We start from the raw sequence: 72089 nt of genomic DNA, 5'->3' as shown, positions 1-72089 counted from the left end.
ATTTGGAGTCAGAAGACCTAGGTTCAAATACTGCCTCTTTACTACCTCTGTGATATAAGGTGATTCGCTTAATTTCTCTGAGCCTCTGTTTCATCATAAATAAAATCAGGGGGTTTGACTGAATGACCCTTAAGGTCTCATCTACCTCTAAATTTGTGATCCTTTTCTATGACTCTGACTTAATGTATAACATAGAATGCTTTGATTTTGTTATAACTTCAAAGTGTAGCCTATGGGAGGAGGCCTCAAACCTACTGTCCCTGAAATGCCTTTCTCTTGTTTTTCCTATTCAAAAATAGCCTGAAATTCATTTCATCAGCTTTGTCATTGCACACAGACTTATCTTTTCCAACTATTGCTGATATTTGAATGTAGTTAATTATTCATTAAATAGCTAATATTTTGTGAAGCTTAATGTGAGAAGCATTAATTATGGTAGAAGAGGAGGTGCTAATCTTTGAATAGAAAACACAGAGACTCCCAATTGAATGACTTGCCCTGACAAAATAACTGGATTACCGATGAAAAGGAACATCTCAACATATCTAAATGTGTAAAGTTTAAACATTTAATCACTGTGAGAAGTATAAAAGAAGTTGAATCAGCTTATGAGAACATTTCCAAGATTCTGAAAATCCTTAGAACACTTTGAAACCAGGAGACGACTTGACATAGCTTCAAGAATCATAACAGAAACACCTTCAACAAATACTTTATAGTGAGACTGAAAAAGGTTAAGTAACTTTCCTAGGATTATACAGCTTAGTGAGTCTAAGAAAGACTCGAAGATAGTTCTTTCTTTCCTTTTTTTTTGAAGGCAATTGGGGTTAAGTGACTTGCCCAAGGTCACACAGCTAGTAAGTGTCAAGTGTTTGGTCTGAGGCTGGATTTGAACTCAGGTCCTCCTGACTTCGGGAGGGGGGGGTGCTCTATCCACTGCGCCACCTAGCTGCCCCAATAGTTCTTTCTTGATTGAGGACTATCACTCTATCCATTGGTCCACCTAGCTGCTTCATTTATGATTGATGAAATTGCCATTGTTCACAGTATGTAATGTCAAAAGAACTTAATTATAAAAAGAAACATTACTTATTGGCTCAATGTGTAACTTATAAGAATAAAAGAGAAGCTATAAAGCTAACTAAATCAACATGTTATACTCTAATTTGACTGTTTTCAAGACTGCTTTTTCTTTTTCTTTTTTTTTTGATGGATAGCATTTTTTATTAAGTTATTTTGATTTGTCAACAATCACTTCCATAAGCTTTTGAGTTTTAAATTTTTCTTCCCCTCTTCCCACCTCCCTCCCCAAGACTGCATGCAATCTGATATAGGCTACACATATATATTCCTATTAAACATATTTTCACATTAGTGATGTTTTAAGGAAGAATTAGAACCAATAGGAGGAACCACAAGAAAGAGAAAACAAAAGAAAACAGAAGAAAAAAATAGCAAATAGTATGCTTTGATCTGCATTCAGACTCCATAGTTCTTTCTTTGGATGTGGATAGCATTTTCCATCATGAGACCTTTGGAGATATCTTAGATCCTTGCATTGCTGAGAAGGGCTAAGTCTATCAATGTTAGTCATCGCACAATGTGTCAAACCTCCTTTTTCATTATATCCTCAATCTTCCTCCTTTTTGGAATTTCTATGTACAGATTCAGAACCACTTTCTACCTCTGAAATAAATTAGGATCACTTCAACTTTACAGAACATCAGGGCCAAGCCTAGCTGAAATTGTAAAATAGGTGACAGTTCTCTTTGGAGTTCTCATCATCATCATCTTTCTGGGGCCTTTTCCTCCCTTGGTAACTCACCCATCTAGTATGTCTTCATGCTCTCTTCCCCCTTCCTTTTCAAAATCTATTCTCAGCGAAGGTTTGACCTCTCCAGTAAAGTGTAAATGGCTTTTCTGTCTTAATATGTGATCTCTTCTTCCAGACGTATGTGCATTTTAATTTGGAGAAAGGAATTAACCAAAAGAAAACCAAAGGAATAAATCTTTTATTACAGAATTCTAGTGAGCAATGAACAGAAGAAACAGCAGTTTGTGGGTCTGAGAATCCTTGCTAGTATCCCTAAAGTTATGCCATATAAACAGTCACTTACTCTCCCTATTACTCATGGACATATGATTTTAGAACTAAAATGGATCTGAAGCGGTTATATTGAGCTTAAGTATATTATAAACTTTTACATTATATTCATATGTTACTTTTCCTTGAGGAAATTTCCCTCCTTTCCTATTGTGGGTGCTTTTTTGTTGGTCAAATTCGGATTATTGATCCAAACATTTCATTAAGTAGTCACAGTTCTCTCTTTAATACATGGTTACTATACTCAGAAAATCTGAATAATTCCCTAACAAAATATGTGTTTAAAAAGGTACAATTTAATATCCAGCAAAACAAAACAAACAAACAAAAAAGCCAGTAGAATAGCCAACCTCAAGAATAGAGAAACCTTAAAAAAAAAAAAAAAAGGCTAGAACCCTAACCTAACAAAAAGCAATGAAATTACTCTCAGGATCATGGCAAGAAATATGGAATGACACAAATAGGGGGAAGGATAAAAGATGAGAGCAGATAAATTAGCAATATATCCTAAGCAAGTCTTACTTGAAGTTTAAAAAAATATATACCCCATCTCCACTTATTTATTTTTGGCCAAATTAAAAAGAGAGTGAAGAATAAAGACCACAAATAGTTGAATTACACTTTCCATCCCCATAGGAGAGGGGTAGGCAGTATGCCAGGTTCTGTTACAAAATAATGACTCCCTCATTTTCCAGATAATGAAACTGGAACCCAGAGGGATTAAAAGGCTTTCCCCATGCTTCTAATTGAGTTCAAGATGGTTCTACTGCAATATGGACCAAAGGAAATTAAGTGATAAGTAGTAGAGTAAGAGTAAGCAGTAAATTGGTATCCAAATTCTGTGACTCCAAAGGCAAACAAGTAGTCACCCTGGGGTTTGAACTTAGCTCTCCTATCACTCCAAATCCACTATTCTTTCCATTACAAGATATTGTTTCTTCACATGGGCTGGTTAATAGGTGGTTAAAGAGAAAACAAAGCGAAAGGAAAGGAGTAATTCAATTAAAATGTCCAGCTCCAGGGAGCTAAGAAAATTACCAATAAGTAGTCCCAAGTTCAAAGAGAGAAATCTATGAAATAATACATCCAAGGGGCTAGGAAAGAAGATGTGTTCTGAGCAGGTTCAAATCTGGGGGTTTTGGGAGTGTGTGTGTGTGTGTGTGTGTGTGTGCGTGAAGTGGGGTCGACACAGAGCAGGATCAAAAAAAAAACAAACAAAAAACCAACATGAAACACAGGGGAAGCACAAGGCATCAACTATTGACAAATTGTTTCAGACAAAGAATTAGACAGAGGAAACATATGGTATTGGGTGACCTTGATAGCCGTCCCCTCCCACCCAAAGTTCTGCAAAAGGTGACCAAGCTGGGGATTTTGACATCCTAGCTCCTCCTAGAATGTCTCCCTATAGCTCGTGGCCATGGCTTGGTGGCATTGTGTTGATGGAACACTTCCAACAACATCCAGATGCACAGGCTGTAACATCAGCTCGCCTTCCCTACCACCCACCTTGCACCCTCCTCGCACAGGCGGGGAGTACAACCTGACCCTAAGGCTTCTGATTTTGTATCGGAAGCAGAATCACCTCCTGCTCTGCTTCAGAGATGTGGCTAGTGCACCCCATTCTCTGACAATCTCCCTTTCAATTTCAACTAACAACAGAGAAAAGACAGAAAGAAAGCTGTAATATGTTTTATTAAATGTCAAGGAAAAATTGGGCTTCATCCAAGAATCTACTACTCGGATAATTCAGGAATAATATTTTAAGGGAGAAAATGTGTTTTTGATTCTCCACAATTTTTCCAAGGGTTGCAACAGGAAAAAGGTAAGTCTTACTTTGGGGCTTTGATATATAAACCTGCCCAGAAACAAAATTTCAGGTAATTCTTAGAGACTTAGCCCTTAGGGGCCTTTAATATGTAAATCAGTGGAGATCTTCAGGAAAGCCTGGATAAGATTCAAAACTCTGAATCTATAATGGGATGTTCATGTAAATCCTGCACGGCGCTGGCAAAACAACAGTGAGCTGTTATATTCTGAAACTATCTCAAGGACTGTAAGTCAGGATCATTCCGGAAGTAGGAGGAAATTTCAATATTGCACAGGACTAGCAAAACACCTGCAATGCTGTTATTATCTGCAATAGTCTCAAGAGGTGTGAGGACAAATTCAAGAAGAGACATTAGAAACACACAAATGTTGATGTGAATCCTATATCAGAGCCATTATAGAGAAAACATAAAGGTAATTAAGGCTTTGACTGGATTAATAAATGCCCAGCAGCAAGGCCATTTTGATAGACAACAAAAGGTCACAAATGAGCTTGGGGTGAGTGGGAAATAATTTAATATAAAATTTCTATACTAGATAATAAAACAAAACCAAGAAAGGATGATCAAAAAGAGGAATTACTTGAATGTGGTTGTCACAAATAATGAATAAATGAGGCAACAACAATAAGTAGTCTCAAAGAAACATTCCCATGAAAGGTCAAGAAAGATTAAAACATCAAAGATCTTATTGAAATAATAGAAAGAACAAGAACAGTGATGAGTGCTGCAGACAGGTGTCTGCCCAACCCCTTAGTTTACAGATGAGGAAAGAAAGGCCCACGGAGGTTATTTAATGTTGAGTATCATCATTTTTTTTAATACATCAAAATTTAGTTTTTCTTTTAAAGTGCCTGTGTATTTAAAATACTGGCAGTAGAATTCTCTTTAGTGTTTTGTGTCTGGGTCTGAAAGACCATCTGTGTTTAACACTAGGAATGAATTAACTATGGTGAAATAAGGCAGATCATAGTTTTATTGGACAAGACAAATAGACAAATGATGTGGGAAAGTATGATAAAGAAAGGAACAAATTAAAAAATTATGACCTAGAATTTCCAAGAATTCCACTAATAAAAGGAAATAGGATACAATTTGGATAAATTGACAAGACTGAACTATATACCTAATATAGAAGGACATATAGAAGTTTAAAATGGGAGGCTGGGGGTAGGGGGAAAGGGTAGGGAGTGGAGAGAAGTATTATGCACCAGCTGACTCCAGAAACATCCAGAAGTCACAGTCATGATTTCAGATAAAGTTGAAATTAAATTAGAACGCATAACAGTTGGCAACTATATCAGCACTAAAGGATCCAATGATGACTAAAGTATACCAATATTAAAAATAGGAATAAATAGGAAAAAGCAGCTTAATTTTATAGGAAAATATCTTCATCTGTCTATACTTTCAAGTTATGAAAAAGATAATTGACTGTATGATATGTTCATATGTTTGAGTCAAGAGCACCAGAACTCATGCATGAATTGAAGACATGATCATGGAAATGGAAGGGACTTTAAAGGTCATTAAACCCAATCCCTTATTTTACAGGTGAGGAAACTGAGGCCCAGGGAGGTTATCATTTTTTTTAATACATCAAAATTCAGTGTTCCACTTTTCTTAAATATCACCCAATTCTAGTCACTTCTCTTTGGTTTGTGCTTGTCAACCTACACTTCATACCAAAGTATATTCATTCAACAGTACTTTGGGCCTTTGCAGCGGGTATGACAGCAAGGTACAAATGGAATGAGTTACACGATGCAGGGCCACAAGGAGCTTGCAATAGAGTTTGGGAGACAACTACCAGCATAGATGTGCAGTACAACATTAAGGCATGAGGTGAATTTGTTCCCACAAAGATGATGAGGGATATCAGATAGGGCAGAGTGATGAAGCAAGTGGAATTAACATGAAAAGTCTTCCTGAAATAAGTCTGGAGTGGAACTTGAGATAAAACATCACACCTGTCAGGACATGGATGGATGTCGAAACCAGGACGAGCTTAGGGAGAAAGTCAAGCAAAAAGGCCTGAAGTTCTGAAAAAAGTTGTCTCTAGAAACAAGGAGCAGATTCACTTTTACTGATAGGTTGATTAAAGTCTTCGTCCTCTGTAGACTTCAGTGTCCTTGTAACTAGAATGTAAGCTTTTCAAGGACAGGCAATACTGACTGACTCTGTCACTTGTATTGGGTTCTTTAGATCTGAAGGCAGCATATAAGTAAACTGCTATTCAATAAATCAAGTAGCTTCTTATTATAGAGATTTTTTTAATCTGTTGAAACTGCCTTACAAAATGTGCTCAGAAGTTTTAACTGATAAAATTAGAAAAGTTAATGCAGATAGATTTTACGATACACATGGTACAAGAATCTAGACATCACATAATCTCTCACAAACTCCTGAATTACATTACAAATATTTATGATGATTGTTATTGTTACACTCAATATTTCTGTAGCTCTATATTTCCAGAGTGCTTCATCATTTTATTACTATTATTCAGATTTGGATTGAAAAGATTTTTCTAGGGCAATATACAAAAAGGGAATTTTTAACAAAACATTTTAAATTACATTATTTACAAGGTAAAAACCCAAACATTATTTACACATTCCTAGTCTACTGACAGTTTTCCTTTTCAGTCAGATTCTATTTATTTTCCCACATCCCATTTCAGCAAAAACAAACATGAAAATCACTGCAAGTAAATATTTTCACCTGCTTCTTCACTTTCTTTGTTCTTTGTTTTTCCTCCTACTTTTTGTTACTCAGATTTGCTTTTCCTCTTATCTTCCCAATGGCCTCAGGTCCATAATTAGTCCTCTGTGACAGTTCTTTTATCATGTCTATTTCATTGCTAAATTATTCATTGTTGTGACTATATTGTGCCTTAATTCCAAAATATATTGATTCTTCTCCCCATTATTTTGTAGTTTCTATAATCTTTCTGTATGTGCAAAACCTTAGATGTTTCTGACATTTCCTACTCCCAGGAGGCTATTGCCAGAGTGTGTCTAACAATCAATTGTTTCTGTTTTTCCCCCACATCAACATGTCTTCATTCCTGTTCTTGTGCCTTTACTCATTCAGTTTTTTCCTGGAATGCCTTCCTCCCTTCTCATTCTCCAAGCATACCTTGAACTTTCTTCCAAAATGAATGGATGTGCTCCAATAGCTCCCTGAGTAATTTTATCTTTTTTCTCATATTCTCTTTGCTTTTTCTACTGAGCATTTATAAAATTCATGTTATGTCATGCTTTTGCTTTGTAATTTTCTTCTGTTCTTTTAAGTGAGCATGCTTTATTTTCTATTGTGCCCTTTATATACTCATTCTATATTTAACAACTTCCTTTCACTTTAGAGCTCTTCCTCTCATAGTATTTCCATCTTGTAGTACTCTTCACTTACTAAGACCTCACTCCCATACTACTCTGTATTTATTCCTGGCTGTCCTTTACAGTATTGGATGCACCATCTTTTATGTCCCCTGACACACTGATCTAGGAAAGTCTATATGCTCCTTGCTTCTCATTTCTACTTTCAGACCTTCCTTCTGCTACCATCAATGAGCAAACTCTCTTCCACTGAGGTTCATTCTTTCCAAATGTATGACCCAATCCAGATCCTAGTGGTTATTATCTATAAGTCCCCAGTTCATTCTCCCTCTTTTCATAAGGCTTTGAATACCTGGCTCACAGTCTTCCTTTGCACCCCAAACCCTGACTTTATACAAGGTATCATCAATCTGTATGCTCTTTCCCAATCGTTTCTCAGCTTCCTCAATTCTCTTGACCAACTTCCTCACTCCATCACAGCCACGAACAGGGACTGTTACACTCTTTATCCTCATATATGCTCCATTTGCATTATCAAGAATCTGAAATTCTTTCACCTACCCAAACATATGACTATCTCATCCTTCCATTGTCTTACTTTTCCTAAAACTATTCTTTGTTCTCACTTTGAATTCTAGTCTGTCTACCCTTGGTCCTCTCTCAGGCCATCCCTCTACTTTAGCTTTACTTTTTTTCTCTTCTCGATTTTGACTCTCTAGTTAACCAGTGCAGTACTACTCTGTCCTCTACTCTTCAATACCCGACCTCACCCTTGTCCTTTGGACAGTAATATCTTGTCAAACCCCAACCACTATTATACCATCCACCCATGTCTTATACTCTGAATATGCTACTGAATGGACCTAGAGGAAGTCAAAATAAATTATTAAGAATCACACAGTTTTTTTTAAAAATGCTATTTAGCTTAGCTTTAACTTTAACTTAGCTATTGGTATTCTAAATGTGAGATCCTTGTCCAATGAAAAATGAGTATATCTGTCATTGAAGAAACTGAATTGTATCAATCTTGACAGTATAAGTGGCACTAGGAAACAAAAGAACACTGTAGTTAAATGGATGGCTCACAGACTCTCCTTGGAGCAAGAAATAAAGGAGTAGGTGCAGTTGGTTATATTGTATGCCAAAAAGCAAAAAACAAATATATAATTTCATGAGGCATTTTTGTCTCATATTGTAGTGCTCATGATAAATATTTGAAAAAAGAAAATAACTGCAGTTTATGCATCAATATCTGTGACTGAAGAGGTAGAGAAATTCTCCAAAAAACCTAAGACCCTTCAAATTTAATGAACATATAATTTGATATTCAGTGAGTTTAGTACAAAGAGGTTAAAATGATGAGAAATATAGATGAGAAATAAGAAGCAATAAAAGCTTTCTAGGATACACAAGAGCCTCATGCCCATACATCATTAACAATTTCTTTGAAAAAAGAATCAGAGGGCACTGGAATAGTGAGCACTGAATAACATGGCAAAAGTTAAACTGATTCAATTTTATCAGTCAGAAGACTATTCTTTATTAACATTAAAGTTAATCCTGAATTAGCTTGCAATTTACATTTATACTTAGACTTTCTAGGGCAAAGATAAAAATTAGTAAAAAGCTAGAATAAAAACAAGAAAAAGATGGGGTATAAAGTTAAAACAAATCTATCGTGCTCTATTTTAAAAAGTTATTAAAGATAAAAAAAGGATATGGATAGCAGAAACAACATAAATACAGACTACAATAATTTCACATATTAGTTAAATCAATTTATAATCATTTCCATAACAAGGAGGCCAAAGTAAACTAAACAGCATCTTAGAAAGCAAAAACTTGATTTGTTTGTCAAATAGATATGGCAAACACAAACAATACCACTTTAGAATTTAAATTCATTTTAAAATGCTAATGGAAAAACATGATGGAAAATTATGAACAATATTGACTCATAAAACAAAGAAATAGTATAAGGTAAAACCAGTTTAAAGATACCTTGGCAAAAAACCCAAACGAGCAAAGTCATCCAGGGGCACCTAAAAATAAAAATGAGAGGAGGACAACACACAGAAGAAAAATAGAAAGCATCTGCATAGGAAACTCTTTTTACCGTCTAGGATTCCAATATCATAGTGCCAGATATGTTTACAGAGGCAGACATGACAATCAAGAAAACAGAGATGGGAAAAGAAGCTGGATTAGCCTAGCTGATATATAGGGGAATCTGTACAAGATGAACCATAATTGTGAAGCTTTTGAGGGATGTACCCAGAAAGTACTTTAAGAAGGGTAAGATACCAAAGACATAGAAAAAAAAGTATTAACACAGAAAAGTAACTGAGAGATCAACAACTCCCAACCTCTATACATAGTCTCCCATGCATGTGAAATTCTTATGAAAAGACTCTGTGCATGAACCAAGAACATCCTCAATGAGGGCATTAGCAGGAAATAGATAATTCTATGCAAGTGACATTCCTCATAAGAACACAGCTTTAGCATCCCACAGTTTATTAAAAGCTGTACGGAAAACAAGAAAGGGATACCATCAAGACACATAAGGACAAAAAATAAGATTGGGTGGTCTTGTGGCGAGAGTGAAGAATAACTGTTAAATTGTCCGTGTACAAGAGAAATACAAGAATAAGATCATACACTTGGTGTCAGAAAGACATGTGTTCAAATTCTGATTCAGAAGCTCACCGAATATGTGAACCTAGACAAGTCACTTAATGTGTGTCCTAGTTTCCTCATCTGTAAAATGAAGATTCTGGACTCACTTGCTTCTGAGGTTCCCTCTAGCGGTAATTCTAAGATCCCAATGGAAAAAAACATAAAACCCAGAAGTTTGCTACATACTAGAAACATTTAAAACACAAAAACAAATTCTGAGTGAAAATAAAGGGTTGGGACAAGTTTCCTTTGTTTTAAGCAATTCCCCCAAAATCCCTCAAAACAAAATCCCAAGAGTTGCAATAATGGTTTCAGAGAGGGTAACAATAAAGTATGACAATATCAAGACAGAAATCACTATAAAGTACATTATGCTTAGAGGCATCATGAGCAATGAAATATTATTATCAAATATCTATGTACCAAGTGGTATAGATCCCCGTTCTCAAAGGTAAAGCTAAGAGAATTACAAAAAAGACACTAATAATAACACAATAATTGTAGGGGTTTTAATATTCTTCTTTGGAGATGGATAAATCTAATAGAAAGAAAAAGAAGGCAGAAAACGGAACTAAACTGTTGGAAAAATTAGATTTGAAATACAAACAATGAAATACAAACAAACACTTACTGAATGTGAATAATAAAAAATAAACTTTTGCTGGATAGAAGAGGAAATGCTTATAGAGCTTAGGGCAACAATTCAGAGGGGGAGGAAAGCATCAGGCCTGAGGGAAAGGGAATTTAAAAACCAGCTGGGGCTAATTCTCTCCCATAGGAGGTTATGTGGGGTAGGGATCAAAGCCTGGAAAAGCCAGTATGCCATTAGCAAAATTTAACTGTCTACAAAGCCAAGAATTGAGCCAGACATTAAGGGATATTCTTTTCTTTTTTTAATTAGGGATATTCTTAACCAACCAAGGAATTGGAATGACCAGAAAATTTGAAAAGATTCTGAGATAATCAATTTTGGAAGGGGTATCAAAAAAAAAAACAAAACCAACAACAACAGCGAAACACACTATCGGTGCCACTGTGAATCAGCACAACTACTATGGAAAGTAATTTGAAATTGTGCTAGGAAAAAGTGACTAAAATGTTTATATCATTCAATCCAGAGATTTCACTGCTAGGTTTATGTCCCAAGAAGGTGCAAGACAGAAAGGCTCAATAAAACCAACAATTTCATGGTAGTAGTTTTTGTGGTAGTAAAGAAGGATTAAGGCATGGCTAAACAAACATGTACATGAATGTAATGATCTATCATTTCTCTGTAACTTACAAATATGAAGAATACAGAGAAACATGGGAACACTTAGATGAACTGATTCAGTGTGAACTGATTCAGGAAAACAATATACACAATGATAAAAATAATGATACTAGAAAGAATTGGGGGGGGAAACCCCTAAGGCTCTGTAATTACAATGACCAAAGCTAGACAAACGAAAAAAAATTTTTTAAATGTGCCAAGGGTACTTTCCTCTTTTCTTTGAAGAGCAAGAGACTTAGGGTATAGAACGTTGAATATATGATTAAATTCAGCTAGTGTGTTAGTTTTGCTGAATTGTTTTATTTGCTCCCCACCCCCCACCTTTGTTACAAGAGGTGGCTTGCTGGGTAAGGAGCAAAGACGTATATATTCAGAAATTAAAGAGATAGAGAAACAAAACTTCTCAATTTTTAAAAAAGGTTTTAAAGAATACATTTCTCAAAATAAAAACACACAAAAAGAATGCAAATTTTAAATAACCACACATTGAAAATTTTGTCTAAACCTCTAATTATAAGAGAAATGCAAATTAGGATAACTCTGAGTTTTCATCTCACAGCCAACAAAATGGCAAAATATAACAAAAGACAGAAATATTTAATGTTGTGGGGATCCTGGGAACACAAGCATGCTAATACATTGCTATGGAGATATGATTTGGTCTAACTACTACTAAATACAATTTGGAATCATAAAGAAAAGTGACTAAACTTTTAACATGTTGAATAAGTGATCGTATGAATGGGTATATACCTTCAAAAGGGTCAAAGACAGAAAGAAAGATGTCAAACATACCAAAATATTCATAGTTCTCATTTATGTGGTAGCAAAAACCTAGAAACAAAGAGGATGTCATTGGGGAATGATTAAATGTACACACACATATTGTATATGAATGTAATGGAATAAAATGGTACCATAAGAAATTATGAACTTATGAAATTCAGAGAAACATTAAAAAAGACTTGTATGAACTTATGTAGAACAAAGAAAATAAAACAATATATACTTTTGGTATATAAATGAAAACAATAATAAAAGGCATCTGAATTCAGAATAAATTTAGATTTAACTTCAGTAAATAATAAAAATATTTCACTCTGTTAAACTGAGGGGTGGGGAACCATAGGTGAAAAATGTTGAATATACTGTCCACTGTTATGGTCAATGTCTCTTGGTTTTACTTGAATTTTTCCTTTTTACAAGAGATGCTCTGGGAGTAGAAAGTACATGGGGGAAATGACTGCTGTGTAAAAGAAAAAGTACCAATAAAACTTTACAATAAAATAAAATGGAAAAAAAAGTCTAGGCAGGGGAGCAAGCAGTTGACCTTAAGGAGGCCCACTGGCAAATAATGGCAGACACTGCCATAAAGAATGAAATTAAGGGGAAGGATTATGATCTCTTTAAGGCCTTGGGTCTAGAGAGCAAGGAATAAGACAAAATTCGAAGTAAAAGGCAAGAAACCAAACAAGTCAGAGACTCAGTTACTAAAAGTGGAATATCAGGATGATCTAGACAAAGGTATCAAACATGCAGCCCACGACAATCTCAAGTGTAGCCAGAACAAGATTAAAATGTAGTTCCTATCTGATTTTAATGTCCTGATACATTAATACAAAAAGAAATAGATAAACATGGTGGTTTTCAAAGTCAATATGTGGCCTCCAGGGATCCTTATATATAGTTTAATGACCTCTGTGTCTATCTGAATTTGACACCACTGCCCTACAACACTGTTCCATGTTATCCAAGTGACCTAACCTTTCCCATTACCGTTAGCTAGAGAAGAGAAAGGATGGCAAGAGCTGTGTTTCCATAACAACATATAATAGCAATTGAGGACAGTTGGGCATAGAATGCAACTGTTTTCTTAGTTTGGTGGCAAAAGAGTAAAATGAACTTTTCTCATTCACACTCAAGGAACTAAAGAGAGCATGTTGTGTCAGTGTACATGCCTAAGAATTTACTCACCTTGCTAATTTTTAAGTAGTGGCAGAAATTCAATATTATTTATTATCAATTCCCTAAGGAAGTGGAGGTTAAGAAGAGATTGGCAAAGTTTTTATTTTTAAAAAATAAATAAAAGTAGTTGTAAGAAACAGTTATGTTTTGAACAGGCCAGAATACAGTGCCAATGCAAAGCAGGTTTTGTCGCTGGCAGATATACATGTAATATGTAATACTATATGTGTGTATGTGTAAGAATGTGGACCTTGAGGGTATATTTGTCCTCTTACCTTAGCTTTTGTTGTTGCTGAATTTTAAAGGCATGACAATCAGGGAGGATTTGGGGAGCAAAATGGGTTTCATAGTCCCAGAATCCACAAAGCTTCCATGGTCTTTTTGTACCCCCAGAGTACCTAAAATAGATTTAGGGGGCATAGGATACCAACCATGATTTAAACAGAAATTGTAAAGAATTTTCTAACCCTAAGTCAGCTAATCACCTGGAACTATGGACTTTGAATCAACACTAAATAGAGGCAAAGCTGTCAACCTGTACTTATCAGGAAAAGGCTTTCTAGTCACTGAACCTTAACAGAGGGGACTGAGATGTCTAGCAGATGGCCCTAAAGAGCTGAAGCCCAGAAGATGGTAGCAAAGAGAAGCTCAGCAACCAGCAACACCCACAAAAGAGACTTTATAACAAGTACAGAGACAGTTCACTCAGTAGAAATATTGTACCAAAGGCAGCTAGGTGGTACAGTGGATAGAGCTCCAGTCTTGGAGTCAGGAGGACCTAAGTATAAATCCGGCCTCAGACACTTACTAGTAGTATGACCATGAGCAAATCACTTAACCTCGATTGCCTCATCAAAATATATATACATATATGTATATATATATCACACACACACACACACACACACACACACACACACATATAGTACCAGCAGAAAGCAAAATTCCATTCATCACCAGAATATATTGGCAGTCTTGTAGCACTGAAGGTATGAGTTTCCGTGGCTATGTTTGTTTTTTGCATGTGTATCCTTACCCACCGTGTGGGCACGTGAGGAAAACTGAGAATGTATGTAACGTATGCAAATGGGTGAATCTTTTCTTGCCACTTTCTTTGGTATACTTTTTTGATTGAATCATTTGTTTTGACTGGCTAGGTCTATTGCTGATTCCCAGTTTGTGGTCCCAGGCAACTATCTGATTTCAAATTAGAAAATTCTTTGCTATTTCTCCTTAACTTTGGTTCAGGACCATATGTTGCCGAATTGGATTTCAAGAACACAAACAAAAAAAAAATTTTTTTTAAATAAAAAAAATTTTAAAAAAAGGTTTAAAAAAAAACACAAAGAAAAAATCCATAGAAACCTTGTACAATCTGGGACTATGAAGTCCATCTTTCCCTCTAGACCTTCCTTGATTGGCATGACCATGAGGTTAAGTAAGAATAAAAATTAAAATGAGCAAAACCATTGCAAACACCTTCCTTCCTGCTCCACATTCATTTCATTATTATGTATCTGCCACCACCACCCCTCCCCCAAACTTAATTTGGCAATATATTTTGGCCAGCACAAAATTTTGCTACCTTCCTAGCTATATAAAGGGAAAGGATATATTTACTGGGTAATGAGGGTATTCAGTGAAGAACATGATTAAAAAACAGGAGACAGATTCCTACAACTCAGCTACTTTTTAACATTCCTTACAATCTCTTTTCAATCTCTTTATCTGTAAGTAGGTTAAATAACCTGATTAAGGGGCAGCTAGGTGGTACAGTGGATAGGGTGTAGGCCCTGTAGTCAGAAGCACTTGAATTCAAATATGATGTCAGACACTTACTAGCTTCATGTCCCTGGGCGAGTCACTTAACCCTGTTTGCCTCTGTTTCCTCATATGTAAAATGTGCTGGAGAAGGAAATGGCAAACCACTCTAGTATCTTTGCCAAAAAAAACCAAAACAAAACAAAAAACCAAAATGGGGTCATGAAGAGTCAGGCACGACTAATTGACTAAACAAAAACAAACCTGACTGAAATAGCAATAAATATCGAATAGGATGCTTACTCTGTCTTTCTGTTGTCTCTTAATGATAGAAACTCTTCCTTGATGCCTCTGATCAGAATATTGAAAAACCAAGATATTAGGAAAGCAATTATGAAAATTTTAATGAGGTACTCTCCCACATTTTCAATTATCCCATGGTCCCATGTATAGTCACAGAATCACAGAAAATACATTTTGATTAATTTTAGGACTAGAATTTAGGACTAGAACCTTAGCTCTCCTTATTGTTCAAATAAAGAAACTGAAGCTTGTAGAGATCAAGTGGTTTACTAAAGGTTATTAAAAAAAAAAGTCATGGCTAGTTTCCAAATCACTTAGCTTCAAGGTCAGTGCCTTTTTTTTTTTTAACTAAGCCAAAATGTCTGTTAGAAATCATCTAGGCCAGCCCTTACTTTACACATTAATCTCTTCTACAAGATCTCAGATTCTGTTCCATCTGACCAATCCCTCCAGGTTTTTCATTCACAAGTCAATATGATGAGGAGCTAGGTAAAATAGAATGGATCATTCCTGATCTGAGGCTAAATTGTTTTATTCTAGCAGAGATGACAATGACTAGACTATAGACTTTTCTCATCATCTTTTGTAAGAATGAGTCTATTAGATGAATTGTACCCCACTGCTCTTTCAAAGGCCTGTGACAAAGTTTCTTAAGGTTAAATTCTGAGCCTTCCTAAACCCCAAGATCAAAAACAAAACAAAATACAAAAAAACTTATTTTTTAAATTTGCAAAATAAATAGATCTCTAACCATCAGCCTCATCATTTACCCCTATCTACTGTAATGCAGAAGGCTATAGGGTTTGCCTCTCCCTTATATTCACTTCTAAATACTTTTTAAAAAATTGAGTGATCTTCAGCAACTCAGAGCATTTAGTCCTTCAAAAAGAAGGTTCTTGGGGAAAAGACAGTTAAATTAAGTGAAAACAGAAAACTTAAAGAGCTCCCAAATAAATACATTAGCTTTACATTATGAATCAGTACTCTACAAAGTTCCATAAAATTATGTATTTATATTTAATAGTTCCTTCAATTAAACTGCCTCTGCCCAAAGTAGCTCAGTAATGAGTGTCTAAACTTCCAGAATTGCCAATCATTTTTTGATATCTATATATTAGGTTGGGGTGACAATTCTCCTAAAGTAGTCATAGATTTGTGGGTTATATGGTTATGGTTGTAGACTGCCGGCCCACAGCATATACCCCCTAGTTCTCTGATATTTCAGAGATATTTTGCCTCAAACTAGCTGTGTCCTTCAGCAAATCTCTTGATCTTTGCCGACCTCACTGTCCTCACCCATTGAATGAAGGATTTAGTCTCCAAGCAATAATCTTTTGAGAATTATGAAGAAGGGATCCTTTTGCAGGTATGGCTTGAGTTCCCATTATATGTTCTGTGAGAGGCTGTACATTTAGTAATGGAAAGGAGTGCTGCCTCTGGAATCAAATGACATGGCTTAGAATCCTTGCTGTGTTATTTACTACCTATGACCTTGGGCATTCAACTGTGCCTCTCTGCCCTAAATTTCCACAACTGTAAAATGTGGGAGTTAGACTAGATCATCTTTATGGTTCCATCCAAATAGAAATTCTATAAATGTGAAGCCGATTGAGGGGTGGTTGCAATGTCCCCCCTCCCTTTTTTTTAAAGAGAACCATGTCTTTTCACTCTATTTTCTCTAACCTCTTATCATCATGATGACTCTATGAGGGGACTATACAGAACTAGAACAGGAAGAAAGTAATATTTTATGATTATTTTGTAAGAGTGCAATCTGTGATTTCATTGGTTGGCATGGCTACTTCCTCCATCAATCAATCAACAAACAAATATTTATTAAGCATCTACTATGTGCCAGGCACAGCACAAAGTGATACTTAAACATCTTACAAAATGGTCCTCCAGAACTGCTGTGGCCAATAAATTCGCCTCAATACAGCTAACTTGATGCTGATTTTTTTCCCCCTGTGCTTATGTAATAATGGTCCTTGGAAAACAAGCAGTACATAATTGTGGCAGGACCCAAAGTCTTTCAATTTGATAGGACTTTGACCCAGCCTTCAAGGTCACCTTCATAAGAGAGGAGGTAATAGAAGAATTTAGTGGAGGATTTAATAGCTCGGGGAGTAAAATTATGTAACTTGTTTTCCCAAGAAATGGTAAGCGGTAGTTTACGAAACAAGTTCAAGAAGTGTTAATAAATGCATACCAGATCTACGACATGTTAAGACAACCTAGGGATGTTTGAAATAGCCTGCAATAAATAAGATTGAACTCGGGAATCAGCAATGGGTTTGAATTCTGGCTCGGCCACTCACTAGCTATGTGGGCTTGTAACTGCATTTCTTGGCTCGGAGGCTCGTGAGGATAAAATGAAGACAATGGGTATAATTGCATGGTAGCCCTCTGTAACTGATAGCAGGAATACAAAGAAGGAAGGGTGAGACGACTGCATAGTCTAAGCAACGGCTAAGAAAGCCTTTGACTTTTTCTCCCGTACTCCCTACTCGCCAGCAGGATTTTCACCTTGGGGAAAAGGACCACTTTCTGCAATCTTTGTCCCTCAACAGCTAACAGCCCCACGCCCATCACTTAAGCCAAAAGTCTTGGAATGCTTTCCGCAGAGTTCCAGGTCTCTTTTGCTAGAATAGGTCACTGTGACTTTTTCTTTCCTGACCACCGCCCCTAAGCCCACGCCCGACCACAGCATCAGGGGAACACAAATGTTGGGCTGCTGATTGAAGCTCTCTTTGGATTGGTCAAAGAGACACCTCCGTCACACCCCAGCTCAATCCAGGACTGGCTAGGCGCAAGCTTCCAGTCAGCCTCGACCTAGCACCGAGGGTTTGACTGTCTCTGGGAGATGGTGTCGTCACGTGGTACTCGGGCGCCCTCCGATTTGTAGCAAGCGGTGCCACGTGACGCCGAGGCTTGCGCTGGTTGGCTGATGCAGATCCAGGCTTCGACGAGATGCCGTTCAAACCGGCTGTTACTAAGAGGCATGCTCAGTTTAGCTGGGAGTACCTGGAGGATCCGATTCTCCGGGCTTTAGCGACTCCCGACACAGGGGGCGGGGAGGGGGTGGTTAGGGAGGGAAAGAGAGGGTGAAGCCCTACATAAGCATCGCGGGCAATTAAGAGGACAAGCTGAGGTGGGAGACAAGTGGTAAAGCTAGGGGAGGGCGGGTCTCGGCAGAAGATGGACCCGGCGTGACGTTCCTTCTGAAACAGATTGCCGAGATGACTTTTCCCCCCGGCTGTGGGGTGCATGTGATTTCCACACGCCGCTGCAGTATCCCGTGTTTAAAAACAAGCATACAGCCACAGTTGGAGAGTTATGTCTTAGGACGACTCCCTGCCCATCTCTCTGAGACCCTTAGGAGGATTGACCATCACCTCCAAATAAAGCCTGTGACCAGGCTTGTGACCAGGGGGCACTTTCCCCCAATCCCACTCTTTTTCTTGGTCAAACGCTAAAACCTGGACGAGCGGATGCGCACGTTTCCACTTGTCCCACCTTAGGTTAGGGTGTGCGGGCCTGCGGAGCGGGGGTGAGGTTGGTTGGTTTGTTTGTTTTCTCTTCTCGGGTCGGAAGCTCAGGCGCTCCACAGGCTGCACCGGGAGCGGGCGCCTCGGGGTTGCCTAGGTGACGGAGGAAGAAGGGTGGAGCTAGTGCCCATCCCAGCGCCGGCCCCGCCTCGCCCCGCCCCGCCCTGCCCCCGGCAGCACTGCAGCTCGGGAGCTAGCGCGCCGCCCGCCGCCGGGCCGCCGTGGAGGAAGCGGCAGAGGAAGGAGGGCGGGGAGCGGCGGCGGCTCTGGCACTGCGGGCCAGCGGCGGCGGCCCGGCGACGGCTCCTGCTTCCGCTCCCGCTCCTCGCTTCCCTCCCGGCGGCGTCCGCGGGGCTGCCTGTCCGCCGAGCGCGGTCCATGCCCAGGGCCGTCGCTAGTGCTGCTGCTGCTGCTGCTGCCGCCGCCGCCGCCGCCCAGGGGGCTGCCGCGGCCGCGAGGCGGTGGTGGGGGCGGCGGCGGCGGCGGCGGCAGCAGCAGCCGCCCAAGGACGCGGCGGCGGCGGCGGCTGCGGCGCGGTCCGGGTTCCCGGCTCGGCGGCCGTAAGTCTATGTCGGCGGTCGAGGAGGCGGCGGCGGCGGCGGCGGGGGACGATGCGCGAGTACAAAGTGGTGGTGCTGGGCTCGGGCGGGGTGGGCAAATCCGCCCTCACCGTGCAGTTTGTGACCGGCACCTTCATCGAGAAATACGACCCCACCATCGAGGACTTCTACCGCAAGGAGATTGAGGTGGACTCGTCCCCGTCCGTGCTGGAGATCCTGGACACAGCGGGCACGGAGCAGTTCGCCTCCATGCGGGACCTGTACATCAAGAACGGCCAGGGCTTCATCTTGGTCTACAGCTTGGTCAACCAGCAGAGCTTCCAGGACATCAAGCCCATGCGGGACCAGATCATCCGAGTCAAGCGGTAAGGGGCCGAGAACCCCCACCCCACCCTGGGGAGGCGGCCCCGGCCAGCCCAACCCACCCAGTGCGGTGAATGGGGGTGGGGGGGTCCTGCGGACAAGTTCAGGTCGGAAATAGAGGGGACGGGGCGGCCCCGGCCTGAAAGATCTGCAGCGGCTCCGAAAGAAGTCAGGGGAGGGGTCGCAGCGGGCGCCCACTTGAAATTTTCTCTCTGGGTGGGTTTGTGTGCCCTTGGGGGTGGGGGGGTGGGTGTGTGTGTGTTGGCCTTTGAGGATGTGTGTGTTTGTGTGTGTGGATGTGTGTGTGTGTGTGTGTGCGCGCGCGTGCATGTTGTTGGGTATGTTATGCTTTCAAGTTTGGCTTGTGCTTTGTTTCGCCAACTAAAATTTTGTCAGCCTGGGTCTGTCGAATCCTTTGAGTAAAAGAGCTGGCAAAGAGTCCAAAAGAAAAAAAAAAGTTGAAAGACTGTCCAAGGGGGGGGTTGTTTTGGAAAAGGAGAGAGAGGCGGAGAAAGGTGAATTCTGGAAAAATAGTTGCTTTTTTTTTTTTTAAATACAAGTGATTTGGGTAAAAAAAGCTGTTTCTTTTGCTGTATTTCACGACAGGATATTGCAAGAATGTTAAGGTGAAAGGGCAAGCGATTGATGCTGTTTTCGCTCTTTTGCCATTTTACATTTGTAGGGTTCAGGCTTAATAGCTAGTTTTGAAAATGATTATTACAAAATTCTGGACAGAGAAAGGGTACGATAGCTATCCGCAAGCCCTGTGGGTTTACAAATATAGCCTGAATTAGCGTGTGGGCACATAAAAAGGCTATTAGAGAATTTAAAGAAATTCGGGGGAGTTTTTTTTTTTTAACTTACAAACGAGATTTTTCTTTGCCGAATGGTTAGCAAAAAGTAAATTCATTTCTAAGACTTGTAGGGGAAGTTTCGGTACCGTTTTTTTCTGAAATGGGGATTTTCTCTTTTCTTTTTGTTTTGGTCTTTGTATAATAGGTGCTTAATAAATGCTAGTTTACTGGCTGACTTTTATCACCAACACCGTTATGAGTGTCTGGCATATAGTAGGTGCTTAATAAATGCTTGTTGGATTGAATTGAAATCCTTTTTATTTGTTCCTCTATATTGTGGACCATTTCATGCATTTGAAATACGTATTCCAAAAACCTCTGCTGTAAGATTATATATTCTAACATACTCAGTGATCTGAATATCAAACTTGCTAATTTTAAAAAAAAGTTTTTGTAAATTTTTCTGTCAGTCCAGCTTTGGACACCTTATTCTGGCATCTGCAGTCAAGTTATTTCTTCTGATTGTTATCAGTAATTAAGATTCTTAACTCTTAAGATATGCTGATAAATTTGTTAATGTACAATCTATAGTGCAGCTTGATCACTAGTTGTGTTTTCATTTGCCCTGCCATCTAGTTCAGCCTACTGTTCCCCCCCACAACCTATATGGATGTACTCAGATGCCATATACTTTAAAGAGAGCAGTAAATCTATTGTGAATACAATTGTGTCCTCTGTTGGGTTCTGTAACTACTTTGAATGGGCCAGAGCCAAGTATCCTGCATTCAGTGAGTACTCAGATATTAATTGAAAATGAGATTATCTTTAATGCAATTTGTGAGAGTAGAAAAGTAGAAGCAGTTTTTTTCAGTAACATACTCAGAATACTCAGTAGTTGGATTAAAATTTTTAAGTTTCTTCCAGAATAACAAACAAAATCAAATGATTATCTATTAAGTCTTATTCATAACTGAAAAATTTGATTCTGATTGTTTTTTCTCCCCTTACCCTTTATCTTTGAGATGGTCACTTAGCTTCCTGGAGAGGCTATATCATTAATTTCTGTGGTACACTTTAATATTAGTTTGTATAATCTATAAGGATTCACATTTTAAAAACACGGAACAATGGCAAAAACAGTTTCTAGAACAAAGTTGTCTGGTGAAATTGCCTGTTCTTATGTAGTGACTTGATGCTCCCAAGTCCTTCTTTCAAACTATATCAGATAAATGAACTTTTCTTATTATCTCTTCCATTTAGTAGCTAATTGGCTACTGTATGAAGAGCATTGGGTTGAACCTAGCTAGAGATAATTTACCCGGTAGACCTTACAGTTAGGGGAAATGACATATACACAAATAACTCAATGAAAATTAATAGGGATGCAAACATTGACCTGTGAAAGCAGGGCCTGGGAAAGGTCTTTATTAAGGAGTAGAATCAGGGAAAGATTTAAGGGGAAAACAGAATATAAGAATTCAGTAGGCAGGCGAAGACTGGAGGGAAATAAATTCTAGACTTGGGGAAAACTGAGCAAAGTCATGGAGATGGGAAAGTGCAGAAATGGATATATTTGAGTAGAGAACAGGAAGAAATCCGAGGTTGGCAGGAACTTTTAAAATACATGAAGAAGAGTAAGTAGTATAAGATTAATCTGGAAAGGTAGAATAACAATCCATAGAAGAACCAAAATGGCCAAAAAGTATCAACTTTACTCTTTAGGTAAAAGGGAGCCATTGAAGGACTTTGAGGGGGGAAAAAAAAGCCTCTGATCAGCAGGCCTAGATGTCACAAAGTCAATACACTAGTTCTTACACTTAGAAAAAAAAAAGCCCTTGAACCTTCACTCACAGCTTATTTACTCCTGTTTTTAAGGTGTAATGCTAAGTTTTCATTATCTGGTGTATAGGTTTGTTGCAAATTAAAAATTGACAGAGGGGAATGGAATAACCTTTAAAGGGAAGCACACTGAAGCAGGAAGTGACATGACAGCAAAGGAGACAGGAAGGAAATGGAACATAATCAACAAGCATTCATTGAGTGCTGTGCCAGGCTCCGGGATACACAAAGACAAAAGTGAAACAGTTCTTGCCCTCAAGGAGCTTACATTCTGGATTGTGCGTGTATGTTGTGCGTCTACATGTGCACATAAAAAATACCGAGTAATTTGGAGAAGTCACTGGCAATTGTGAGGATCTGGAAAACCACGTGGAAGGGTGATCCTTGATATCATTCTTGAAGGAAATAGCAATTTTACAAGGCAGAGGAAGGAAGGAAGGAATATATTAAAGGCATGAAAGTACAGCATAGGGAGGGGGTGTCCCTTGAAGAAGAGGAAGAAGGCCAGTTTGGCTGGATTATAGAGTGGGAAAAGGGGATGGTAAAATGTTGCTCAGTCATTTTTTAGTCATGTCTGACTCTTTTGTGACCGCATTTGGGGTTTTCTTGGCAAAGATACTGGAAAGGTTTGTCATTTCCTTCCTTATCCCATTTTACTGATGAGAAATTGAGGCAAACAGGGTTAAGTGACTTGCCCAGGGTCACACAGCTACTAAACCTTGAACTTAGGAAGATGAGTCTTTTTGAACCCATGCCTGGCACTCTATCCACTGGGCCACCTAGTTGCTGTGTTAATATGTTACTACAGATATACTCCAGAAAGTTAGGTTAGGGCCAGGTTATGAAGGTCTTTAAATATCAAACTGAGAAATTTCTCTGTGATCCTAGACCCATGCTTAGAAAAATCACTTTTGCAGGACCTTTTGGGCAAGAGGGCCTGAGTTAGGGTGGTAGATAAGAGAGTAGAGAGTGAGATATTTTATGAAGGTAGAAATGACAAGGCTTGGATATGTGAGGGAAGGGAGGCTGAGGATTCACATCCAGCTTGGGTGTCTGAAAGTTAAGGTGATATCCTTAACAGAAATAGAGAAGTTTTAATGAGAGCTAAATTTGGGGAGAAGACTAAGTGGAAAAGCAAACCTCAGTTTCCTGAGTCCATTAATATGTCATATAGCATAGTTTGATCACAGAATCATGAAATTTTAGAACTGAAAGAGATCTCAAGTGGCCATATTTGTCCCCAAAAAACTACAACCCATGCCCAAAAAAGACCCCCCCCAAGACACACCCAGTAAGTGATTCTCCAGTAGCCTCTGTTTGAAGACCTTCAATGGAGAGGAACTTAGCACCACCTGAAACAACCTTTTATACTTTGGAACATCTCTAATTGTTAGAGAGTTCTTCCTTATATTGAGCTTAAATTTGCCTCTAGTACAATTAATTTATGTTGTCTATATTTAATACTTTCTAACCCACCAGGGAGAAAAATCTGCTTCCAAGTGGTATGTGGGCTTACTCTAAATGATCCATAATGATTTTTCAAAAATGAATTTGCTCCTGTTTTTTTTTCCTCTGGGGTTAAGCAGAACAAGTTTATAATGTTGACCCCAAGTAATTAAGTTTACATTACATTGTTTACTGTGATGAAGGGCAGGATTATGTAATACATCTTAAGTGTTTTCTGTCAAAAATGGTTGAAATAAGAAAAGTTTAGGTACTTAAGCATACCTTACAAACGAACTTGCTCCATTTCATGAGAAGCAGCATGAGATAGTAATTGTCAGAGTTCTCCACTTAGAGTCAGAATACCAGGAGTTGTGTTTCTACTTTGACCTGGACCTTGTGACCTTGGCAATTTCACATAACATTCCTAAGTCTCAGTTTCCTCATCTGTAAAACAGGGGTACTAATACTTTCACTCATGGTCTACCTCACAGAGATGATGTGAGTTGAATGAATTATAAAGAATTATTTAAATGTGGGCCTTGATTATGGAGTCTTGATTAATGCTGGATAAATGAGGAACTGATGTTTTTACTATTAGCCTGAGCAGTTTCTCAGGACCATAGTCTGAGTATTTCATTTTGTTGGGCAGTTTGCCACTCTTCCATTTTTAAACACTGCCCTTGATACAGTATGGATTAGAACTGACAATGGCAATTTTGTCACTACAATTTGAAATTTATTTCCTCTTCTTAGACCTGGTCCTACAAAATCACTTCTGCCATTCTTCTAGTCTCCCAGGTTCTTAACCTCATTGTTATCCTCAATTCCTCATTTTCCCACTCTCTTGTTAATCAAATGACAAATCTTGTTATTTCTACCTCCACACCATCTCACATCCAACCCCTTCTTTCTACTCACATAGCCACAGCTTTAGTTCAAGCTCCTATTGCTTCTTGCTTAAACTATTGTGATGGACTCTTGTTTAGTTTCCCTACCTTAAATCTCCCTCCACTTCCACCCTTACTCCTTACAACTTCCAAAGTGATTGTCTTTCAGGGCAGGTATGACCACATTGGCACCCCCTGCCTTCTGAATGTCAAGTTACTATGACAGGCACTCTATGGGAGCTAAAGGAAAAAAACCCACTTGTTTTCTTATTCTGACCCCACTTTTTTTTAAAAATTACACAGTATGTATGTCTTACGGTCTCCGTTTTCTCAGCCTGTACGGTCTTGTTGAGAACACATACATACTAACAAATAATTACTATACTACAGAAGCCACTCAGTCTTTCTGTTCCTCAGGTTCTTTTTCTGTAAAATGAGGTAATTCAGTTAGATAATCTCTAGAGTAACAGCCTCATAGGACTTGAACCAAAGGCACCTCTGGGACCAGCTAGTACAACCAACTTCCTTATTTTATAGATAAGGAAACTGAGGCCCAGGAAGACATAAGTGTTTTGCCGCCAAGGTCACATAGAGGTAGTAAGTTAGAGAAAGACATTGAACTCATCCCTCAATCCAGAGTCCATCTACTAAAGAACTTAAGGAAGCCTTTGAGATCATTTCCAGATACAGTAACATAGAAGGTTTAATCTAAAAGGTAGATTTGTCTTGGGAATTGAAAGATAGGAAAGATTTGGGGTACAACGGAAGGCAGTATGACATTCTAGATGAAAGAAATAGCATAGGCAAAACCACACTGACAGGAAAACCAAAGCATCTAGGTGATGAAATGGATAGAGTTTCAGGCCTGGAGTCAGGAAGACTCATATTCCTAGTTCAGTGCCTGACACAGACACTTCCTAGCTGTGTGACCGTGGGCAAGTCACTTAGCTCTGTTTGCCTCAGTTTCCTAATCTGTAAAATGAGCTGAAGAAGGAAATGGCAAATCACTCCCATATTTTTGCCAAGAAAACCCCAAGTGGAGTTATGAAGAATCAGATATGACTGAAAAACAACTGAACAACACTAGCTTAGTGTGTGGCTGGCCTTGGAGGTAGGGCAAAGTAGTAAAGTGAGATGAGATCACAAAGGTATTTTGGGGCAGTGGGAGCAGTTGAAGGTGTTTGAGTAGACAAGGGACATGAAGGTAAGTTCATCCTGAGGAGGCATCTTTTCATTCTTTGTAGTATATCACCAGTTCCTAGAACATAAAAGCTTAATAAATACTTGTTGATAGATTGATCAAAGCTAGACGTTAGTAAGCACACTTAAGTGCATTTGGAATTGATTGCTTTATCTAAAATGTAGTCCTTAATGGGATAGTAATCTTGGAAGGAAGTCTCTAGTGGGTCATCCCAGGGATCCATCCATGGTCCTCTGATTAGCATTTTTTTTTTTTTACCAGTGATATAAATGGCATGCATATTAAGTTTGCAAACGACACAAAACTGGGAAGGGCGGTTACTACGTGGATTACAGAATCAATATCCACAAAAAAATCAACCAGTTAGAATGATGGAATGAATTTAATAGTGTGAAATTTACTAGAGATGTAAAGCCCTACATTTTTAAATAAAAACTTCACGTAAACTTATATAGATGGGAGAACTAAGGCTGGTGATGTCTATGTGGGAGAAATCTGGGGATTGTGTTAGACTACAAGTTCAACATGAGTTGATGGTGCAGGCAAAAAAGGTAATGCTCTTAGACAAAATGTCCCAGTGGAGAAACCTGATAAGGCCTATTATGGTTTACATGTCACTGCATAGGATGAGACTTGTATTCAGTTCTTTGGTAGGTACAGTATTTTAGGAAGGATATTGACAAGCTGGAAAGGTAAGGAGATTGAACATCCTGTCATACAAGGATGAGTTGAAGGAATGAATTTAGTCTGGTGAATAAAAGACCTTGGAGAAATATGGTAATGATCTTCAGATATTTGAAAGGCTGTAATGTTAGAATTGGATTAGATTTGTTCTGCTTTATTCAAGAAAGCAGCAGATGAGTATGGGTTTTAATTGCAGAAAAGGAGATTTAAGCTTGATTTAAGGGAAAAAAGCTTAAAAACAATTAGAACTGTCCAGTGCTGCTCTAAAGGATAATGGATTTCCCATCATTGGGGGTCTTCAAGCTAAGACCATATAAATAATAGTTGGGAATGTCAGAGAGAGAGAGGATTGAGCTGAAGGACTTCTGAAGTACCATCTAGCTCTGTAGTTCTGTGAGTTTGTATTTCAGGGTTTAAAGAAAATTAATCTGTTATCAGTTCGTAGGATCAGTTGCAGGGAAAGGTAGGTGGGTAGGGCTATTGTGAGAGCAGTTAAGGTCTATGGTGACATCAGTGGAAGTAGAAAGGAAAGAAAGGATATGTGAAACATTATGGAAAAAAAAATCAATAGAAGCCAAGTAGAGGTTGAAGAGTAAAGTTTTAGATGATCCTGAGCTTTTTTGCCTTTATGTCTAGGAGGATTATGGTACCATTAATAAAGCTAGAAGAGAACCTGGTTAAGTATCTGTTACTCAATTCAGTTATTGTGTGCTTCTCATGCACCAAATTTAAGACAAAGTACCTATTTTCATGAAGATTATAATATAGTTACAGGGCTAAAATACAAGCATATTTAAGAATATTAGAGAATTGCAAAGTGCTATATGAGGTTAGTAGAATATATACTAGAATTGGATCTACTCTACTGCTTCTCTCCCCTTCTCCCATTCTCCCCCTCTCTCCCATTCCCTCTCCAACTTTATTTTACATATAAGGAAACTGAGACCCTTAAAGATAAAATATGTTCAACATCACATAGCTTATACTAAAGGAGAACATTGTTGGACAGGCAATTTTAATGTGGGGCTAGCAGTCATAGCTATGCAAACAGATTTGGAAATCATCTGTGAGCAATGATGGTTGAAAACCTGACAGTGGATCAAGCGTGAAGGTAAGACTGAAATGAAAGGATTACAAAAGATCACCATCATTTTGTTTATTAGACTGTTTTACTCAAAATATTTTCCTGATCTAATGAGAAAAGTCAAGTTTTTTAAAGATACTTTTTTGCTTCACAGTATCATTCTAAGGCTTAATAATACTAACAGTGGTAATGATATAATGAAAAACATTTCAGTAAGAATGACTGTGGGGGGGGAATGTGTTAAGAGCTTTTTTTTCCTTCAGTATGTGAAAAATCGGTTCGTATAGATGCTCACTGTACAGAAAATCAATTGCAATCCCTCTTCTACTTAGTGGACAGTCTTGCAAGAATTACTTTGGCCAAAAAATTCATTACCCTGATGCCAACCTAGTAATAAAGCTCACACCAAATTTATCTTGTGCAGAAGATAAAGTTCATTACCAGTTTGGCACTCAAAACTTTTGCACTTTGGTTAAGACCTACCAGCTTGTTTGCCTTTGGCACATTGTTTGAGAAGCCAGGGTCACCTTCACCATGTGAGGAGACCTAAGAGTGGGACTATAGCATGGGCTTGTGAATTTATTATTTCAAATACTGGTTACCTACTATGTTGTAGCTTTATGTTTACTTAATTGAAAATCCTTTTTGAAAAATTGCACATATCGCTTCAATGACTATTTGAACTAAAAATATTTGTACCTGAAACTGCTATTTAGGACTACTTGTAAGAAAAATGTAATTTAAAAAAATCCTGAATTACTTGATTTTTCTTGTGTTGGTAGTCTTGTGAGGATAGCCTTTATGGAGTGCTATTATTATCCTCAATTTTAATTATCATTAAATAAAGATTTAAAATGAGCTTCTTAGAATTTAAGTTATTCTAGTTAACTGTACCAAATATTAACTCCATATTCTTCTGAAGTCATTGCTGGGGAAGTACAGTAATTGTGAAATCAGCATCTTAAGTCTTTGAAAATTTGATGTATTTAGTTACTTAATGATAATTAAGCCTGTTAAAAATATAGCTCTAATCATGCATTGCTGAAAACTCTGTCTGAATAAGCTGTTTTAAATAGATCACAACATGTAAATTAAGTATACTTTTAAATTAGGCATCCTTTTTCATTCAAAATGCTGAGCTGAGTTCAGTGGTAAAATTGAATACATACAATTATATATTGTGCTTTCTGTAGTAAGTTTAAAGTTTTAACTCACCAGAAATTAACTTTTGGATTTCTTAGTGGTAAATGTGTTGATTTGAAGTCTTTCATTTCCAAGAATCTAGTGCTGTCTATTATATTTGTGCTAAATAGCTCTCAAATTATAGTTTACTTCCTGTTTTACAGTTTATATGACAGATAGCTGATCATCTGCTCAGTACATGTTATTAAAAGTAAAAGAAACACTCTCCTATTTAAAAGATCCAGGCGAAATTATTTATTTTCAAAATGTTTTTATTCCTTCGTCTTTTTTTTCTCTTTAACCTCCAAGCCCTTTCAAAACTGATTCAGAACTGCAGTGACTACTGAAATAGATCATTAGAATAGATGGTTAGTAAAGGCTATCTCTATTACAGAGAAGTGGTATTTAGTTATTGAGCAAAATGATGGCATACCTTGAGAATATTTATTTTTAAATGTAATTTAGTAAAGCATTCTTTATTGTTTTGAATATTAGAAATATGAATGCATGCTTCTTTTTATAACATTATTCTTGGCACAAATAAGCAGGTAATCTCTTGCCTCCGGTGAATAAAACAGAGGAAAGAGATGTCACACGTATGAGGCATTTTCAAGTTAGATAAATGGAAGAATATCCTCGATTTTAAAGGTATTTCAGGGCTAAAACATTTTGCCACTTGAGATTTGAAGAAACATTTCCTCAGGAGGTTTAAAACTGAGGTAGCTCATCATCTAACCAGGGTACTATTCATCCTTGGTCATTCAATCAACAAGGGTTTATTTAACACTTAGTATGTGCCAGGCAGTGTGCTAAGGGCTGAGGATACAAAGAAAGGCAAAAACATTGTCTCTTCCCTTAAAGGAAACATTCAGATGGGGAAGATAGCATGTAAGTAACTATGTGCATACAATAGGTCTCTGAGGAAGGAGACAGGAGCAGCTGGAAAGTCCAGGAAAGGCCTTGTAGAAAGTGGAATTTGAATCTTCATATAAAGACTAGTTGAAGAAACAGACCTAAAAAAAAACAAAAAACAAAACAAAACCTTGAGAGGAGAAAAATTATGAGATATAGGACAGCTGCTTTAAGGACTACCATGTGGGAGAGAGTAGGATTGGAAACATTGGTTGGAAGTTGTGGGTGCAAATTTTAAGCTTTAGGTCAAGATTTATTTGGTGGCATAATTGAGAGAGCACTGATCTTGGAATAACTGTGACTGGAGTTCAGATTTTGCCTCAGACACCTACTAGATGCGTGACCTTGGGCAAGTCACAACCTCTGTTCTTACCAGTTTTCTCATCTACAAAACTACATGGTTGTATTCAATGGCTTCAAGTCCCTTCCAGTTCTAAATCAATGATCCTATAATTCCTGTCCATCAGAGAGGCCAGTGATTGGAATATAGAGAGCTGAATAAATTCTTGTTGATTAAATTAGAGCTAACCAAAATTAATGGCTTGTAATGTGATTTAGGAAATTTGTTTTGTTTGTGCATATTTGTTTTAAAGATTCCCCCTCACCCTCCAATTGACTGAAACATGTGGAAGAGAAAGAAAGTAGTTTTGTTCATTGAAAAAACTACTTTAAAAAAAAAACCCACAGAAGTATAAATGGCTTGCCTTGGGAGATCATAGGTTCTTATTGGAGGACTTCTGGAAGAGATTGAACAACTTCTTGTCAGGGGTGTTGTAAAGGGTATTGCCTTTTGGGTAGAGACTTTTCTATCTCTAAAATTCTGTGATCTACTGTTAAGCAAAAGCACAGAGGTGTGAATTCAACATTGTTTAATATAGCTGAGAGTAGTTCAATTTTGCTAGTCTGTAGAGTGTAGGAGGCAGCTAGGTGGCATAGTGGACTGAGCACCATGCCTGGAGTCAGGAGAACCTGAGTTCAAATCCAGTCTCAGACATTTAACTAGCTGTGTGACTCTGGGCAAGTCACTTATCCCAGTTTACCTTAACCCACTGGAGAAAAAAAATGGCAAATCACTCCAGTATTTTTGCCTAGAAACCCCATGGACAGGATGGTCCACATAGTTATCAAGAGGCAGATAAAACTGAACAACAACAACAGGGTATGTAGAAAAAATAGTATGGTACACTTGAAAAACCAGATTTGGGGGAGGGAGGAGGCCGTAAATGTCTGGCATAGAAGTGTGAATTCTAGTCCAGAAAGTTCTTACGATCATAGATTCACAACTAGAGCCAGGACTGACAGACCCCTAAAAAGCCTACAGGAGACGTGACCTGATCTTTGCATAAGAAGGTTTGTTCTGGTAGTATATAAAATATGAATTGGGGCAGGGAGAAAGTGGGACTGGGATGTCCCATAAGGGGTATTGAGAGGGTAGTCTAGGGAGATAGTGATGTGGCCAGGTAGAATGGTTACAGAAATAGAGAAAAAGGAATGGACTTAGTAGATGTTATGAAGATGAAATTGATTGGGTCTGTTAGGATTGAGAAGAGTCAGAGGTAGCGCCCCCCCCTCCCCCACCTGAACATGTGCTGACAGTAGGAGAAATCCACATAGGCGAGCTTTTGGCTCTAAGGAATAGACATGGTAGGTGGGGACAAGTGGATGCCCTCTGATTAGAGAGGTCAGAGCAAAAAACTCCTCCCAGAGTCTCCATATTAAGGAGGGCTCAGAAGCCCTGGGAACTCTTTATTTCTAATCAGCTGCATTCTGGATTCCATTCCATTATCTTTGGCCCTGGCCCTCCCCATTTTTAGCTTCCTTTTGTATCTTGTCTTCCTCTGTTGGATTGGTAAGCTTGAAGGCAAGGACTCTCTCTCTCTCTCTCTCTCTCTCTCTCTCTCTCTCTCTCTCTCTCTCTCTCTTTTTTTTTTTTAATCTATATCCCCAGCATTTAGCACTGTGCCTCACCAAGGAAGGTACTTAATAAATGTGTATTGTATTATGGTGATGTAGGTTTAATATTGATTGGATAAAGCACAGTAATCTGATTGAAATTGATGTAGATTACGGTAGCCCATGAATGACCTTCAAGAAAATAGTAAGGACCTGGTCATAAGAACTAGAGATCAGGGGCAAGTTTCTAGTCTCTGAGAGAATCAGGGATAGACAAGGTAGGACCCCAACTCCCAGAAGAAATGGAATATTCAGCAGCTACTCCAGTATGGGGATACAAGTTAAGGGAACTGGTTACTGGAAAACTTGTGTACTGGGTAGGATTGCTTTTAAGAATCAAGGCAAGGGCTTCATTACTAGAAACAGAGCATAGGTAAGAGTGGGATCAAAGCAGTACTTCAATGTTTGTTGTTTTGCCTGGGCTGTGGGTCACTGGATTCTTGTGTTGCCCTTTCTTAGAGATCAGCTTTGTCCTAGAATCTAGGGAATGTAGATTAGACTAGAGCTAGTGGAGTTAAATAGTCCTACTTATTCATGCTGGAAAGTTTTGAAGGCATGGCATATCATTCTACACATAATATTGGAGTCCTTTTAGGGGCAGGGCAGGGTAAGGGTAAAGGTAGAGTAAGGTTTAGATTTGTGATTTCATCCTGCTCATTCACTATAGTCAATCAGGAGTATGCCAAGATATCACTTAACTAGAGAAAGAAAAAATTTACCAGATTTTAAAAGTGTTTTAATTATAATTAAGTTCTTGGTAAATGAATTTTATCTCCAACTTTAAAGCATTGTTAAACAGTCAGCAGAAAAATGTACTTTAAAACTTAGTGATGCTTGTACTAATTTATTTTATAAATAAAGTGTATCAAATGGATTTTGTTAATTTTTAGTAGTTTTTGCCAAGAATTTCTATGGTAGAGTATATTAAGATGATAGTTTTATTGTATTTCCAGATTAAAGTTGGATGGTTTAATTCATGTACATGTTTCTGACCATCTGGCTCAAAAAAGTCTCTTAATGTATTGGTTAGTTGAGCTCTCTGATGTACAGCTTTCAGCTTTTATGTGAACCAGAACCATGTTCACAGCCTTTGAAAGATGAAAACTGTTTTTCCATGTACATGTCTAAGTTTAGAATAATGGGCATCTAACAGCTATAAGGAAAGGTGCTGGTAGAAATGTCTACTAGATGTATTTACTTATTACTTTAAGTCATAGGATTTAGGTCATTTAGTTCAGCGCTCTCATATTCCACTTGAACAAACTGAGTCCCTAAAAGGTTATGACTTTTCCAAGGGAAGTCCCTCTGACTCCAGTTCTGGTGCTCTTTCGCCTATGCCTGTGAGTGAGAGAGAGAACAAAGAGAAGAGATTTTAGAATGGTGATTCCCAACTCTGGTTTTGTTTCTGCTTCTCTAAAGTTATAAAATTCTCCAAAAATGATTAAATTCAATTCACATTAATTTTAAAATAGTAATTTTAACTTGGATATTTGCAGAAGAGGGTGGGGCATGAATGTAAACAAGGGATATGAAGCTCTAAAAATATTAGGAGTCTCACTGATTCAAAGGGGTCTGGTTTATGCCAGGTTGAGAAGAGAGCTTCCAGGAGAACTGAGTTGCCAAATGTTTTTCTCCCTCTCTCCCCTAACACAAGTGTGGAGGAGGACCATATCTTAATTCGCTTTAATGTTGGCACATTATTCTTCCCATAGTTGGCACTTAATACACATTTGTTGAATTAAAGTCAGAAAAACCTCTGAATAGTGGTAGAAAAGACCACAGTGATGAGCTGGAAAAATATCTCATTCCATCTTACAGGGATATCTCGACCCCTAGGCCTCTAGTGTCTTTTACTTCCAAATTACTGAAACCAACTGGGCATGACTTTCCCTGAAACCTTAGTGCCAGGGCTGGGCCAGGAAGTAATATTTACTTACAATCCACTGTAGCTCTGGCACCATAGTTTTCCTCAGATTCTCAATGAAATGGTTTCCCTCAGCATTTCTACTGTTTCTAAACTGGTACATTTCTACGTATCTTTTAAAACCCAGCTGACATGGTACTTCCCAGAAACCTCTGCTCCCAGAGTTTGCAAAGCATTTTGCTTGTACTTCTCTTGGGCATTTATATTGTCAAAGACAACTTGGAAAACTCCCTCCCTTCCATCTTAGAGCCTTTTCAGTTCCTTTGCTGTTTACCACTGCATTCAAACACATGGAGAAAGTATTTGACATACTAACTATAGTGTCTCAAATTGTTCTGTGCAAGAGTCAGTCATTTTGGCTTAAAGGGCTCACTTCTCTAAGGGTGTGCTGGGTTAAAAGTAAATTAATATCCTGATCGTATGAAAAAATTATTTCAGCCAAGTAGGTGATTTGCCAGGTCAACTGAAATTTGAACCTATATTGCTTTAAGATAAGAAAGTACAGTGGCTGGGTACAAAATAGGGCTTGATGCTTTAGTCTTCTGGATTTATAATTTTTTATTTGATTATGTTATTGAACCTTCTTTTTTCTGATAAGTTTTTATTTTTTCCTGTCTGTGCTTTTCTTTCATTTATGAAGTTTAATTCTGATGGATTCTTTTCCGTGAAAATGCTTCCACAGAGAAGTTTTAACTTTTGATACACACACACACACACACACACACACACACACACACACACACACACACACACACGCTGTGTAACCCTGGTCAGGTCACTTAACCATCTTGGCCTCAGTATCTTACCTGTAAAATAGGGATAATCACACCTACCTCAGGTTTGTTGTGAAGATCTAATGACAATAATGTAGATAAAATGCTTTGTAAACCTTGAAACTCTATACAAATGCTAGCTATTATTATTATTTTGATTGTTAATTATTGTTAACAAATGTTTGAATAGAATTGAATCCATTTATTTTGTCACTGTATTACTTCTTTAACATGTTGAGGCAGCTAGGTGGTACAGTTGATAAAGCACTTGGGTTGGAATTGTGAAGACCTGAGTTCAGATTCCACCTCAGATACCAGCTATATTACCTTGACCAAGTCACTTAACCTCTGTTGGCCTCAGTTTTCTCAACTATAAAATAAAGTTAATAACAGTACCTCCCTTCTCCCTCCCAGGGTTCTTGTGAGGACCAAATGAGATAATATTTGTAAAGTGCTTAGCATAGAACCTGGCACATAAGTAGGCATTATATAAATGCTAGTGTTGATGATGATGATGATGTCTGCTCAAAATTTTCTTTATATGAAACCAGTATATAAAAACCCTGCCAGCCAGTTACTTATAGGAAAAGAAAAGATAGTATGTTCTGATGATATTTTTCAAACAGTAAATTAAGTCTTCTAGCACATTAGGTTGCAATGAGGTATAATAATGGAAGGAAAACTGAGTCTGGAGTCACAGGGAGGGGATTCAAAACCCACTTTGGGACATTTCTTTGTCTGACCTTAGACTAGTCCCTTAACTTACCTGGAACTCAGTTTACTCAACTCTAAAATTAGGGGGTTAGACTATCAATGACCTCTGAGATCTCTGGTTTAGATCTATGATTCCTGTGAAGAGTGTCTCAGAATGAACTGATAGCAGTAGTTTACAGTCTGTTGTCCTGGAGTCTGCATGAATTAGATCGAAGGCCTTTCAAAAGGGTATTAAGTGTATATCATGTTTTAGTGTTTTGTGTATATCATATGTTTAGTGCTTTCCTTTATGCCTAGTTTATCTTGGCACACATGGGATCATTTCATAGATGGTGGTAGTATCAAACTATGTATCAAAACCATAATCTTTCAGTGATGCATTAATTAAATTAAATATAGGTATAATTAGCTGGGGTAGTAACCTTATTGCAAAGGAAAACAACTGGCAAATAACTATCTTCAATATGATAAGTTATAGTAGGGTGCAGTACAAAAAAAATCAATTTTTATTTGGTGGGAAATATTATAATGAAGCATCAGGCTCAGAGTTGGGGAATTTAAGTTCTAGTTTTACTATTAATTTATAAAGCCTTGGAGCAACCATTTTCTCACCATGCTATAAATTTTTGGTTACATCCCTTCCTTTTAACATTTGAAATGCCGGTGAAACCTCTGGTATTGTTCCCCTTTTCTGCCCGATGAGGTATTTCAAGATGCTTTTCAAATTCCTGTACCCACTGTCAGTTTTGATTGAACTTTCAAGAATACCCATTGAAATCTACAGTTTTTGATCTTTAAAACGAAGTGGGTTAGACTAGGTGACCTCTGAGGTCTGTGATCTAATACATTCTGCTCTTAAATTAATATGAAATCACATTGTTGTTGTTCAGTCATTTCAGTTGTGTCCTCATTGTGGCTCCATTTTGGGTTTTCTTGGCAAAGATACTGGAATAGTTTGCCATTTCCTTCTCCAGCTCATTTTACAGTGAGGAAACTAAGCAAACAGGGTTGTGTCTCAGGCTGGGTTTGAACTCAGGTCTTCCTGGCTCTAGGCCTGGCGCTCTTTCTCCTGTGCCACCAAATTATTCACGCTTTGATTTATGCCTCTTTGCCTTTTGATTTGTTGTACATACTATAACATTTAAAATTTTCGAACAGAGAAATGATAATGACCTGATCCCTGGAATAAGTTTAACTTGACTCTAGTGTAAAGTATGGTTTGAAGGGCAAAGAGTGGGAAGCTCAGGGGGATGAGGTTAGAGCCTAATGTGCTCTCAAAAGTTATCAATTATATTATCATTTTATTTTTTATTCTGAATTTAAGAAATGCCAAAAATTAGTATTTCTGTAAATAATGTAGCATAAAGAAGAAAGATACAAGATATTTTGGAAGCAATATTAGCGGGATTTGGAAAATTAATTATGAAGGCAAAGGAAAGAAAAGAGTGAAAGAAAACAATTAGAACTTCAAATATGGGTGATTAGCTAAAATTGGTGGTGCCACTGACAGAAATTGTGAAATCAGAAATCAGTTATCTACATGTTTAAAAACTCTCATAGACATAGGTAAACCTACCAGTAAGTACTCAATAAATATTGCCTATCTAAGAAATTTTAAGTTACGCTATCAGACTTAGAGGCTTTGTTTTACAGCATTTTGACTTTTTAAGTTTTGCTAATGTATTTTGTTTTTACATTATGTTTACAGATTTTCCTACTTCACAAGTAGTCTCTTGTAACAAAGTAAAACTAATAATAGTGATGTCAGTTGAAAATGCATGAAATATTTAACATGTATAGCGCACACACACACACACACACACACACCCCCCATACCTCTCTCCATTAAATAAAAATATATTTTCTTTCATTTCTACCTCCTGTCCAAAGGGGGAGGAGTGGGAAAGAAAAAGAAAAAAAAATTTTCCAAGAAATATGCGTAGTCAAATAAAAAAAATATATATCCCTCAATAACTTTATACGGAATTTAGACTTCTTCAAAAATTGAAATAAGATCTGAATCATTGCATTTTGTTAAGATATCTCCATTTTATAAACACTTATCCACCTAGACTATAAACTCCTTTGGGGTTAAAGATTATGTCCCTTATGTTTCTATAATCCTAAATACTTACACATAGCTGGGCCTTGTACATAGTCACTCAATGAATATTTGTTTTTATTTTTGCTTTGAAAATGGAACGTATGAATGCATATATTTGGACTTATAATGCTTTCAATTACTTTTCTGTAATTTTACAGATGAGAAAAGTGAGTCCATTTCACTCTTCATTCGTTAATACAAGTGATGGATGTAGAATGAGATATATGCATTCTCAGATGTGACTATGGTGATTTGGTTTGCTGAACTACACATATGTTACAGGGCAGGGCTTCTATTTGGAAATGGGGAGGGAAGGTGGTAGTTTTGTGGGTAGTTAAAAATATGTCCAAAACAAGAATGTTAATAAAACATTTTAAATGCATACAGAAAAATGAAAAGACATGCAGCAGGAATTACAACAGAACAATTTTGTTACTATCTTATTTAGTATATGCTTCTTTTAAAAAAATTGTAGCAGTTCACAGTTATTTATACAGTCTTATTCTTTGTATATTGAAATCTGTGTTTGATGATTAATTTTACAATATACAAAGGTGATTTATAAAAATACGTAGGCTTGCATAAAAGGTATGGCACCAGAGGAGTGAATCAGCAGGAATAAGAGATTGGAGTGGCAACAAAGGATTAATGACCACGTAATTACAATACTAAGAACTTGAAGCAAGAATACCAGTAGACAGCTCAACAATGAATATCAATATTGAGCAGCAATAAAAAGATATGAGAATCTAAAAGGGGAATAAATGAACCCAGAGGAGTAACAAAGGATACACCAATAATTAGTGTCAGAACCGGAACCATTGTCTGTAAAATATTCCTGATGGTGCTCATCAGGGGGCTGCTCTGGTTGTACCTGGCTCCATGTGCTTATATGGTGTCCTGGAGAGTCACCTTCTCAAATGGGTATCATACTTATGTTTGTCACTGAATAGCTTTTATCATATTGTAAAAAAAAATTTTTGTGTGTTTTTAAATTTTTTTTTTTTGTGATTGCCGAATTGAATCATTGTGGATAGAGTGCTGACTTTAAAATCAAGAAGACCTGGGTTCAAGTTCGTTGTTCAACACAACACTGGCAAAACTGCCTGGCATTATGCCCCCTTTTGAATTTCCTTCTGTTCTCTTCTGTGTGTTTTTTCATGTTTCATTGATGCCTTTTTATACTCATGGTCGCTACCCACCCCGTGGTCACTTTCCATGCCTGAAACTAGAAACACCCCCCTTTTAACAAATAATTACAGTTAAGCAAAATAAATCGACACATTGGCCCTGTCCAAAAATGTAGGTCTCATTTTGTACCTCTGGTCCATTAATTCTCAACCCACAGGTGAGAAGCATACTTTACTATCAGTTTACTAAAGTCTTGATGGTCACTGTACTGAGCATTCTGAAGTCTTTCACAATTTTTTTCCTTTATATTATCATGGTTAATGTTCTTTTGTTTTCCCCAGTTCTGCTTACTTCCCTCTATGTCATTTGTTGTACGTATTCTCATGTTTCTCTGAATCTGTCGTGTTTATGATTTCTTAAAGTAAATTATTATTCCATTACATTCGAGTACCATAATTTGTTCAGCCATCCCCCAGTGGAAGTGTACTCACTTTGTTTTCACTTGTTTTCTGCAACAAAAAGTGCCGCCACAAATATTTTTGTATATTTGGGTCCTTTCCTTCTGTCTTTGACTTCGTTGGGGTATATAACTATCAGTGATATTGATGGATCAAAGAGTAGGTACTATTTATTGACTAGATAAATAGGGTTCTAGATCCATATTGGTTTCCAGAATGGTTGTACCAATTCACAGCTCTCCTGGCAGGGTAGTGGTCTGTATATCTTACCATGACCTCTGCACGTCAACAATTTCCATTTTCCTTTTTTGTCATTTTTGCCAGTCTAGTTCATGTGAGGTAGAACTTCAGGGTTTTTTAACCTCGGGGTCTTTTTTCACACAGGAGAGTATTTTTAAATTTTACTGAGTTTACTTTTTTTTTTTTAAACTAAATTTATAGATATTGTTTGTTTTTTATATTACCTACTCTACCCAATGTATTCTTCTGCCCTCGCCTTTCAGAGGGCCATCTTTTATAAGCAAGAAAAGAAAGAACTAACCAACATATCATAAAAACCAAAATTGTGTGCATTGTTTCATACTCATAGTCCTTCACTTCTGCAAAAAAGTAGGGAAAAGAGGAATTGTCTTTCTCATGGTTCTTTTTGGAGCCAAGCTGTTACTATGTCACAGCATTCATTTTCCACTCTTTTGATGATGTTTTTCCGTTTACATTGTTAATCATTTATATTTTTTCCTCCTTGTGCTTTTTTTTGGTGCCTATTTCTTTGTATTCATTTTTCTTATTGTGCAGTAATATTTTATTACATTGAAGTACCATAACTTGCTTAGCCCTTCCCCAATTGATAAGCATCAGAGCATCAGATTTTGGTTTATATGGGACCTTTGTTTTTGTCACTGACCTCTTTGGGGTACATTCCCAGCTGTAGAATATCTGGCTCAAATGAGTATAAGCAATTTCATAACTTTCTTGTCATAATTCAGACTGCTTTCCAGAATGGTTGGGCCAATCCACAGTTCCATTAATAGTCCATTAATGTGTCTGGCTTTCCACAATCAGCACCAATTATTAATATCCTTTGTCATCCTTGCCAATTTATGGGTATGAGGTAAAACCTCAGATTTGTTTTTATTTGCATTTCTCTCATTATTAGTGACCTAGAGAATTTTTTTTCATATACATGTTGATAATTGATAGTTTCTTTTGAAAACTGTCTAAACATGTCCTTTGAGAAATTACTTACTGATGAGTGACTCTTATTCATATGTATTTATATCAAGTCTCTATACTTTTCCAAAAAATCTTAGTATAGTTTTAAGTTTTAAGAGTTTAATCTCATCTCAGACACTTAGTAGCTGTGTGACCCTGAAGCAAGTTTATTTTTTTTTAATTTTCACATTAGTCATATTGTAAAAAATAACTGGAACCAATGGGAGGAACCACAAGAAAGAAGAAACAAAACAAAACAGAAGAAAAGAAAAGAGCAGATAGTATGCGTTGATCTACATTCAAACTCCATAGTTCGTTCTTCTTTGTGAATAGCATTTTCCATCATGAGGCCTTTGGAGATGTCTTAGATCCTTGCATTGCTGAGAAGAGCTAAGTCTATCAAAGTTAGTCATCACTCAACATTACTGTTACTGTGTACAATGTTCTCCTGGTTCTGCTCACTTCACTCAGCATCAGTCCATACAAATCTTTCCAGGTTTTTCTGAAGTCTTCCTGCTCATCATTTCTTATAGCACAATAGTATTCCATTATATTCATATACCACAACTTGTTCAGCCATTCCCCAATTGATGGGCATCCTCTCAATTTCCAAGTCTTTGCCACAACAGAAAGAGCTGCTATAAATATTTTTATTCGTGTGAGTCATTTTCCCATGTTTTTGATCTATTTGGGATACAGCTCTAACAGTGCTATTGCTGGGTCAAAGGGTATGCACATTTTTGTGGCCTTTTGGGCATAGTTCCAAATTGCTCTCCAAAATGGTTAACTCAGTTCACAACTCCACCAACAATGCATTGGTGTTCCAATTTTCCCGCATCTTTTCCAACAGTTAGCATTTTTCTGTTTGTCATGTTGGCCAATCTGATAAGTGTGATGTGGTACCTCAGAGTTGTTTTGATTTGCATTTCTCTAATCAATAGTGATTTAGAGCATTTTTTCATATGACTATAAATAGCTTTAATTTCTTCATCTGAAAACTGCCTGTTCATATCTTTCGACCATTCATCAACTGGGGAATTACTTGTATTCTTATAAATTTGACTCAGTTCTCTATATATTTTAGAAATGAGGCCCTTGCCAGAGACACTGGTTGTAAAAATTCTTTCCCAGGTTTCTGCTTCCCTCCTAATCTTGGTTGCATTGGCTTTGTTTGTGCAAAAACTTTTCAATTTAATGTAATCAAAATTATCCATTTTGCATTTCAGAATGTTCTCTATCTCTTGTTTGGTCATAAATTCTTCTGTTCTCCATAAATCTGACAGGTAAACTATTCCTTGCTCCCTGAGGCAAGTTTTAATAGCCTAAAACTTCACTAAGTCTTTTGGGACACCCTGTATAACTTGGATATTAGACTTTTATATGATCTTTGTGTAGTTGAAATTATCTTTTACTTTTATGATCATTATTATTCCTTGTTTTAAGAACTCACCCCATGTATAATTGTGAAAGATCTCTCTTTCCTTTGGAATTGTCTGTGTGGCTTTTTATATTTCGATAATGTATCCATTTGAAGTTTGAATCTCATCCTTGTAGGATAATACCACCATATAGTATGTTACAGTCATCATACTAATTATTAAGCACCTACTATGTGCCAAGCACTATGCTAAGTGCTAAAGTACAAAAAAGGGCAAAAGACCATTACTGTTTTAGGGAGCTCACATCTAATGGGGGATACAGTAAATAACTATGTACAAATAATGAATATATAGAGTTAATTGGGAAAAGTTTCAGAGGGAAGGCACTAAGATTAAGGAAGACTGGGAAAGGCTTCTTGAAGAAGTGGGGCTTCAGCAGATCCTTGAAGGAAACCAGGGATTTTGGGAGGCGGAGAGGAGTAGAGAGAACATTGCAAGCATGAGAGGCATGAGAGGCATGTAGTCAGTGAAAAGGCTCAGAGTTGAAAGATGGACATTTGAACTGAGGTCTTCTTGACTCCTGGTCCGGCACTTTAGACACTATGACCTAAATGCCTGTACCTTTCAAACTGTTTTCACCTATGTTAATTTCATTTAATCTCATTTCAGACACTTAAAGGCAGCAAGATGAAGCAGTGGATAGAGCGCTGGACCTGGAGTTAGGAAGACTTATTTTTCTGAGTTCAAATCTGGCCTCCGACGCTTACTAGTTGTGTGCTCTTGGGCAAGTCACTTCACCCTGTTTGCCTCAGTTTCCTCACCTGTGAAATGAGCTAGAGAAGGAAATGGCAAGCCACTCCAGTATCTTTGCCAAGTCATGAGGAGTTGGACACAACTGAAATAACTGAACAATAGACATTTAATAGTTACGTGAGCCTGGGCAAGTCCCTTAACCTCTTTTTCAGGTTCCTTGCTCACTTGTAAAATGAGGGCGATAGTAACAGCACCTACCACCCAGGTTTGTTAGGAGGATGGATTAGATAATATTTGTAAACCACTTTGCAAACCTTAAAGCGTTAGTCATTATTACCTAACCCTCACCAAAACTATTTACGTATGCAAAAACTGAGAGGCTAAATGTCTTTAAAATGATGTAAAACTTGTTGGTAACAAAGTAGGGGATAATAACAATAATAATAATAATAATGTCTAGATCTCTTTTCCTCACCGCTTTGAGAAGTTGGTAGTACTGTTAGGGAAACCCATGTTTCCTGGCTCCTAGTCCAGTTCTCTTCTGTTGTATAATATTGCAATATTGAAAATTAATGATAAAATAGACTTTATAGTATTCTAAAACCACCAACATAATTTCTTTTCAAGATCTTAGTTTTGTTTTGGTTTGTTTTTTAAATCAGAGGAATTGTTGGTTTTTGCTCATTTAAAGCACTCCAGGGGTAGGTAGGTAGGTGGGCACAGTGGATAGAGCACCGATCCTGAAGTATGGAGGACCTAAGTTCAAATCCAGTCTCAGACAGGTACCAGCTGTGTGACCCTGGGCAAATCACTTAACCCCAATTACCTCCAATTTTTTTTTTTTTTAAAAAACACTTTAAATCAGAAAAGACTGCATTGTCAATCAGAGCCAGTGGTCTGGCCAAGTTCCCTAAAACTTAATAGATTAAACAATAGGTTGCTGCGTATAGACCAAAGACTCTAGGATGAATTGTTTAAAAAAAAAACCATTGTGGTTGGCCCTAAATTTGCACTTGCCTAGTTGCCCTTTCTAGAAACAGAATGCTATGAGATTTATATGTATGCTGAACCATCCATGCTAATAATATATCATGTAAACCATGCCATCTTAATGATTTGAAATTCTGTTATGGTAATATTGAAAATCAACAGTTGATGTTTTATCTTGTAGTTTTTCATTTTAATTAGTAGGGTGTCTCCTTTAGGTACGAAATGTGGTTTTATGATGTGTGATATACCATCCTTAATCTCAAAAAGCAAGTTTCAAAAAATTATATTGCACACCAAGAAGAGAAACAATACCTGGGGAAATTGAAAGAAGATAGTATGAAACCCCCAAAGAATACGTGTGTATGTGTGTGTCCAAAGGGATAATAAAAGGACAAATAAGATGTATGATAAGAATTTGAGGGCAGGTGGGAACCACAATTGGGGAGGAAGGATTCCCTAGTTTGTGTGTTATTCCCCACCTTCATCCTAGAAACAACTCTTTGTTGGAGGGGAAAATAGCTGTTTTTGGGAGATAGGTTTTCAGCATAATTTCATGGAATGAGGAGTAGACAGGTTTACGAAACCTGGTATGTTAAGTTTTACCTGTCACTAAACCTTGGATAAGTCATCTCTGGGGCTGTTTCCCTGGGTGTACAACAAGGGATTGGTCTAGAAAAGGATCCTTAAGACTCTTTCTGAACCTAAATTCTGAAATTATAATTTACAAATTTTTCTTACACGCTAAAAGACAAATTTTAATCATTTAAATGGATTGAAGTTAGTTGTTTACTTGGATCCCAGAATTCAACTAATAAAATCAACCTTTTGTATTTAGGTTTCTAATTCATTTCACCTGCACAACAGGACATTTTAAGTACATTGTATGTGAAGTGTACTATTCTCATTAGAGAAATAAAATGCAATTATATCCTTGCTAGTGGAACATAAATCAGTAGCTGTAGTTGTCTGGCTTGACACTATTGTCAGTGGTATTTCCCATGCCATATTTCTTTTGTGTTCAGTTTTTCAGTAGGCCTTTCTAGTAAAATAGCTTATATGTGGTACTTTGTGATGGAGTACCATTCATGCTGAGACTTGCCCTCCCTGAGGCCAAATGGCTTACATAATGAATTGACTGCCTGTATTTAGGGTGCTTGTCACTAATGGAGAATGAATGTTCTGAAGACAAGGATTGCTACCACTTGGATTCCATTAGGAAAAAGTCTGAGGGACTGTTGAAATTCTTCTATTATACTGAAATTTGTTGAATCAAATATTGTATTTGGGTCATTGGCTAGTCCTTGGAAATCTTTAGATTTTAATTATAATGTTTGTTAATGGCGTTAATGAAAGAGTTGGCTTTGTAGTCAAAGGAAGACCTAGATTCATTCCTCATTGCCACAGGCTCTGTGATGCTGGACAAGTCTCCCTCTTAGTACCCCCATTCAGCACTCTAAAACTGTAATTGCAGATGCCAGTCTGTGTTGGCAGAGGGAATTTCTTAGACCAAATAAATCACAGGTCTAGTACTGCCCCCACCCCCACCTCCCTTCAGAAAGAAGAGTTTTAATAAAATTTGACTGTAATAACATGTGCAGATGAAAACTGTTACCTTCTCCAGTAGGATAATATTAACTTTTTTTTTTCGACTGGACCTTTACTGTTACAGGAATTGTTAAACATAAGTTAATATAAATAGTATTTCAAAGACTCAGCACTCTCTAGTTATAGACTCCTCGTACTGAAAGGGACCTCACCTGTCAGTTGCCTCTTCTAAGCGGTGCTCAAATTGTGAAACCTGTCTAGAATGCCCCCTGAGGTGGTTTCATCTCTCCTATGCTTGAGGGGCGAATCAAGTTATTCTCAGCATCCCCTAATTTTCTGCTTTTGTTTTGCTGAAACTCCTTTATACCCATATTGCTAGGCCCACCTCATTCTACATGAGAGGAAGCCCTGTGGCATAGTAGACACCAGACTAGGTTCTCACGGCATCTGTGATCTATATGACCTTAGACAAGTGCTTTAACACTTTGTGGGCACATTATTGATTGCTCCCTTTTCTGATCTCTTAGAGCATGTATAAACTTGAATAAGATAGGTAGTATGTCTGTCGTAGGCAGAATTTGGACCCAGATCTCCCTGACTCCAAGGCAGGTAAAATCAACAAGGTTTTATCAAGTACTTACTAGGCACTATGCTAAGTGCTAAGGATTCAGATACAAGCAAAAAGAAACACAGTTCTAGCCCTTAGGAGTCAATACATGAAAGGGCGCTAAAAAGTGAGTGGAGGCAGGGTGGGACCCCAGATTTAGAATTTGAACCAGGAGAAGATGACCTTTGTGATCCATGGGTGGCAAGTCATTTTAATTTCTCAGTGCCCTCCACAGCCCTCTATACAGCTCTTAAGTTGTGTAGTGGAAGTTTCCACATGTGGAGTTCTCAAGACCAATGAAATGCAAGTATAGATCTTTTTAAAAAAGGTAAATTGCACCTAATATTAAATAGACAATAAAATAATTTCCTCACAAACAAAATCCGTGACATAAGTAGTACAAAGTCTATGGATTAAGAGATTCAGATGAAGAAACTAAGCCTCAGGGAGGTGATTTGACTTGTTCATGGTGATCTAGGTATTGAATGAAGGTCCTTTGACTACAACTTAAGTACTTTCTACTGCCCTACTACCTCTAATTTTATGTCTCCAACTGGAATGTCTACACTTTGAGATCAAGTCATCATAATTTAGGGTGTTTCGGTGTTTTCCCACTCAGCTTTTTGCAAGTGTTTGCTAAATACTTGGTGATTGATTTAACAAAATGAAGTTTTGTGACTCCTAATTATTTCAGTGACTTCTAGCACCAAATAGATAAAACATTGTTTTCTCTCTAAAGTGGAATTTGATACAGATTTTTAGTACTATAATAATGATAATAACTGATATTTACATGGCATCTTATAATTTGAAAAGCACTTTTTATATATATGAGACAAATTTAGACTTGAAGTCAGAAAAGACTTCGAAGATATAGGGCTTAACCTGTTAGTCAAATGTGATGTCTCAGGAGGAGGGTGATGAGTTCTTCAGGGGAGGTCTTGAAGCGGAGGTCAGACGACCGTCAGTTATATTGTCATGGGAATCTTTTTTTTTTTTGGTATAGTTTGAACTAGATGGCTGCAGAGGTCCCTTTCAATGCTCAAATTATCTGATTCTGGCTGGATGACCACTTGTTAAGTGTGCTGTTTTGGAGATTTCTTTTCATATGAGTTGAACTAGATGGCCGTTCACATCTCTTCCAACTTTAGAAATTCTGTGATTCCATGAGTGTGGTGTCTTAAAAGACAAGGGAAGAATACATAGAAGATGGGAAAAGTAGTCATTGAAGCTACAGAGATGTCAAGGAAGATCAGAAGAGGGGTGAGGAACGTGGGATTTAAAGATTTAAGATGTCATTCGAACCCTTGATTGGACAATTCCAGTTGGATAATTGAGACAAAACAGGTTCCAAGGGATTGAGAAGAAAAAAATGGAGAGGGAGTGCAGCTATTAGATCTAGAAAGTGTGTCTGAGTCTGGCATTCAGCACACCTTTTGCCTTTAGGAATTTGGATAAATTTTCTCTAGCTTAAATGTGTTAAATACTTTTTACAAGTACAGAGAATCATTGAATTAAAGCTCGAAGAGATCTTTTTGAGGTTGTCTAGTCCAGCCTCGTTTTACAATTGGGCAAATTGGGGCCCAGAGAGATTAAATGCCTCTCAGGATCACATAGGTTAGCAAGTAGCAAAACTGTTACTTGAACCTAGTTCCTCTGACTCCAAATTCAGCATTTTTCCATTGCACCAATATGCTTCCAAGCTAATTCTCCAGTTTGAACAGAAAAAAAGAAAATCCTTGTTCAGAATATTTAATCACTGGCAGCAAATGTAACTTTTTGTGTCTATTCAGGACATTTGGTTTCTGTCTGGTGTTGCCAGACTCTGGAGATGCTCTCCCAACCTGCGTGCACACTGGCAAGTTGTGTTCTCTGGGATATATTTTCCTCTTAGGGAACTGGGGGACCCTTAGGGCGATTGAGATCTCATTTTCTAATGCCATTGCCTTGAGGCCCTTGAGCTGATGTGTTGTCCCCACTGTTAACTGATTGAACCAACTAATATCCCTTAACTTTTTTTCAAGTTTCAGAAGCTTTAATGTAAGGAGGAAAAAATGGCATGTCACAAAACAAAAGTTTTACGGATATTCCAGCAAACATATTCCTTTACTGACAAAAGTAGATTTTTTTTAAAAAATCACATTTTAAGTTCCCATTTCACAATTTATTTTAATTTTTTTACAAAGATTTATGAAACATGACACTCTTTTCATAAACTTATTTGTGCTGTAGCTTTCTATCAAACCAACCTCCTTAAATTATTTTCATAAACTCATCACAAATAGGTGTACACTTATATAACCACTGCAATAGTACAGGAAAAATGACTGTTAAAGACATTGGATTAGGTGGTGAAAAATAAATCACTAATAACAATAGCACCCTGGTGTAGGGGAAATAGCACTGGCTGGCCCTAGAATCAGAAGACCTGGATTTGAGTTCTGACTCCGTCACTTACTGTTCCTCATCTGTCCAAGGGGAGCACTACCCCTTGGTCTGCTCCTCCACATGGGCCTTGTTATGAGGATCAAATGAGATTTTATATGCAATGCTTTCAAAACTGTCACTCACTAGATAAATGTAAGTAGTTATTATCTTTTAAAGCCAAATGATTAGAAAATTTATTTTCTTCAAAGGTTTCATTATGCAATAATGAGAGTTTGACACAAGTTGATTTGGGGCTTTGAAGCAAGCTACTTACAAAAATAGAAAGTTTGATCTACTGAACAACATTAACTTTTACAGAGATTTACTGTGAAGGTAAATCAAGAACAGAAGGTCCAATGCATTTCCCTTGCCTGAAGTGGGTGGGGTCACTTCCTTCCAAGTGAATCCCTTGGAAGAGTGGGTTCACACTTAAATCATTTGCTAGGAATCATTCATTCCATCAAGTTCACTTCTTGTGAAAGGGCTGATGGATGAGTCCATGTTCCTCCAATTACTGGGTTGAGTTAAATAGGTCTTTCTTCAGGGTGAGGCTGCTGTTTCATTTGTTTGCTCAGCCATACACAAATCCTATCATGGACTCTAGCTACTGGACTTGAGGCATTTGTTATACAGAGCTTTTGAAGCTTATAAGTGTGTAGCTCTCTTCAGTACTCTACCTGAAAGCAGGAAGAGACACAACAGAGACTTAAACAGCAGTTCTTTCCTCCTCCCTTGATCACCACAAACCAGGAAAGAAGAGAAAGAGCCCCATTTTTGCCAGTTAGTGAAAGCACCCATTACCAGCTCAGCAGCCAAACAACAGTCCATCTATTCACCATGTGGTTAGCAGACCAGAATGTTTGGCCTTGTGCCAAATCAGTAAGCCAGGCCCTACCCTTCCATTCCATTCCAGTTAAGAAGGCTCCCTAGCCTCTTCCACATGGGCTGACATCAGACAGAGCATTGTCACACATGCTCTGGGAATGGAGCTCTATTGGCCAGGCCCCTGTTACATATAAAGCATAAATACTAGATTGTACTTGTATTAACTGTTCCTAACCAAATAGTTTACCTACTTCACTGATACTTGTTCCCCTATTAGGAACAATTAGCACTTTGTACATTTGTGGAGAAAGCACAATTACTGTTGTAAATTGTGACCAATCACCAAATGTAGTTATGTTGCTTATAATAGTAAATTCATTTCGGGTACATAAAGAGGGTGCCTAACCTTGAAATTCTATCCAATATAGTTCTTTTCTCCCTTCCTTCCAGTATTATTCCTTAAGCTCAGGGTTAACTTGGTTAGGCAAGGGATCGTTTACACCTTTTTTTTTCTTTTCCTCATTGCGTATTTTGTGCAAGACGTAATGCGTTGTAATGAGAAATCCAGCCTTGGAGAGTCATTAAGATCACCTCAGTCTGAGTGTTGCCTCTAACACTACTAGCTGGGTGGCCATGTTCAAGTCTTGCAACCTCTCAGTTCCCAAGGCAGTTTCTCAAAGACTTTGAGGTGTAGTTGGGTTTTTCAACTACATGACTGGAACGGAGTTTCCTAATGTGGTAAAATCACAAGTCAAGACCCCCTCCCCCCCAAAAATCTACTGCATGTATTATTGTATAATGCTGTTTCTTTGTGATAGATACGCTGTTGGAGAGTTTGATTCAATGTCTTATACATCTTTGCATTCTCCATGGTGTCTAGCATGATACCTTGCACAAAGTAGACATTTAGAGAACACTTGCTAATGAAAACTTGAAAAGTTTCGGGAATGTTTTATAAGGTTGAGAATTCTCAAAAATGGGTCTTCGAAGATTTCTAATCTAGGCATTTCAAAAGTAGCATTTGAAATTAGTGATCTGATCAGATGACCCAGATGATAAGTCTTTCAGGTAGCACTGCTACCTGTTATTCATCTGCTTAGCATAAGCAGAGAATAAAAAATGATGTCTGCAGGAAGATACATTGCCCAGTGTAGGATTTTTCCCTGCGACCTTATATAAACTAGCAGTGAGGGAGAATAGCAACAAGGGTAGATTGAACTCACCTGTTCCATGGCAATAGTTTAAGGACAGAAGTGAGAAGGGAAATCTAAGCTGTTACATCAGACAACTAGTGTCATCAGCAGAGCCATGTGTCCTTCAAAATGTTAATAAATTCATATTTAAAAGTTGATTTACTTCTTTTAGCTTGTTAGCATTCCTGAAGTGGATTTGTGCTATAAAACTGAGTCTCTATTAGTTCAGTCTGATATTAAACAGGCTTTTTAATTAATTTGTTAGAATGCAAGTTCCTTGAAAGTGGATTTTCTTTTCATTTTGGTATTTTGTAGCCAACCCCTACCACTGTGGTATGTAGTAGGTGCTTAACAAATGCTGGCAGGTTGGTTGATTGGTGACATTTCATTTCCAAGCCTGCCTTTTGTCTGCTTTGTGAAGATAAAATATGGATAACATTTTGAACCCTTTAAAGTAAAATACTTTATAAAAAGAAGAAAAATATCAAGATGTTAAATAGGATCAACACATATTCCTCAGTCTTTAAATAATGAGAACTTCTCTTTCATATAACTTAAATCTTTAAGGATAGCATTTTAAACAAAAAGCAGGGAGGAAATACAGAAAAGGTCAGCACCAAAATATTAATGTGTGTTTGAGAATGTTAGTGATATCAAAGAAAGGGAAAATTATTCTGGAATGTTACATAATAAAAACTAATTTTCAGCATTATTGTTGAATAAAGTAAGCACTTAGATTTTCCAAGAAAATAGTGTCATACACGAACATATATATACATAAAGAGAGAAAGTTACTTTCAGCATAGCAGTGGGATCATTCTGGTTTTTGGAGATAAAGCCATATGCAGTTTTTGCCAGTATCCATTATAAGCATGATTGTGACGTTCATTCTAATTGTGGAGGGACCTCAAAAAGCCATCTGGTCCAGGCTCCTAAGCTTGATAATAATAATACACCTTTAAGTTTGTAGAGCTGTATATACATTAAGGCAAGTGAGACATGACACCAAGGATTGGTCAGTCTGACCACCATGGAAGGATCAGTATCATCAACCAGTGGCCACAAGTTGTTTTTTCTATTGCTTGTTTACAATACCTAACTGTGTGCCAATTTGTAAAAATTTTATATACCTTGATTTATTTAGCTATGCCCAGTCAATAGGTACTTGCTTGATTTCCAGTTGTTTGCTTCTTCCCCCCCAACTTCATTTTATTTATTTATTTTGATATAAAGATATCTTGCTTTTATATCACCTTCGTTTCCAAGTATAGACCTCCCTCCAGCCCCTACCCAGTAGGCCATTCCTGTAACAAATAATTTTTTTTTTAAGGGTAAAAAGGAAAGCAGTTCAGCAAAAGTAACCAATCCATCCACACATTCTTTCTGATCCATTCTTTTATTCCCACCTTAAAAAACAAAAAAGAAAGATAGAAACTGGTACATTTTCTCAACTCTTCTCCATAGCTATGTTTGGTAATTACAATCACACAGCTTTAGGTCTCATTTTATGGAAGTTTTTACATTTACACTCTTATTGTCGTATATATTGTTTTTCTGGTTTTGCTTTTCTTTTCCTACATGAGTTCATGTGAGTCTTATGCTTCTGAATTCTCCTAATTATCTTTCCTTATGACACAATATCATTCAGTTTCATACAATAGTTATTTCTATGATCTGTCTTTGGCCTAGTTATTATTCAGAATACCATTATTAAATGTCTATACGCCCATGCATCCTATGTATAATCAGTAGCTGCTGTCTCATTCTTCTTTTCTGTATGTCTTAGCTTGATTTTGTGTATGTCTTAGCTTGATTATATTGTAATCTTTTTTTTTATATTAAACATTTATTAATTTATTTTTAGTTTCCAACATTCACTTCCACAGGATTTTGAGTTCCAAGCCCCTCCCCCCACCACAATACAGCATGCATTCTGAATACCCCTTCCCCTAATTTGTCACCCCCTTCTCTTATCCCCTTCTCCTTCTGTTTTCCTGTAGGGTAAGACAGATTTTCATACCCAATTGAGTGTGTATGTTATTTCCTCCTTAAGCCAAACCCGATGAAAATAAGATTCACTCATTCCCTCTCACCTTCCCCCACTTCACCTCTACTGTAAAAGCTTTTTCTTGTCTGTTTTATGTGAGATAATTTAACCCATTCCACCTCTCCTTTTCTCCTCCCATTATAACCCTCTCTCACCTCTTAATTTTATTTTTTAGATAACACCCCTTCATCTTCAACTCACCCTGTGCCCTCTGTCTATATATGTTTATATGTGTGTGTGTGTGTGTGTGTGTGTGTGTGTGTGTGTATACATATAACTTTTTTTTTCCCCTCCAACTACCCTAATACTGACAAAGGTCTCATGAGTTACAAATATCATCTTTCCATGCAGGAATGTAAACAGTTCAACTTTAATAAGTCCCTTATGATTTCTCTTTCCTGTTTATCTCTTTATGTTCCTCTTGAATCTTGTATTTGAAGTCTAATTTTCTGTTCAGTTCTGGTCTTTTCATCATGAATGCTTGAAAGTCCTCTATTTCACTGAATGTCCTTTTTTTTCCCTGAAGGATTATACACAGTTTTGCTGGGTAGGTGATTCTTGGTTGTAATCCGATCTCCTTTGACCTCTGAAATATTATATTCCAAGCCCTCCAGTCCCTTAATGTAGAAGCTGCTAAATCTTGTGTTATCCTGATTGTGTTTCCACAATACTTGAATTGTTTCTTTCTGGCTGCTTGCAATATTTTCGCCTTGATCTGGGAACTCTGGAATTTGGCTATAATATTCCTAGGAGTTTTCCTTTGGGGATCTCTTTCAGGAGATGATTGGTGGATTCTTTCCATTTCTATTTTATCCTCTAGTTCTAGAATATCAGGGCAGTTTTCCTTGATAATTTCTTGAAAGATGATGTCTAGGCTCTTTTTTTGGTCATGGCTTTTGGATAGTCCAATAATTTTTAAATTACCTCTCCTGGATCTATTTTTCATTCTTTTGATTTTATTTTACAATTTCTTGATTTCTCATAAAGTTACTAGCTTCCATTTGCTCCCTTCTAATTTTTAAGGAAGTATTTTCTTCGGTGAGCTTTTGGACTTCCTTTTCCATTTGGCCAATTCTGTTTTTTAAGGCATTCTTCTCCTCGGCTTTTTGCACCTTTTGCCATATGAGTTGGTCTATTTTTTAAGGTGTTACTTTCTTCAGTGTTTTTTGGGGTCTCCTTTAGCAAGCTGTTGATTTGTTTTTCATGTTTTTCTTGCATCACTCTCATTTTTCATCCCAGTTTTTCCTCTGCTTCTCTTACTTGCTGCTCAAAATCCTTTTTGAGCTCTTCTATGGCCTGGGACCAATTCATATTTTTCTTGGAGGCTTTGACTTTGCTGTCTTCTTCTAGTTGTATGTTTTGATCTTCTTTGTCACCAAAGATTCTATGGTCTGACTTTTGCACATTTTGCTCATGTTCCCAGCTAATTACTTGAGTTTTAAACTCTTTGTTACGGTGTGCTTCCAGTGTGGAGAATGTACTGTCCCAAGCTTCAGGGGTTTTGTGCCGCTGTTTTCAGAGATACTTCTAGGGACCTGTAAATTTTCAGTTCTTCCAAGGTGATATGATCAAGGGTGAGGTGTTTACTCCTTTCCTGGCCTGGGCTCTGGTCTGTGAGTGACCACAGGAATTCTTTTCTGCCTTGAATCTATGAGAAGGATTCCATCTTCACTACCACTAGGAGCTCCACCATGCCGGCGCTCCTCCTTGCCCCAGCACCACCACCCAGAACTGCGACCCAGGCCCAAGCACAGGCAAAGCAAGAGAATCCTGCCTCAGCACCAGCAAAGAGCTCCCTGCTGTCCCCCCCGACCAGCCACTTGATCTCCCCTGACTGCGTGCTCTGGAAGCAGCCGCCATCCTGGGGTTGTGCTGGGACTGGGACCAAGCTCATCTCTCACCACGGTCAGACACACCTTTCCTGTTGTCTTTGGCATTTGTGGGTTTAGGAGTCTGGAAACCACCACAGATTCCCTTGATTCAGTCCCCTGAGGCCTGCTCCAGGTTCTCTGAGGTCCTGTTTTTGCCTGCCTGGCCCACACTGAACTGAGCTACTCTCCCAGCCCAGCGCAGAAGACCTTTCTGATCAACCATCCAGGTTGTCTTGAGCTGGAAATTTGTTTCACTCTGTCTTTTTGTGGGTTCTGCTGCTCTAGAATTTGTTTAGAGCTGTTTTTGTTTGTTTTTTTCAGGTATTGGGAGGGATTTGGGGGAGAGCTCGAGCAAGTCACTGCTTTTACTCTGCCATCTTGGCTCCAGTCCCCTGTAATCTTTTTGTATTTCTCTCCTATATTCATGACATAGTGCTTTGCTTAGACTAGATATTAAAGTGTTTTATAATGGCCTCATTTTTATTTTCTTCTCATTGTCTGCTTCCTACAAACATTAGCTAGGCCTCTCTCATCCTTAAAAATCCCTTCATTTGATCCCGCCATCCCCTTGGGCTGACTTTCTCTAGTCATGTATGAAGAGCCATCTATCCTCGCCACCACTACTTCATTTCCCATTCACTTCTAAACCCCTTGCATTCTGGCTTACTTTGATGACACTGCTGACTGCTATTGTTGCCCCTGCCTGTCTCACTGTTCTTCTTCTGACTAGTTTGGTGTGTCATCATCCATCTCCTGCCCTTCCTATCAGCGATGCCCCCAAACACTCTTCACGCTTTCTCTGCTGGTTATTTTACCTGACTTCATTTCACTCTATAATAGACAGACTAGCCTACTATCCCTCTTTATGATCTATGACGCTGGCATTCCATCTCTAACAATCTGTATTTGTCCTCAGAAGGCCCTATTTGTGTAGGTCTACTGCTCAGCCTCTGCCCCCTCCTTTTTGGGACCCTTCCTGATGTCCCTACTCTTCACTTTTTAGTGTTTTCTAAAACATGGATTATATGCATCATAGCCTCCTAGTAGAATGGTTGTTGAAGCCAGAGAACATTTTTTTTATCATCTTACCCTCAGCCCCACACACAATAGATACTTAGTGTTTGTTGAATTGAATTGTTGACTTGGAGTAAAATATCTGTCCACTGCAGCTGAATAGAATGGATAAGATCCATCCAGTGAATTATATGATAGTAATGTTACTATTCTATGTCACGGCCAAAGAATTTATCACTCAGTAGCTAACAGTCTGTCACAGTGGCCAAACTCAGCTTCGTAGAACTCGACTCAATTTGATAAAAGAAGGCAGGATTTGAATTCTACTGCCATAGCCTTGGAAAACCCATGGCCATTTCTACATTGTGATAAGAATTTGTACTAGAATTTTTTTGGAACGATATTAATAGTAATAATCAGTAAGCTTCCATGAAAAAAGTATAATAGCTAACACTCCTCAGCTGTAAATGACCAAAATGTAGTTTACCAAGAATAAATTAGTAAATTCTTATTATTGCTATATATGTTTATTTAGAAGTGGGAGTGGAGAATAAACTAATAAAAATTTGTCAGTCGACATTTGTATATCATTAAAGATGGCTTTAAGCATATTTTTAAGTTAAATAATCTTTATATATAACACATTTGATTTATGATGTCAATCATGATGGTTGGGTTGACTACTTAGAGATTGAAGGGAAATTAGTTTATACAATAGGATTTATTAAGAAGTTTTGTTGTACATTGGAAGTATAACTAACAGTTGATTTTAGGTGTTCATTATTTATTTAAATAATAATAGGTTTCATAAATCCTACTATAAAGCAGCTTGCAGATATTCATTAAATCAAAGTTTTGCAAGTACCAGACTCCACACATGTTTGGCTTTTTTTTTTTTTTTTTTTTAATTTTTAGGCAATTGGGGTTAAGTGACTTGCACAGGGTCACACAGCTAGTAAGTGTCAAGTGTTTGGTCTGAAGCCGGATTTGAACTCAGGTCCTCCTGACTCCAGGGCCAGTGCTCTAACCCACCCATGTTTTTAAAAGGTATTTGTTAATTGTGGTTAAGAGGATTTGTTTGAGGGGCAGCTAGGTGGCGCAGTGGATAGAGCACTGGCCCAGAAGTCAGGAGGACCTGAGTTCAAATCCGGCCTCAGACCAAACACTTGACACGTACTAGCTGTGTGACCTTGGGCAAGTCACTTAACCCCTATTGCCTCACTTAAAAAAAAAAAAGGATTTGTTTGAAGCAGGAAAAAATAAAACCTACCTGGGGGCAGCTAGGTGGCGTAGAGGGATGGGGCACCGGACCTGGAGTCAGGAGGACCTGATTTAAAATCTAGCCTCAGACACTTGACACTACCTGTATGATCCTGGACAAGTCACTTAACTCTGATTGCCTTGTGCAAAAAAGAAAAGCAAAGAAAAAAAGAAAAAGCCCACCTTTTCTGTGTACCTTTTTATTAATTCATGATGTGTGTTTCTTTTTTTTTTTTTTCTCCATAGATATGAGAAGGTACCAGTAATCTTGGTTGGGAACAAAGTGGACCTGGAAAGTGAGAGAGAAGTATCTTCAAATGAGGGAAGAGCCTTGGCTGAAGAATGGGGTTGTCCCTTTATGGAGACGTCTGCTAAAAGTAAAACAATGGTGGATGAGCTCTTTGCAGAAATTGTTAGACAAATGAACTATGCCGCTCAGCCAGACAAAGATGATCCATGCTGTTCTGCGTGTAACATACAATAGCATTTAAAAGTGGACATGTCCTGGACACAATTTACTCAACTTTTGTAGGTGGTAAAATCCTGTCTGCTTTACTGCCCAATTTGCAAGGATGTGTGGAATGAATCTACAGTGAAGTTACATACTTATTCAGAGCTAAGCAGTGATTGTCAATCAGTGTCTCTGAATATATTTGGGTTCAGTAACTGTATTTTTCACTACTGTCCTCAGTCTCCCTTATGCACCTGCAACTCGAAGGCATAGCCAGTTAATCTACAGGGTGATCTCATTTGAAAGATATGTTGGCATTGTCCCAGACAGCAGCAACTATTACATAAATTGGAAATATTCTTGAGGGAGAAATGAGAAGACCTGCAATGATCATTCACAATTAAAATATTTGTTCTGTTTTGGTTTTTTTTTGTTGTTGGTTTTTTTTTGTTTTTTTGTTTTTTTAAAGAGAAAAATACACAAATACCGAATTTTAAGACTTGTAATAGTGCTTCTGGCCAAGTTAACTCAGTCAAGTAAAGCAGGATCAACCATAATGCTAACAGCATTATAGGGGACATTCTTTACGAGGCTGGCATATTATTTCTTGTTTGCAAAATCGATGCTGTTAGTTGTATATTTTATCCTAGTCTGTGACATGGAACTCACTGCACCAGTCCTTGAAAATGAAGAGATCTGAACAGGTTGTGCAAACGCAGTCTGGTTTTATAATGTGTTAAATCATCTGTTTTGCTACTGAAAATGGAAGATCTCTTCAGGTTTTGTTCAGACAAAAAAATAAGCAAACAAACCTCTGTTTACAAAGCAGGAAATGTCTTTATCACTTTATTGAACATGGAGGAAGCAACTATGATGAAAAGAAATTGCTTAGCCTTACTAACAAGGAGCATTTTAGTAGATTAACTAGTACCATCTTGTAAGGAAAATGAAGCCATGTTGCATCCAGATGTTCCCATTTGCAGAAACCTCATGGGACAGTACAACCATTCTTCATTTTTGAGTTTGTTAAGACAACAAATTCTTTTTTGCCTTTAAGGGCTATGGTTTTTGGTGTGATCCCAAGCTAACTTTCTTTCAAAATCAAGTTTGCTATTTCAGAGCTTTAATGTTGACATTTTAAAAAATTGAATAACCATGTGAAACAATTCTGGCTTAAAGGTAGGATATAAGTTATAGGATAATGAGTAAGGGATGAAAAACCTTTTATCTCTAATTTTCCTGATGTACTCTACAAAGGTTCTCCTGCAACAGTTTTGCCCTGATTACTGAAGTGGCAAATAGAGTGAGAGTGAATATTTTGTTTTGAAAAGGTGCTCAAGCTCTGACATTTTTAGTTTTCATAGCCGTGAAGTATTTATCATTTGCATGACTAATGGCACAGAAATACCTATTCAAAGTTTTACAATCAGGTGTAGCTGATTTTTTAGTTTTAAGCTTCAGAGTTTGAAATGCTGAAGAGATTATCTTGAGTTGGCCCTCTGTAGATGAATTTGGCCTTCAAAACTGCAAAATCACTGAGCCTGTGGTCTACATGCCACCCTGTGTTTCATTGGTGTCACAATCTCATGTAGTAACTGTAGTTTTTTTGTTAGGTAATTGAAAGGGTGTGTCCTTGTATGCGTGCATATGTATATTAGTGGCCTTCCAAAATTTGGCACAAAGTTAAGAGACACTAGCCTCTTCTAAAAATCTGTACTTTAGATTTGTCTCAAGGACTATATTAGCTTTATTTTTTAAATTATTTTAGAGCAGTTTTTGAATAAAAAAACTCCCATGTTTCATGTGATTAATTTATATTAGAGTGTTTGGTGATTGGCAGAAATTCAGCAGATAGAGAAGACCTGGTCAGATTATTCTCAGTTAGACTTCCTGTCTTCTGAGAAAAGAGAAAGGATGCATGTGTTAAAATCAGTGTTTAGTTCTAATCAGTCTTTCTGAATTTTTAGTTGCAAAAGCAAATTGCTTTTTTTCATGTAGTTTCCATCATCCTCAATTTTGAAGCACCTTGTTCATATAAAATTTCAGCCCTTTATACTAAACCCAATTTTAAGACCTGAATGTCCAGGGGAATTGAAGGGATAAGGAATACTACTTGTCTCTGCAGTAGAAATAACTGTCAGTGAATTAGATTTCACATCCTATAACTTTTTAAAATTTTTCTATTTTAGGTATTTCCAGATTCAAATAATTGAATATCATTGATAGTTCAGAATGCATTTAAGTATACTCCATAAAGATCCTACAGTCTTATGCCATGGATTGCTATGCAGACAATAGAAATGGGCAAAAATAGCATGAAGGGTCTTACAGACTCTGAGGAGCAAAGGATTATCTAAAATTTTCAATCATGTAGTTAAGAGTTTGTTAAGTAAGTCAGATGGGCTTTTAAATGTGCACATCTTAGTAATCAGTAAATTGACCATCTGGTCATATGTTTCATCACAGTCCTACATGTTTAGTGACAAAGCAACACCCATTGTCACCAAAAAATGTAAATGCTGTTGTGCTCTCTGTCTTGTGGTTCTCAAATTATGATGCTTTCTTGGTATTCCATCTGGTGAGAACATAGTTTGGCTTGATTGAATGATAGTTACATTTGGTGAGATGTTGGCAAAAAGTTTGAGAACAGGAAGACTAACCTTCAGGGGCCACGTGAAAGAATTAGTGGCCACCTCTTTCTGCAAAGGTTAGTAACCTCGGCTCATTCTATTTTGTACCCTGATCAGACTAGCAATTATTGTCAATGGAAATTTTTCTAACATGCCTTAAAAATATTATGGTTTGATCCAAAGACCCACTTTTACTTTAGCTGTTCTTGTAGGGTTTTCTACTTTCTTACAAAAGCAGCATTTTTTTTTAAAGTTTTACTGATTTTTTTCCTTTTAATGTTGCAATTTTAATTCTTGTAAGCTGTAATAGTGATGGTAACTGTTGCCTTTCATTTTGTTCAGCCTGTGCAAAACAAGCCAGCATCTGATCAAAAGTATTACACAAAAGTCTTTCTTAAACATTTGAAAGGTGCTTTGATCACTTTTTTCTTTGGTTTGTACAATTAGAATTAGCTTTTCCGACTAGTAGTACCACAGTTGCCATCACTTATTTATGGGAAAACTACTGTTATCTGCTCTCCTGTGTAAAGAATGTTGCCTAAAGATGTCTGCCATTTGTTTTTCAGAGGATTGTATGTACGTGAGAATATGTGTGCATGTGTGTATGTATGTGGATTTTTATTATTCTTATTTTTATTTTGTTCTGATCAGTGTTCTGTCTTAGCGCTGGTTAGGCTTTAATTGTGAAGTTCCCCAACCAATCAAATGTTAAAAGATGATGGGAGTTTTTGTTTTCTGTTTATCTGTGTCATTGTGCATATGTTAAATCTTGATCAGGGTTTCAAGAGTGACTGCAGTGGGTTTTGGAAACAGACTTAACATTATTGATTTGGGGTTTCCCAGAGATTAATTAAATATAGTTCACAGTTAATTGTTGAGCTCTAATACAACTGACCATTTAAAATTGAACAACAGTTTATTGTTTTGTAACAATGTCAGTTGTTAAACCTCGCTGTTTGGGATAAAACAAGAATTGTACATAGAACTCAATGCAAATTCAACAGTTGTATTTGGAGTTAAATTATTTTAACAAATAAATTTATTTAATGAAACTTCCTTTGGATTTCTTTGTATTATCAGCATCCAAAAATGAACTTGCATGGGCTGTGCAGTTATTTCACGTATAATGAATTTTATTTCCATGAAGAAATTATTAAGTTTCTAAACAATGTGCCTAAGTAAAAGTGCTTGTGGTTAGTAGTGGAGATATGTTCAAATAGCAAAAGAACAGAATGCAATGTACTTTTAACTTTTTAGATTTCAAAATTAAATGAACCAGGCTTTTTCATATCTACATCCTAAAATTGTAATGTTTTAAGGTTTTGAATTGGAAAATGTTAGTGTTCCAAAGAAGCCTGATTATACATCCCAGCAATGATAGTTTGAACAGTTATGATGCTCATGTTAACAGGATTGTTCTAGATAATTGACATTGATTAGAGGTTGCATTATAATCATGCCAATACCACTAAAATGCACCATTGTGCTCCCTGGTGATGGGCTTCAGGCTGGCTTTTTGTTTCCCGGTCATGTGGATCTTAAGGTGCCAGAAGCTGGAGGCTGGTCCTCTGTAGGGACTGCTTGTTCTATAGAGGATTCTGTGAATGTTGACAAATGCTGTTAATTGTACCCAGCCTTCAGCTGCTCTAGGCACTGATAACTAGCTCATTCATTCTGTAAACCAATTTAAGCTGTGCCTTTTGGTTATGTTGCCATTGGACTATGTTGAAAGCCCTTGGCAAAATTCCACTAGTTTAGTAGTTTTAGTGTATAAGAGAATAATTGCAAGGATGCAACAGAAGCACTATGGAAACACTTTAGGATATTTAAAGCAAAAATGCAACTATAAATATTTTAATACAATATTAAATATTTTTCAAGTTGGTTAGCTTCATATTATTTCAGGTGTTTAAAAATACTTAGGCATACCAATGTCAAGTTGTGCTGAATGGAAGGTTTTGAGACTGAAAAACATTGTTTTGGAACTCACCCAACTTACAAATAACTTATAAGACATAATGCTCAATAAATTTTGGTGGATTATGGAGGCATATATAAGCGATTACAGGAGGAAATATAAGTAGCTGAGTGAACAGGAGGAGGTGACTCACTTGATTTAGGGTTGGATCAGAATGAACGCCAACTGACCCCCCTCCCCCCCCAGGCCTGTGAAGCAGAGTAAGTTAAGGAACTTAACTGGGGGGGGAATGGAGCAAATTAATGATCTTACTTCCTTTGCTTGTTTAAATGAAAAACAGTCTCATAAGGAGGTTCGGACATAAATCCTAACAAAGAACAATGCCTGGCTCCTAGTAGGCTCAAAAAGTGTCGATCAGATGAATAATTTCATTGTAATTTTAAACTCATCTGTTTGTATTTCCAGATCTCAGCACAGTGTTTGGCATACAAAGGTATTTAATAAGGACTTTTCCATTCAATCTGAAACCCTTCATAAAACACAACATAACTCATGAAAGTTGATATGTGTGAAACTCTGGTAATTTTACAGTAGCCTAATATTTTTTTATCCTTTTTTACAGTAACACAGTTTGTTTTCCTCATTTCTCCTAAGCTATCTCATACTAAAATACTTCAAAGGTATTCAAATACATATAGGCATTTTCTGAAGTGAATAAGTGACACCACCTGTCCAGACTTTAGTAGATGGTTGTTCAGGAGACGATGTGGCAAAAAACAGGGCAAAGCATTGGAAGCTTCACTGGGCTGGTCCTCAAGAGAACGGAGACACACACACACACACACCCATACCCATCACCAACATCAAGCATCTATTTGAGTCATCACCAGCTTGGTAAAAGCTTCCAGTGCTCACTCCACTAGCATGGCCTTTGATCATACAGGGTCACTCCAACTCATGATGAGACATGGCATTTGAATGAAGGCTAATCATATCATACAGGTATAACTTAAGTAATTGTATGGCCAAACATCGACATAGTTTGCTTTTTATATTGACTCTGTTAATTATTGCTGCAGTTTATTTTACATTGATTTCATTTCTATTTTACTTGACTCGGATTTGTGCATATCACAGATGTTCATTTTAATCAAGGAAAATCTCCTCTTTGGATTCTCTCCTTCAGTTTTTTGTTTTTTTGTTGTATTTTTCCCCTGAATCCTGCCTTTGCTTTCCTGTTTGTTCAGTTCCCGTGGCATATAGTTGAATCTGGTTGCACCTAAAAGACAGGCTAGTAAATGTTCACCCTGATAATTTTATTTCAAAAGTAATCTTGAACAGTATTCCTGCTTGTTGATACCACAGCTTTAGGAAATATGAGGGGCATGGATTGAAAAACTGACTTAATGCTGCTCCCACCAAGCTATGCTGTATTAGCTTAATAGATTCAGGTGCTTTGCAAAAACACAGGCAAACGCTATATTTCTTTGATGCTGCACTGATACAAGGCTAGTTTTAGTCTGCAGTTATCATTAAGAGAAAATTATTTGGTCGAAATAAATAATCAAAGAGAGTTACAAGAAACTTTGAGACCATCTAATCCCACCTTACACCAAATATAGGAATCCCCATTACAACTTCTCTGATAGCGGGTCATTCTGTCATAGCTTCAGTCCAGTCCAGTTGTCTATTATGTGTCAGGTGCTGTGCTGGATTATGAGGATTCAAAGATAAAAAAGGTTTTGCCTTCAGGAAGTTTACGTTTTCCCGCCCTGAACATTTACATTCGTGAGGAGCTCACCACCCAACAAAGCACCAACTTTTTCAATAGCTATTATTGTGAATATTGCCACGTACAAAATGAAAATATGTTCCTCTAACTTCCACCTTTGGCCCTAGTCAGCCCTCTCCCCTCTCCCTCCCTTCCACCCTCCTCCCTCCCTCCTTCTGGAGTTCTACAAAATAAGTAATCCCTATTTGTACATGAGAACCCTTCAGGCATTTTTTTTTTGTAGGTTACTCTTCAAATTTCTCATGTGACTTGGTTTCTACACCTTTCACCATCACGATTGCACATTCTCTGTACATAAATGCTTATTGATTGTCAGTGTCCATCTTAAAATTTAGTTCTCTGAACAAAACACAGTTCCAGGTGTATTCTGAACACACAGGTATTAGTGAAGCTTCTTTGATCTGAATAATTTTTCTTAGCGTAACTTGAGATTGCATTGGGTTTTTAAATAGTTGAAAAGGATAGCTTATCTTGAATCTTGTCATCAAATGAAATCCCCATGTCTTTTACACAAATTGCTGTTAAGTCAGACCTACCTCATCCTCTATGTGGCAGGTGATTTTCTTAACCTGAGTACATGACTGCATTTGAGCTTAATGAATTTTATCTTGCTAGCTTTGGCCTACTGTTTGAATCTGTTGAATCCTGTTGAATCTTGATTCTTTTGCCCAATAATGTAGTTATCTCCTCTCTTCTTTTATGTCATCTTCAAATTTTATAATAGTAATGCCTTATATCCTTCAGTAATAATAGCTAGCATTTATTATAAAGTGCTTCAAGATTTGCAAAGCACTTTACATATGCTATTCCATTTGATCTTCAGCAACCCTGTGAGGGGTGCTTTTTCTATCCCCATTTTACAGATAAAGAAACTGGAGCTAAGAAGGTTAAGGGTCTTGCCCAGGGTCACACAACTAGTAAGTAAGGCAGGATTTGAACACAGGTCCTCCTGACTCCAACTGCAATATTCTGTTGATTGTGCCACCTAGGTGTCTTATAGGATGTCAGTATCAGTGATGACATTAAAGCTAAACATAGTCATGTGGCATGCCATTATAGAGCTCCCTCAAGCTGACATGGTCCATTAGTCAGCACTTTGTGGATTTCGGCATTCTATGAATCCATTTAACTACTGTTATCCAGCCCACATGATGTTATTCTCCCTCTAGGCATATCATGATAGAGTTTGGCAAATGTCTGTTTGAAATTAAATACGCTATGACAGGTCCCTAATCTTTCCAGTCAAATCCCACCATTCTACAGTGAAAGAAACTTGTAGAGCAATTCCATTTGAATATATAGCAAAAATTTGAACCCAGGTCCTGTGACTTCAAACTCAACACTGTTTACATGCATTGCTATCTTATGGTTAGCTATGTCTGTATCTATTCGACTAAGTTCCTTGAAGTCAGAAGATCAGGTCTTGGGTAAATTTTGTTTCTTTCCTAGGGCCTATTACCCCACTGTGCACACATAGAGCATTTAAATGATGCCCTTCAATAGAGTTCATACTGCCCCTGCGCCAGTAACTTCCCATCTCCGTTTGACCCATGGCCAAAAAGCCATCACTGTTTCTTCCTACATTTAAAACCATACCCAGATATAACCTTTCATGCATTCTTTCTCGGGTTAGTCATCTAGCCTTCTGTACAGCTTTATAGAAGTTGCAGCTTGCAACTGACAAGACTTACTAACAAGAGTTAATTTGGCAAAAACTGAATACACAGCTACAAGAGCCTAAAATTATAGGTTACTGCCTGGGAAATCCTTTCAAACTCCAAACATAAAGGCATTCAGTAAGTTAGATAAGGCTCTTTTTTTCCTCTGTCTCCTTCCTCTTATTCTGAGGAAAAATCATAACAGTCCTCTGAGCCTGGTGCCAAAGCAATATGGGCAGAAAACAGTATTTTCTCTAGTTCTTACTGTTGATAAAATTATGTTAGGAATTATCCTTAAGATAAAATGCCAAAGTACATACTGACCCACCCTGTAAGTTCGCACGTGCAATAAATTGCTGTTAACAAATAGCTGCTGTGCCAGAAGACTGGTGGATTGCCAACCTGGCTTCCATCCATAAGAAAGACCTGGGAACTACGCGCTACCGAAACAGACTTTAAAACCAAGCCAGCTTGTAGAATTTGTGACAGGATACCGAACACGTAAGTAAAAAGAATGCAGTAAGAAAAATGCAACATGATTTCTGGGAGGGAAAATTGGGCGTCACTAAAATTCTGCAGGGAAGCATTTGGGAGCATAGCACAATGCCAAGCAAGGAACCGGGGTGTCACCTGAACAAGACAGCCTGTTCACAATATTAGGGGGACTGTTGTGTTGAAGGGGGTTAGGCTTGTTCCACCTGGCCCTAGGAGATCAGATCTAGCAACAGTAGGTGGAAGTTGCAGAGGAGATTTAAGCGTAATATAAAAGGAAAAACTTCTTAGAATCATTCAAAAGGAGATTGCCTCAAGAGGTGATGGTGCCTCACCCATTGATAGGACCATAGGTTTAGATCTGGAAAAGGTCATAGAAGTTATCTTGTCCAACCCCTTCATTTTACAGATGAGGAAACTGAGGCCCAAATAGGTCTAGGACAAGGTTATACAGGTAGTAGGTGGCAGAGCAGACCCAAGTGCAAGCTGGACTGCCACTTGTAAGGGATGATACAGAGGGGATTCTTGGATGGGTGCAAATAGGACTAATGATCTCAGATCCCTTCTGACAGAATTCTTTAATTTATAGTTAAGGATGAATCTGGATTAAATTTACTTAGACTTTCAAAAGTCCCTTGACAAGTTTCAACACCCAGGCTATTTTTAGAAATTTAGCCACAAAGTAACTTTGGGGCAGCTGGGTGTATATGAGGAAGGAGAAACAGAGATAGGCAACAAATGAGAGAAATAGACTCTTTGTATTGAGAGTGTTAAATAGATGCTTCTGGGATAAATATTTGGCCCAGACTTATTCAACAATTATTGTAAATACCTAGAGTATTGGCAAGGAGACTGAGTATTCATGACTAATTCCCAATCTCCCTTACACCACCTCTAAAGAGTGACCAATGCACTCAACAAAAAGACAACAACCAAAAATTGACAAAAAGAAAGAAACTCTCACTGGAAAATTAACAGTGAAAACATCAGTAAGTTCTGGGGTTTTGTTTGTGTTTACATACATTCCAATAATGAATAAATATGACCTAAAAGACTGCAAAGAAAAAAATCTTAGGTAAAAAAGAGGAAGCTGGTAATAATTATGCCTCTACAATCACAAGCGTTTATTTTCTAATCTCTGTCAGACTGAGCTCATCTCTGGGGATACCAATGTGAAAGAGATGTCTAGTCCCTGCCTTCAAGCAGTTTACATTCTCCCAGGGAAATACAACATGTTCACAGAAAAATACACAGGGTATTTGTAAAATAAGGAACACTCATCAGGAAAGGTTTCTAAAAGGAAACTTACGGATCTATCTGAAATTCACCTGTCTGAAATTTAACCATGTATTCCAATTTTTTGTGAAATTAATGAGTAAAGCACGACTCAGTGTTTACTTTCTGTCAGGAGGCGATAAACTGACTGTGTTTTTAAAGTCATACCTAACATAAACCCAAGAATTTGAAGGAAGAAACTCTTGCAATGGGCATGGACAGAATTAGAGATCTGGGACAACCAAAAGGAAGGAAAGCAGTGAATTTTTTTTTTTTTGAAAGTGGGGGTTTAGAGAAGACTGATTCAAAAATGGAATACTCAGCTTGGTCTTTATGACTAGAATAGTGAATAATATCAGACTATATAGCAAAGTTGAGTGAGTTATATATTTTTTTTTTTTGGTGTGTGTGTGTGTGGGTGTCAGTTTGTGTGAGAGTATAAGACTGGGATGTTAAAACAAAGGGGACCCTTAAAAGGTGATGGAGTAAAGGAGGTAATCTAAGGGCAGCTCTCCCCAAACTTCCTTAAGTCATCTAAGTATAAAACCACAAAGTAGAACACTCTGTAATGTCAGGAAGAGGAAATGTAAAAATACCTGCCACATGATAACTCTTACAAAAAATATAACTGAAAACCAGTCACCAGCCCATTACTCCTGATAGTCCTGTGGTACTCTTGTGCCCAACCTCCCCTATCTCTCCATAGCCCAGGAAAATTGTGGCTGATGGAATTTTTGACACAAGTTCAGAGGCAATCCCTTCGCAGTATCCCAAGGGGGTACGTCTCCCAATCATAGATTGAAGCCCACGAAACAAACCAGCCCTGAGCCTCAAAAAGAATGAATGGGGAATTGTTTTGGAAGAACGTGACCACAGGGGAAAAAATCATGGAAGATGTAGGAGGAGAGAACAGCAGCACTGGTTAGCCATTTAATATAGTGTAGGAGGTCAACATAGCATAGACAGTCAATATATGGAATAAAAAAAAGGATGGATCAAACCCAGATGTAAAGGTTTCTCAGAATAGCCCCCTTAACAGTGTCCAAATAGAAAAGGGACCAGTAATCTATACATAAGGATTTCTGAGGCAGCATATTGATTTAGATAACATTACATTTTAAAACTGTTTTATTGTATTTTTATTTATTGTTAAATATTTCCCAATTACCTTTTTATCTGATTCGAACCTCCATGCAGCCAGTATATTTGACACTTCTCCTAGGGGACCCACTCCTAGTTCTTGTTTAATAGAAACATTTATTGGAAGCCAAGAGCTGGCATTGTTTGCAATGGGAAAATAATTGTTGCTTTCCCAGAACAAATGGATAATGCAAGAATATTCCCTGCTCCCACTATCATTTGACATAATTTTAAAAAGGCTAACTGTAGCAATAAGTCAAGAACAAAATTAGAGTATAAACACTGGTAAAGGAGAAGCAAATTAGTTTTATTTGCAAGTGACATAATGGTATATATGTTGAAGACCCTACTCAGCAAAGAAGCTATATTGAGATATATCAATAACCTCAGTAAGGTTGGAAAATAAATCCACACAGATCAATAGCATTTTGATACAATACTAACAAAAACTAGGAAGAAAGCATAATTATAAAGATTCCATTCCAAATAACTAAAAATACATAAAATATTAGAGTTAAGCTATCATAGGAAATGAAAGAATTCTAGAAATACAATTACAAAATACAGAAATAGATGGAGAAAAATAGATATTTACTATTGATGGTTAGTCAATACTAATATAACAAAAATTATAATGCTACCCATTTTAATTTGGAGATTTAGCATTATTTCAAATTACTGAGTGTATACTTGCTAAAGCTAGATAAAATAATAAAAAAAATTTTCTTGGAAAAACAAAAGGTCTAGTATGTCATGAAAAATAATGATAAAAAATACACTGAATGGGACTTAGCATTACCTATTTTAAACTATGTTAAAAAGTAATAGTCATATAAAACTATGTGGAACTGGTTAATAATATAGAAAAGTGTATCACTGGAACAAGGAAATAAAGAACCAGAAGCAATAGGAAAAAAGCTGTCCAATATTTGATAAAACCATGAAGATAAACTACCAAGGGAAAGACTCCTTTTGCAAAGAACTGACTGCCAGAAAAACTGGAAAGGGATTTGTGAGAAATTAAGTTTGGACTGACATTTTATATCATGTGCCACAATAAACTCAAAATGTGAAGAGAATGAGATCAGGTATCTTTCATAACGATGGCTACAGGGAGAATTCTTAACTAAACAGGGATTTGAGGAAATAATAAAACCTAAGAACATTTTTTACTATAGAAAATAATTTTGTAATTTACAGTAACAAAATGAATAAAGATGAAAGATAAATACCAGACTGGGAAAATATTTACATCAAACTTCCAAAAAAAATTTTATAGAGCTAGAAAAAATAATTATGAAATTCATCTGGAGAAATAAAAGGTCAAGAATCTCAAGGCCAATAATAAATTGGCCTTTCTACTTTTTTCTATCATCACCAGATCTTAAATTTTAAAATGCAGAAAGAGGCATGTTTCTTACCTATTTTCTAGAGCTTGTTTTGAGGGTTTTTTTTCTCCATTTACATTGTGTTTATTGGTCTTCTGATTAAGCTTCTTTTATTCCTCATAAGTTCATTCAAATCTCATGTTTCATTTCTACACATTTGTAATTTCTTATTGTGAAATAATATTTTACTACATTCATATACCATAGTTTTTCAATCATATGAATATCAATATATGTGGGAACAGTTTTTGACAAATATACATTACCTATTCCTGTTAAAAACACTAAAAATATAGAAAATATAAGATCTTATTATAATAAATAATATCTAAAACCAAGAGCCAGCATTATATATAATGGGAATAATCTAACCACCATTCCAGTAAAATCAGAGGTAAAGCTAGGTTGTCCATTATCACTTCTACTATTTGATATAGTGCTAGGAAAGCTGATTCTATCAATACAGCAAAGAAATTGAAGACAAGCAGAGGCAAAGGGGAAGTAAAATTATCCCTTCTTGTAGGGGATATGACAGTATACTTACAGAACCTTAGAAAGTCAACTAAAAATTAATTGAAACAATTATTCTGTGCCATACCAAAGGATTAATTTATAAAGCTAGGGAAAAAATTGTGAAATTAAACTGGAGCACCATTAGGTCAAGAAACACAAGGGAAATAAAGAAAGAAAAAAAAAGGGAATAAAAGGGCCTAGTTGTACCAGATCTCAAACTCTACTGCAAAGCAGTAATTATCAAGACTATTTGGTATTGGTTAAGGAGAGAGGATAATCAGTGGAACAAATTGGATACACAGCATACAGAAGCAAACAAATGTACGTGTCTGTATTTGAATAAACCCAAAGACCTGTTCCCCACCACCTTCAGCTACTGGGGTAAGAAGCCCCCATTTAATAAAAATTGTTAGAAAAACTGGAAAATGGTCTGAAAGAAACTAGGTATTGACCATTTCTCACACCATCTACCCAGGTAAGCTCCAAATGGATATGATTTAAACATAAATGGTAATATCATCTTTAAAAAATAGAAGAACAGGGAAGAACTATTCAAATCTATAGATGGGGAAGAGTTCATGACTAAACAAATGAGGGACAGGATCACAGAAGATAAAATGGACAATTTTGAGTAGATTTAAAAGTTGTACAAAGTATAACTAAGATGAAAAGAGAAACAATTTGGGTAGGGGAATTTAAAGCAAGTTTATCTGATAAAGATCTAATTTCCAAGACATATAAGAAACATTCAGATTTATAAAAATAACAGTCCACAGTTGATAAATGATTAAAGTTTTCAAAGGAAGAAATCCAAGCTATTAACATCCATATGAAAAATAGTTACTAATTAGAGAAATTCAAGTTAAAGAAACTCTGAGGAATTCAAATTAGAACAAATACTAGACAGGGCTGTGGGAAAACAGGTACATTAATGCACTGTTGGAGTTGTGAACTGGTCCAACCATTCTGAAGTGCAATTTGTATCTATCCAAAAAGTTTCTAGACTGTACATACTCTTCAAACCAACTAGGCATCACTATAAGGCCTATATCCCCAAAGACATCAGAGAAAGAGGAAAAGGACACATATACCAAAGATATTTAAAGGAGATCTTTTTGTGGTGGCAAAGAAACTCAAGGGGATGCCCTTTAATTGACAAATGACTGAATAAATTCTGGTATATGAATGTGCTGAAAGAAATGACAAAAGGAGCAGTTTCAGAGAAACCTAGGAAGACTTGTATGAACTGATGCAGAATGAAGTGAGCAGAACCAGGCGAACAATTTTTTATAATGACAGCAGCATTATAAATACTAACAAATTCAAAAACTTGGATCAATGCTATGATTTCAGAAGACTGATGATGAAGAAGCATGCTATCCACTTCTGAAAGACTCATGATAGGCTCAGGGGTACAGAATGAAATGTGTAGTTTGCACATGGCAAATGAAGGAATTTGTTTTGCTTGACAATGCATATTTGTTGCAAGGATTTTGTTTTTGTTTCTATTTCTTCAATATGAGACATAAAAGAAAAATTGATTATTAAGTGATTTTTTAAAAAGCAAAACAGAATTCTACCAGTAAGGGAAGGACCAACCTAGCTGGGAAAATAACTCTTGACCATGAGCTCAAGGCTTAAAAGAAATCAAGCAGTAGGTCTAATGAAAATATAACAGCAAGTACTTTAAAAAAAAACCCACTAAATTATCTTTTGCTTCTCCTTAACAAAGAGAGAGAGAGAGAGAGAAATATGATACCATTATATTCAACAATTTCCTGCTTACAAGAAATGGATCTAATCATGGGATCGCATAGAGATTCAAAGTGAAAGTCTGGAATTAAACCTATTATACTTTCAGTTGAATTAAAAAAAAAACTTGTGATCTTGATTTCGAATAGTAAAACAGTAAAGATAGATAAAATTAAAAGAGATAAGCAGGCAAATTACATCATGACTAAAAACACCATTGATGATGAAATTACATCAATATTAAACATGTATATACCAAATGGCATATATTCCTAGATCTTAAAGGAAAAGCTAACTAAAAACAAACCAGACTTAGCTAATGATACACTAATTAAGTCAAACTTAATGTTTCTCTTTTTCTTACTAAACTAGCAGAACAAAAAAGTTGCAAACTTGAACAAGAAATTGGAAAAAACTGTATTGCATCAATACTTGGAGAAAAGAATATCCTCAGGCTTCCATTGAACTTATAAAAAAAAATTGATAATATACTGGCCACAAAGAACTCATCCATAAGATAGAAGAGCACAAAAGGCTGTAAATAATAAGATAAATAGTAAAAAGATTCAGACTTAACAGAGCCTTTACCTCTCCCACCATGTTAAAAAAAAAAAAACTAATAAGGTCAACAGTCAAAGCATAGAAATGATTTTTAAAAATCATATTGAAGAGAATTTTCATGAGACAGCACAACAAAATTTGTGGGATAAAAAAACATTTCTTAGAATACAATTTATATCTCAGTACCCTTATTAACAATATTTTTTAAAAGATTAACAAATGGAGCATGCAGTAAAAAAAAACTAGAAAAATAAGAACTGAGTAATCTTCAGACTAGGATATTTTGAAAATTAAAGTGAGATATTCAGATTTTAAAATTAGAAATAAACTTCTGGGTCACATGACCAACAAAATGCATGACTAGACATGTTCTCTAATCCTCATGACCACTCAAAACTTCTCCAAAAAATAGAAATTATGTGCCAGTGGTGAAGCAATTTCAGCTGTCTCTATGATCAAGGACAAAAAGAACTTCCAAATGGTAAAAACTCCATGAACTAATACAATCACTCAACACCCCATTTCCTACCGATCATCACACCTCCAGTATCAAGCCAAAATGACCCAACTCCAGCAACTCCACA

At 37.2% G+C, this 72089-nt stretch overlaps 1 protein-coding gene across 1 annotated transcript; it reads left to right on the top strand.

Moving 5' to 3' along the window:
* Nucleotides 1–19391: 19391 nt before the first annotated feature.
* RAP2A (RAP2A, member of RAS oncogene family) lies at nucleotides 19392–56811 on the top strand. Its single transcript, XM_027854140.1, has 2 exons — nucleotides 19392–19728; nucleotides 56182–56811. Exons 1-2 carry the CDS (start codon nucleotides 19415–19417, stop codon nucleotides 56417–56419), a joined length of 552 nt encoding a protein of 183 aa, XP_027709941.1. The 5' UTR covers nucleotides 19392–19414; the 3' UTR covers nucleotides 56420–56811.
* Nucleotides 56812–72089: the final 15278 nt, after the last annotated feature.

The sequence above is a fragment of the Vombatus ursinus genome, unplaced genomic scaffold (genome assembly GCF_900497805.2).
Source record: "Vombatus ursinus unplaced genomic scaffold, bare-nosed wombat genome assembly UNPS02010304.1, whole genome shotgun sequence".
NCBI lineage: Eukaryota > Metazoa > Chordata > Mammalia > Diprotodontia > Vombatidae > Vombatus > Vombatus ursinus.
The sequence above is the reverse complement of the archived record's forward strand: the minus strand, read 5'-3'. Positions and strand labels throughout refer to the sequence as shown.

Coding starts and splice junctions, on each gene's coding strand:
- RAP2A (XM_027854140.1), top strand. CDS start 19,415: ATGCGCGAGTACAAAGTGGTGGTGCTGGGCTCGGGCGGGGTGGGCAAA. Junction 19,729..56,181: donor CAGATCATCCGAGTCAAGCG/GTAAGGGGCCGA, acceptor TTTTCTCCATAG/ATATGAGAAGGTACCAGTAA.